The 52,500-nt window shown below is 38.1% G+C and overlaps 3 protein-coding genes across 6 annotated transcripts in view; 1 reads left to right on the top strand and 2 right to left on the bottom strand.

Moving 5' to 3' along the window:
• Positions 1–3,639, bottom strand: part of LOC106879363 (electron transfer flavoprotein subunit alpha, mitochondrial) — a 19,759-nt gene extending 16,120 nt beyond the window's left edge. The window contains exon 1 of the mRNA XM_014928884.3: positions 3,570–3,639. Within this exon, the coding sequence (XP_014784370.1) occupies positions 3,570–3,611 (42 nt within the window). The 5' untranslated portion in view covers positions 3,612–3,639. The remainder of the gene's footprint in view (positions 1–3,569) is intronic.
• Positions 3,640–12,819: 9,180 nt separating this feature from the next.
• On the top strand, positions 12,820–24,429 carry LOC106879362 (snRNA-activating protein complex subunit 3). 3 transcript variants are annotated; one of them, XM_089363484.1, is made up of 10 exons: positions 12,820–12,931; positions 14,967–15,184; positions 16,427–16,516; positions 16,638–16,734; positions 17,345–17,476; positions 19,059–19,199; positions 20,880–20,962; positions 22,422–22,577; positions 23,151–23,258; positions 24,238–24,429. In XM_089363484.1, exons 2-10 carry the CDS (start codon positions 14,973–14,975, stop codon positions 24,383–24,385), a joined length of 1,167 nt encoding a protein of 388 aa, XP_089219610.1. In that variant the 5' UTR covers positions 12,820–12,931; positions 14,967–14,972; the 3' UTR covers positions 24,386–24,429. The 3 variants fall into 3 exon arrangements, with proteins under 3 accessions (XP_089219610.1, XP_089219608.1, XP_089219609.1); XM_089363482.1 differs by lacking the exon at positions 12,820–12,931 and adding an exon at positions 13,436–14,282; XM_089363483.1 differs by lacking the exon at positions 12,820–12,931 and adding an exon at positions 14,152–14,273.
• A 1,318-nt stretch (positions 24,430–25,747) lies between these two features.
• On the bottom strand, positions 25,748–47,307 carry LOC106879361 (uncharacterized). Of its 2 annotated transcripts, none has more exons than XM_089363480.1 (15): positions 46,890–47,307; positions 41,172–41,228; positions 38,912–39,900; positions 37,662–37,784; positions 36,549–36,691; positions 36,130–36,211; positions 34,562–34,639; positions 33,700–33,825; positions 32,999–33,075; positions 31,781–31,949; positions 31,176–31,253; positions 29,926–30,033; positions 29,392–29,547; positions 28,474–28,594; positions 25,748–27,618 (listed from the first exon to the last, which is right to left on the bottom strand). In XM_089363480.1, exons 1-15 carry the CDS (start codon positions 46,993–46,995, stop codon positions 26,282–26,284), a joined length of 3,750 nt encoding a protein of 1,249 aa, XP_089219606.1. In that variant the 5' UTR covers positions 46,996–47,307; the 3' UTR covers positions 25,748–26,281. The 2 variants fall into 2 exon arrangements, with proteins under 2 accessions (XP_089219606.1, XP_089219607.1); XM_089363481.1 differs by lacking the exon at positions 46,890–47,307 and adding an exon at positions 46,496–46,703.
• Between the last annotated feature and the right edge of the window lie 5,193 nt (positions 47,308–52,500).

The following is a 52,500-nucleotide window of genomic DNA, read 5'->3' as shown; positions in this document are numbered from 1 at the left end:
GTGTAGTGGTGGGGACGAGTGTTGCAGTGTTACTGGCAGCAGGGTGGTAATGATAGTGTTGTAGTGGTGGTAGTGTTGGTAATGATAGTGAGGTGGTGGTGGTGGTATGAGGATAGTGTTAATTATGCCATTTCATATTCAATATAGATTACAGACATAGCTGTGTAGTCAAGAACATGCTAAGTTATCACCCAGTCCTCTCATTTTGATCCAACAGCAGGACACCTTAGGCAAGTATCTCCTACCATAACTCCAACTAGACCAAAGCATCATGAGAGACTTTGGAAGTCCATCGCATGGACTGTATCTATTCTTCAATGTCTGAAGTAACCCATCGCCCAGTGGAGACCCATGGTTTAGTGGTAAGGATGTTCGGCTCGTGATCACAAGATTGTGGTTTCAATTCCTAGACCAGGCAATGTGTTATGTTCTTGAGCAAAACGCTTCATTTCACGTTGCTCCAGTCCACCCAGCAGGCAAAAATGAGTAACCCTGCGAAAGACTGGCATCCTATCCAGGGGTTAGGGTTATACAGCAGACCCAAAAGTGATGCCCCTCACCCCCTGCTCACTAACCACGCTACTGACCCCATACTCTAACCACAACTCTAAACCCTAACCACTAAACTCAACCCTAACCAGAAACCCTAATAATATGTGTCATAAATTGGTTTAAATTTCATTAATAGCATTCTTTTCTACTCTAGGCACAAGGGGGAGGGGGCCTGTCGATTAGATCGACCCCAGTACACATCTGGTATTTAATATATCGACCCCGAAAGGATGAAAGGCAAAGTCGACCTCGGTGGAATTTGAACTCAGATCGTAAAGACAGACGAAACACTGCTAAGCATTTTGCCCAGCGTGCTAAAGTTTCTTATTTCTTTATTGCCCACAAGGGGCTACACACAGAGGGGACAAACAAGGACAGACAAAGGGATTAAGTCGATTACATCGACCCCAGTGCGTAACTGGTACATATTTAATCGATTCCCGAAAGGATAAAAGGCAAAGTCGAATTTGAACTCAGAACGTAACGGCAGACGAAACACCGCTAAGCATTTCGCCCGGCGTGCTAACGTTTCTGCCACCTCGCCCCCTTCATTAAATAGTATCGTAAGCATGTCTGCAGAAGTGCCAAAAATAAATCAGACGGTCAAGTATTTGTTTGGAAAATATTCTATTTAGGACAGTAAAATCTGAAATACACGTTGTAGCATTCAAGTACAACATGTGTCAAACTCTAACTCAGTGGTTTTCAACCGGAATCCACATAAGATTTTCTTGTTAAAATTTACGTGCAAATAAATTGGTTAGACTTCCGCAGTACACAAAATACCTTAATAACTTCTTTTAATTTTAAAAGTATAATAGTATTTTTTCAAACATCGAACGGCTATGGGGGGGGGGGGGGGAGTCCAGTAGAATAAAACAGGTACCAAAGTGGTCCGTATGCAAAAAAAAAAGAAGAATGGTTGAGGAACACATCTGTAAACGAGGTTTGTGTTAAGTAACCTTGGACTTTTGTTGTTGTATTCAGACAAGTCATTTGCGTAATATCCATGTAAACAACATTGACGATGACGGAGGTAAAGAATACGCACACCACCCGCTTTCGGCGTAACGCTAAACACCAGGGGTGCGTATTCTTTACCTTCGCCTTGACGATAATAATAATAATAATAATAATAATAATAATAATAATAATAATAATAATTCTTAAACATTCACTTGAACAAAACTGTACAAATTCAAATATATGGTACTCTAGGCATAACACCTACATGAACTTCTCTAACTTGTTGTCTCTTGAGGTCTCTGGGTGAGACTTGGATCCAACTTGTACAAATGCAAAACAAAAGTCAAACATAAAATAATAATAATAATAATGGTTTTTTTTTATATAAACGTAAGGTCAGTAATTTAGAGGGAAGGGGGGTCAGTCGATATTATAGATTCCAGTACTGTACTGGTACTTAATTTTATCGACCACGAAAATACGGATGGACAAGTTGACCTCGACCGGATTCGAACTCAGAACGAAAACAACTGGAAAAAAAAATACCACAAAGTATTTTGTCCGGTGCTTTGACGGTTCGACAGGAAATATATGAGGAGGGGAGGGGGTGGGGGTTGTTGATTAAATCAACTCCGGTACTTTACTAATGCCTTCGTTTATTTGATCACATGGGCGATGAAAGGGGTGGGTGAATATAAAAAGGATAAATTTCAAAAACGAAGGGGTGGGTGGGGTACTACACAAAATCGATATGAAAAGAAATAAGCATTGAAAACAAGACCCAAAAAGAATATGATAAATAGCCCCTACTACAGAGACCAGCTATCAAAGAACCCGGCAGATCGTGCATTATTTATGACTAGCGAGGGCAAATGTACTCTTCTGTAAAGTGTGTTCTCTGCACACAGGAGGCCACACATGCCTTCTCGAAGTGGAACCTGAAAGGCTTGGCTACAGGGGAAGGTGTCTATCTTCAGCCAATTCTAACTATAAACCTTGAAGCCCTAGATATAGGCTAGAGTAAGCAGTAACAATGTTGTAACGTCCATTCTTTTCCCAAGGGCACCGAGACATAATGCGACTTGTTTAACCCTGTCACCTCTGACCGAATGTGTCGTAACCACCGCATATTTTTCTCCCCAGGCCATAGTATATGCAGGTCTACAATATGCAATCAATGCTTCCCTCTACATATTAGACTACAGGATATGATTTGGCGAGCATTTGGCTGCTATTTCTAACACGTCCAGCAATCGTCCTACATCGAAGTGTTTTGAATTAACAAGAATCAAAGTCCGGTTTTGTTTAGGTTTAAAAGGAAGAATTATCGACCTACATCACAGAGATAATGTTCAGGCGTTATTCTAAAGTTCTTGAGATCTAATAAGGGGAGATTAGACTGTGTGAGGTTCATGCCTTTCCCAAAGACATTTACCGAATCTAATTGGAATGCTTTAATGACTTACAATCGGAGATCGAAATATCGATATCGCCAAACAGACCACAACTTCACCGAACTACACTTATGTAAATAATACACCTGTGTGTGTGTGTGTGTGTGTGAGTAAATACACACACACATATAGGTGTGCAATCTTATATACATGCTGCAACACATACACGTGTGTGTATAAATACATACTATATATATATATATATATATATATATATATATAATTATATATATAGTTTTAGGGATTTTAATTGAGTTTTTACCTGTAATTTTGGATTTTATCCCCAATATTATTAAATATATACACACACACACACGCTCTAACACATACATGTGTGTGTATATATATATATATATATATATATATATATATATATATATATACACGCTCTAGTATGTATATATATATATATATATATATATACACCTCTTATATAAATTCGTGGTATATAAAATTAGGAAGAGAAGCAATGATAAATATTAAGCAAACATGAATATATGGTAACAGATAAATACGCTGTCGAGGTGGACGTAGCCGTAGGGAGAGGTGTGGAAGTAATGGGCTTTCAATAAGTTTTAATAATTTCGAAAAACTCACCAGAAGAGTACGAAACCCTGGGTGTCGGCACGAAGACAACATTTCGATGGGAAGATGTTTAATTGAAACTATGGAAATAGAGAGAGGGGGATAAGAGTAAGGGAGATAGAGAGAGGGGGATAAGAGTAAGGGAGATAGAGAGAGAGAGAGAAGGGTAAAGAAGGACGCGAGATATATATAGAGAGAGAGAGGGGGAGAGTAACAGGAAAGGGGAGTGAAGAAGGGCGAAAGACAAATGAGATAGAGAGAGGGGTGAAGAGGGACGCGAGATATATATATATATATATAGAGAGAGAGAGAGAGAGAGAGCAACAGAAAAGGGGAGAAAGACAGATGAGATAGAAAGAGAGAGAGAGAGAGAGCTAAAATAGTGTGAGAGAGAGAGAGAGATACACAAGCTGACTGTGAGAGATATGGTGAGTGTGTGAGCGAGGAATATTATACTGAGCTAGCAGTGTTACTTTACATAGCCGCATATACGATTTTTAAGTTCAGATTTTGCTGTTGTTCTATCAATTATGACATTGTTTCGGTTTTTTTGTCACAAAATAGAAATATTGATATTTTTCGGTAATTTCTTGATGGACGTATCGAATAGACGCTCTACCCGTACGTTTTTGTTTTTTTTTAATTCGTTTTGATTCCTACGTCGTCAACAACTAAGATTACAATTTTTGCAAAAAAAAAAAAAGCAGCTGTTCAAATTTTCCTTCCACCCCCACCAAATTTTTTGACTTTATTACTTTGGGGGGGGGATTTTCCTTTTCTTTTTTTAAGTTCACCTTAAAAATAAAAAAAATTACAATTCTGAGTTTTTCTATTTTTTTTTTTTGCCTCAAATTTCAGATTTTCAATGCCGGTTATTTTGTATTAATTCTTTCTAAACGCTTAAATTGCAGAGGTGGGGGGAGGGGTGAAGTCGATTACATCGACCTCCTAGCACGTGACTGGTACTTATTTTATCGACCTCCGAAAGGAAGAAAGGCAAAGTTACCTTCAGCGGAATTTGAACTCAGCATGTAAAGACGGACAAAATGCCGTTTAGCATTTCGTCCGGCCGGCCAGTTCGCTGCTTTGAATACCTACTCGTGCAATAATGATTTCAAATTTTGGCACAAGGCCTGCAATTTCGGGGCGGTGGGAGTAAGTCGATTTCATGGATCTCCAATGAACAACTAGCATTTATTTTATCGACCCCGAAAGATAGAAAAGCAAAGTCGACCTAGGTGGAATTTAAACACAAAATATAAAAACGGACGAAATACCGCTAAGCATGTTAGATCAGGTGTCGGCGAACCGGTGTAAAGATTTCATATACCTGGATTAAATTACCCTAAGTGCAGTAAAAATGAAATTCTTGGGGGTAATGAGGACCCATTAGACAAAGTAAAATTACATTAAAATAAAACGTGTTCCTTGTTGCAACAGAAAATTTTCTTTTGGCAACACTGCATCTGTGCAATGTAATGGACAGATTCAAAAAATGGATTCAATGAACCTTTTGAATTCAAAGACTATGATTTTCTTCCTTTCAAATCAAACGGGGTAACGTCAGCGTAAATAAATATATTTTGGGGTTATTGGTTAAAAATGTTCCCCCGACCCCTGTGTTAGACACACAGAGATAGATAGATAGATAGATAGATAGATAGATAGATAGATAGATAGATAGATAGATAGATAGATGGATGGATGGATGGATGGATGGATGGATGGATGGATGGATGGATGGATGGATGGATGGATGGATGGATGGATGGATGGATGGATGGATGGATGGATGGATGGATGGATGGATGGATGGATGGATGGATGGATAAAGGTATGTATATATGATGGTGAAAGTTAGTAGTAGCGATAGTGGTGGTGATGGTGGCTGTTGTACTAATTTCCTGTACGTTCTGATGTGAATATTAAAGGAGAGACAGTGACAGCCTCTGGTAAACAAAACAAGGTCAAAGACCGAGGTCTGAAACAAATACATAAAGAAGCTTCTTTTTTTTTTCTTTGCTTTTTGGATTGTATGTGGTGGGGGTGTGCGTTTGAACTTATGCTGCTCGTGACTTATTAGGACAAGGAACATTTAAAAAAATCCACGTGAAACAAAAATTTTATAGGCAAGTGATCATTGGCTGATATTATTTCGTCTATCTTTACAAATACGGAATACAACCCGCTATATATTTCTGCCTTATCAGACCTCACCAGAGTAATTTCTCTCGGTGATTTTTTACCCCTTAAATATATCGATATTTGACGTCTACTCCAGAATAATGTGGTACATTTATCTTCTTACAGATTCCGTGGTGATTATTTTGTTTAATTAATTGTATCACTTCCATTCAACCCTCTTCTGTCCATGTAATTTTATATATCACCTTTCCAAGTGACTACTTGCTTCTCACGTTTCTTCTGTATCCAGACTCTGCGGTTCTGTGTTCAAATTCCATCGTGGTCAAATTTGCCTTTTATCCTTTTAGGGGTCGAGAAAATAAAATATGTGTCTAAGGCGTTGTACTGACGAGATTGTCCGAAAAGCTCAATTCTGATCTATATATGGTGTAGCTTGTTCTCAAAAAATAGATGCTATACAGCTCAGCGCATTGATTTGCCTCGAGAATTCTAAATGTGCTAAAAAGGCCCTGTTCCCATCTAAGATGTCTGACAAGGCTGAACCTTTCGACTTGTTATAATCTATCAGAGGGGCTTCCGTACAGTTTCCGTCTACACAATTTCACTAACAAGACATGGATTAGCCCGAGACAATACAGATAATAAAAGACACTTGCCTTAGAGACAGCACAGTAGGAACGAAACCAGGACTTCGGTATTACAAAACAAACTTCTTAATCATTCGGTTATTTGCCGTACAGTGACATGGTACGAACCCCTAGCCATCTTCTTGATCACTTTTGTTCAATTCGGCGTTAACTCATTCAATCCATTTAGCAATATCTCTATGTCCACTTCTAAAAGCTTTCAAGCAGACGACCGCCGCCATGTCAGTTGACAAGCAATGGTGACGTCATTAAGCCTAGAGATGCTAATAATGTTCGTCTTAATTTAATTGCTTCTCCATTATAGTTCACAGCATAAACTGACATGTTGCGTTATTCGTTTTATGTAGTAGTTCCATAATTCAATTGTTACTCACCTTGTCGAATCTCGTTAGCCATCGCGAACATCTCACGAAACCTGCTTGAAGACGACGACCGAGGACGGGGACGTCGGCGACGATGACAACGACGACGATGACGATGATGGTGGTGATGATGATGATGATGATGATGATGATGATGATGATGATGATGGGATGATGATGATGATGGGGATGATGATGACAACGACGACGATGATGATGATGATGGGGATGATGACGAAGATGATGATGATGATGATGATGATGATGATGATGGGGATGATGATGACGATGATGACGATGATGATGATGATGGTCACCGCCGCTACCATCGCCACCACCACCACCACAATAACAATAACAACCAAGCGAGTGACAGCGGTAACAGCGACGATGACGATCATTATGAGAAGAAGAAGAAGAAGAAGAAGAAGAAGAAGAAGAAGAAGAAGAAAGATAGGGAGAAAGAAGGCGGTAGGAGGAGAAAGAGAATTCCAACATTCAATGCAAAGCCAGGAATCTGCATCTAATTATAATTCCATTCACATCCAAGACGTTTTTATAGAACCATGAAATCGACTACTGCCAATATTTGATTGATGTTTTATTATAACGAAACCCTGATAAATAGAAAATGCGAAGTTCGACATCGGTGAGATTCGAACACGAGAGAACATCGATAACCTTAAGCCATAAACATTGTATATATATATATATATATATATATATACCATTATCGGTGGAGAGCTTATTTAAAAGTTCTTATACATTTATAAACATAATTAAGGGATCAAAGAACTTTTAAATAAGTTCTCCACCGATAATGGTGTTTACATACCGAAGGGCTTGGTAAAAATTATTAATTGTTGATTTATTGGTGAAGTAATGAATTGATAAACCTTTACCCTTTTAATTGTATATATATATATATATATACATAAACTCAGGAGGTATATGAAATGTATATATATATATATATATATATATATATATATATATATATATATATATATATATATTTGTGTGTGTGTGTATCTGTGTATATCTGTGTGTGTATAATCACGTGATTTCTATAAGGTCACAGCCGTTTCGCAACCTTCTTCGTGTAGTGCTAATTTCAGTTTACAAGGAAATATGCATTCATGTTTTTCATTAATATGTACGCTCACCGTTATACAATTATATTGCATTAATTAATGCAAATAACGAAAGAAACCCAGTTCATCAGATTAACTCACACACACACACACACACACACACACACACACACTCAAACACACACACACACAAACACACTCGCACGCACACACTCACACACACACACATACAAATACACACACACACGCATAATAGTTTGAGAAATAGCTCCAACGAAATATCTTGAGAGCTATTTTGGTTCTTTGTTCATTCACGCGTATATATAGACATATGTGTGCGCGTGTATGTGTGTGTGCGCGTGTGCGCGCATGCATGTGAGTATGTATGTATATATATATGTGTGTGTGTATTTATATGTATGTATATATATATATATATGTACAGAAATACACACACACACACACACACACACACACATATATATATATATATATATATCAACTCTGATTGTAATTAGATTAAGAAGAAATTAACACAACTAATAATTACCTTACATTTTTTTTAATCAATAATATTCTGCTTCAGTATCATTCTCCTTCAATGAATCTCTCAAATAATTTATAACTAATTACCTATTGATCCAATTTTCATTAAAACTTCAAATGGTAATTTACAATTAGACCGGCACCATGGTTTTTTCTTGAATTATACTTTTGTCCATTTTAATTTTTGTATTTGGAATTTCTCTTACAATTTCTTTTTTATGCCTAAACGACTACGATCGTCTGATTTATTAAACTTCACACTGCTAAATAAGCTTTCTACATCAGCATTTGCTTGTTGTTATATGAGAATTTCAGAGATATATTTGTCTAGCGAGCGAGTTGATCTGAGACCGCGTGTTGAAGCTAAAACAATTACAGCATGAAAGGCACACATTAAAACCATTCAGAAACACACAAAAACCGTTAACTTCACGATAGATATTCCACGGCCTGGTTACTTGCCACTGAGACGAAGTTGATCGATGTCAGTGACCAGGCTGCAGATAGCGCGACGAAAATTTTGACACTAGAAAGTAAATGCTTATGAGAAGTAAACAATTTTGGTTTTTGAATGGTTAATATTCTTTTACTCTTTTACTTGTTTAGGTCATTTGACTGTGGCCATGCTGGAGCACCACCTTTAGTCGAGCAAATCGACCCCAGAACTTATTCTTTGTAAACCTAGTACTTATTCAATCGGTCTCTTTTGCCGAACCGCTAAGTTACGGGGACGTAAACACACCAGCATCGGTTGTCAAGCGATGTTGGGGGGGGGGACAAACACAGACACACATACACATATATATATACATATACGACGGGCTTCTTTCAGTTTCCATCTACCAAATCCACTCACAAGGCTTTGGTCGGCCCGAGGCTATAGTAAAAGACACTTGCCCAAGGTGCCATGCAGTTGGACTGAACTCGGAACCATGTGGCTGGTAAGCTACTTATCACATAGCCCCTCCTACGCCTATGTGCATGAAAGAGACATTTAGTCATTCAGGAACACTCAAAGACCGTTTAACTTTACGCTAGATACTAGCTGTTGTACCCGGCGTTGCTCGGCTTTTCTGTATTAGGGATAAGCCTATGCCGTTGTAACTGTTGCTTGTTGAAATTTCTGTCTGAATCTTACGGATGACGTCATATTCGAGGTACTTTAGCAAAGGTACTCGATAATTCCCGGATTGATTGAAGTGTAGTTCAATTGCATGAAAGTGTCTATTAATTTTGGAATATTCCCCTGCTCATACACAATTATCGACTCCACATGCCGCGTTCAATTTATGGACATGCACTGTAATCACGTGTAACATATCTTAAAAATCGATAGAATAGTCTCTAAGCTAATACATGTTTGTGTCCTTCCAATTCCTCTGGAATTAAATTAAAACACTTACCGTCTCCCCTACCACAAAATTTCCCTAAATCTCAAATCTCAAATTTCATTAAAATCGGATGAAAAATATAAAAGTTACGACCAAAAATAAAGTTCCTATGGGTATTTGCACGCAAAAAGGATATTGATTTTATAAAACCACTGCCCAGGCGCAACTATCGATTTTTTCTCAACGCCATATACTGACATCAACTCACTGCCATGAGCCTCGCTCACTCATCAATGTTTATCAAAATCTGACAAAAAATGCAAAAGCTGCAGGAAAAATAACATCGTTATGGGAATTCCCATTCAAACGCCCGATTGAACTCACAAAAATCGATACCAACTGAGCATTATCGAGTTTCCGAAAAAATTCCGACCTTATTTGAACTTCAGCGCATGTGATCTACCTACGTGTTAAAAATCATTAAAATCGGTTGGGCGGTGTGGGGAGTGTTAGAGTAACCCCAGATACACACACACAGACAGATACCATCACACATTTATGTATATAGATTTATTAACATAATTAAGGGATCAGCAACAGTTGCTTCACCACATACCGAAGTTCAGAAATAGCAGCTAAAGTGCTGAAACTCCAACAGATAGCAGTACATACCGAAGGACTTGGTAAATATTATTAATTATTAATTTATTAATAAATTAATAAATTGATAATCCTTTACCCTTTTATTTATAGATTTATTAATTCGTGTCAGAATTTTCGTCGACCCAGCTGTCAGTGACCAGGTTACTGAGAGTGAGACGAAAATTTTGGCACTAAAAAGTAAATGTATATAGGAAGTTGATAATTATTGTGTGTATTTAAATGGCTAATGTGTGCCTTTCGCGTTTCGATATGAGCACCGGTTACCAAGCGATTGGTGGTAGTGGTTGGGGGAACAAACACTGACACAAAACACCCCCCCCCCACACACACACACACGTAGATGTATACATATGCATAAATATACGACAAGCTTCTTTCAGTTTCCATCTACCGAATGCACTCACAAGACTTTGGTCAGCCCGAGGCTATAGTAGAAGACACTTACCCAAAGTGCCACGCAGTGGGATTGAACTCGGAACCATGTGAACCTGAAACCAGCTTCTTACCACACAACCACGCCTGCGCCTGCACGATAGTTATTCAGTTTTACTTCAAGTGTTCTTGCGAATACAGAAAGAGCCGGTTTCTACGCTAGTTCCAAGAGTCCTTCATTGGAATTTCAACATCAGCAACAGAGTATTATTTGTGCATGATGGTGTGTTTTTGTGCAATATTTGGAGCCAATGCATGTGCAGATGTGTGTTTTGTCTAACGTCTCCGATGCGCCTTTGTACATAAATGTTTGTGTGTGTGTGTGTGTGCACGCGCGCGCGTAATTCTCCAAAAATAAATTTAAACCTACAACGAAATTAATTTTATTGTTTTTTGCTTTTTGCGCTTGCTACGGAAAAGGGACGCTACTGACAAATAACAAAAATAATAAAATGCTAGAGTTGTTTCCCCTGAAATATGGCTGCTTCAATTTTTACAAGTGATTATTTTGTTTTGTTTTCCCTTTTATTCTTTTTAATGTGGATAAAAGAAAATTGAACATCGTTAATGAGGACTCTCAGCTTCGGTAACCAAGACAACATGATGATGATTTTAACCAAATGTTCAAATAATTTCACTTCAACGAAAGCACAGAACCAAAGAAGGGCATGAACGCCACAATTACTATACTCCTTTCCCAGAAAATTAAACAGCGCCATTTTTATTATCTTTTGCTGGTTATTTTTGTTTTGTTTTACTTGTTTCAGTCATTAGACTGCGGCCATGCTAGAGCTCTCTCTTGGAGAATTTAGTCCATTTTCTAAAAAAAAAAAAGTCTGGTGCTCTTCTATCAGTATCTTTTATCAAAATGCTACGTTACGAGGATGTAAACAAACCAGCACTGGTTGTCAAACAGTGCGAGACAAATACATAGATGATCTGGTTTCAGCTGCTATGCCAATCACCTTGATGGGTTTCTTCGGTTGTCTTGGTTCCAGACATATCTTCTGCCGAAAGTAGGGCACCAATCTCGCATACAAAGATCTCCAAGATCTAGACTGATTGAAAGGAAAAAAAAAAACAAAAAAAAAGTATAGACTGAATTTCACGCCTGTACAAAGCTATCGGATCTTTCTGATTTGGCGGACACCATTTTTTATTTAGTGTTTATTTAGTGTGTTTTCTACCGAAACACTTTAAAACTTCATATACTTGTATATTTTGTCTTATAAAACAGAGAAAAAATTTAAAAGTTGTCGTATTTCGGTAATTTCAACCAATCACTGACGTCTATTGAGGTGAAAACAATTACTGCTGTGGGTTGTAAACAACAGGTTGTGACGGTGTAATGGGATCTTTTCCCTTGAATAAAATTATTGCCGTTTTTTAAAAATTTTTTTTTTCGATACAAACTCCCCTTTTTGGCTACGGGAATACGAATCTGCAAAAAAAAAACTGGCAAAAGTCGGCATTTTTAAATTACCCCATTCCCTTCATTTTTTTTTTTTTACTTTTTTTCAGAAATTTGTTTTTTCTTTCTAAATATGCAGAAATATACGGAGATTATGATTCGGACAAAAATTTCCCAAAATCTTGGTAAAATTTTTTTTACGAATTTTTATTTTTTTTTTTTTTGTAAATATGCGGAAAAATTCGGACAAAAATTTCAAAACATTTCTGTAGTTGCGGTTAGGGATACAGTTTTAGGGTTAGGGTTAGGATTAGTGTTGGGGAAAAAAGTCAAAATTGAAGAATTTGAGGGGGGGAAAGGTGGGGGGGGTGGCAATTATCCGGAACCTCCGTATCCGAAAACGGGGAGGTTTTGACAAAAAAAAAAAAAAAAATTTTTAATAAACAAATTTCCGAGAAAATGGTGGGGAACGGGCAGAAGTCTTTCCTTATCTTTTGCAGGAAGATCTTTTTAATTTTTCAACATTCTCAACAACTTTTGTTCTCACTAGGAAAACTATCAAATTTTTCACATGAATAATTTCTGTTCGTCCCTACACCGTTTTGTAACCGGTGCTGTTTTGTTTATGTCCCCGTAATTTAGTAATTTGGCATCAGAGACCAAGTATTCTTAGAATCGACTTATTCCACTAAAATCTTTAAAGACGGTACCACAGCATGGTCGCAATCCAATGAGTGAAACAAGTAAAAGAATAATATATATATATAAATAATTTCATCGTCAAAATTCAGCGATAAACACAATTATCAAGACATTTTCTTTCGTAGTTAGAATTATTTGATTAACTTTCAAAGCTATGTGTTCCACAAATAAGTTGTTGGCGGGAAGATTGGTTAGGCGATGACAATGCATTTTATGATAAGCAGGAATATTGAAGTGTATGAGCATCAAAAAAGTGTCCGTACTCGATTTCTTCCTTCTTAAACTGTTTTGGGAAACACATTTTTAAAAATAAATATTATAATCGTTACGTAATACATGTATTGGTTAATGTTTACTTTAACACCCGGCCACTAAAACAAAAACAAAAAAAAGTGTAGTAAGTGTAAAACGATGTGTATTAAAAGAATATGAAAAGAAAAATTTGCGCCAACGAACCGGGAGGTGGGGAGAGGACTTTCGGAAAATTCACAAGATCTGATTTTTCTTTCTCCTCATGACTTTTAAGAAAATGGCTATCTTTTAATGGAATTCTATATAAATATCTTTCAAGCGGCATAGATTACGATTATAAAGAAAATTGTGGGGAAGAATTTTTTTCCGAGGGAATGGAGAGAGGGTTTTCGAAGAGAAAGAAATATATAAATTATGTACCAGTTGCGTATTGATGTCGATCTAATCGACTAACCCCTCACTCCAAATTTCGGGCCTTGTGGATAAAGGATGTGTGTGTGTGTGTGTGTCACAGTCGTATAAAACAATCGCTTATAAAAACAACATGGCACCATGCGTAAATGGTAAATAATATTTTCTCAGCATAATGCGATGTATATACATTGTCAGTAAAAGAAAGAGAAGAAATAGATTTTCTTGGATCTTGGACAATGAAATATCCAATATTTGAAATAAAGAAATTCGAAAACCGTTTTCAAAATAAAAAAAAAAAGAAAGAAAGAAAGGAAAAAGTCAAATCTTTAGAAATGAGTGAATGGTTTAAATATTTCGTTTCCATAATTCGGATTAACCACGCCAGATTTTTACATTTACCACTGTTGCTGTTCTCAATTTTAATTACACCGTTTCACCTCTTCTCTGCATTATCAAAATAAAATATAGATAATTAATTAATCACTTAGTTATTTAAGTATTTAATAGATACGTATGTATATAACCGATGATCTTTGGTTTTCAGTGACTTTTAAACATTTTACATATTCGTTTCGCTTATTTAAAATACCCAAGTGTATTTTTATATCTACCCCTATTGTTTTAGTTTCATTATTACTTCTTCAGCTGTATGTATCTATAACCAGAGATCGAAATGTAAACCAATAGTTCTTCAATAATTTAGCCCGTTCAGCGCATGTATATACGGTTTGTTGGTTTTTCTGCAATTAACACTTCAAAAGTTTTTTTGTTTTCTTTTAAAAAACTTCCTGAATTTCTACTCATGCAAAGAATTTCTCTTGCACCGTCAATGGGACAAAATATTGTTTACTGTAGAAGCAGCATGTTCTTGAACATTCCAAAATCACTTAAGATAATCTCTCTCTCTCTCTCTCTCTGTTTATATATATATGAGTTCACATCTAACTATTCGGCTTTGTGAATTTCCAGTTAGAATTGTAATAAACATTAATTAACAAATTACTAATATACAGGGTGTCCACAAAGTCTGAGTACATGGAGTAAATAAAATCATAACCTAAACAATTAAATATAAGAAATAATAATTTCTTAAAGTATGTGTGAATCCCCATGTGGGTACATGAAGTAAATAAAATCATAACATAAACAATTAAATATAAGAAATCATTTCTTAAAGTATGTGTTAATCCCCATGTACCCAGACTTTTGTGGACACCCTGTAGAACTAAATATTAATAAAACAAATAAAATTACGCAAATAAGTAATACTGGTCCCAAAATTATATCTTAGGGGTTGACAGTGGTTTTATTTCTTTATTTTTTAACGAACTAAATTTAATCCACAAAGTTGTGAACACTAGTCTTTTGTGTGAATATTTCTAAATCTCGTTTAATTTCTTGTTTCATCAGAAAACTATGGCATCGCTTCAGTCTTCAAAAGCTTCTGCATCCAGTGAAGTCCCTTTTCAAGGAACCAGCGGAGAATTAATTAAAATCAGCGAATTTATCGAATCCTGGAAGCAAATGTCGGAATATGATCTTGGTACTGTTAGGTCTGAGAAGCACTATATCCAAGATGCTATGGACCTAAATGATTCTGACTATTACAGACAAGCTGTGAATTGTAGGTGAGTTAGAGCTTGTTGGTATCTGTGGTTCTTAACCTAGGTCCTTATGACCTTTGGGGGTCCACATGAGATTTTGGTAGGCATGGGTAAGAAGTTTGCTTCCTAACCACATGGTTCTGGGTTCGGTCCCACTGCGTGACAGCCTCGAGCAAGTGTCTTCTACTATAGCCTTCGACTGACCAAAGCCTTATGAATGAATGTGGTGGACGGAAATTGAAAGAAGCCTGTCGTATATATACATATATCAATGTGTATGTATCTTTGTGTTTGTGCCCCACCACTGCTGCTTGTCAACTAGTGTTGGTGTGTTTACGTTCCCGTAACTTAGCGGTTCTTCGTAAGAAACCGATAAAATAAGTACCACGTTTTTAACAAAAATATAAGTACTGGGGTCGATTCGCTTGACCACAGTCTAATTCCTGAGACAAGAAAACAGAAAGCTAAATTGATTAATATGTATTTTTGTGTAATTCTGTACATGCATATATATTTTTTATGGTTTTGTGAGATTTGCCTTAAGTACTCTGATGTTATAAAGGAAAATTGCTTATTAATTACCTGAATTTTGTGTCTTCTATCAATGCCTATATATGTGTGTGTGTGTGTATATGTATATATATATATATATATATATATATATATATATATATATATATATAATATATCCTCTTTTTTCTTTCCCTATTTCTTTCTGTGGAAGAGCGTAGGCTCGAAACGTTAAAGACTTTTTCAATTCCCGAGCGTTATACTAATACATCTGTTTGTTTTCTTCACCACCTGTCTTTGTCTTTTTTTTTTGTGAATTCTCCCTATATATATATATATATACTTACATACATACGATGGGCTTCTTACAGTTTCCATCTACCAAATCCACTCAGAAGGCCCAAGGTTTTAGTAGAAGACGCTTGCCCAAGGCTGCCCTGAATATGAAACCATGTGGTTGGGAAGCAAGCTCCTTACCACACAGCCACACCTAACATCATCATAAGTAAATAAAGCCTTTCATTCTTTTAGGATTGATAAAAAAAAGTACCAGTTGAACACTGGGGGTTGATGTAATTGTCTCATCCCCCACCTTCCCCAAGCTGCCTTTGTGGCTAAGATTTGAAATAATTATATTATTTGTAGCTTTATCTGCTTCCAGATCCACTGTTCCAAAAATTATGTGTATATTTGTATATATGTGTTTGTATGTATGTATGTGTATATCTTCTCTGTCTGTCTGTTTGTCTCTTATAGTGACCAGTTGTTGTATTCTGGAGATGAAATAAAAGCCAGATTTCCTTGTCTCAATATCTTCACAGATGATGTAAAGCTCATGTCAGTCAAGTAAGTTACTCCTCTCCATTTTTTTTTTCTTGTTGTGTCAAATGTAAATAATGTAAATGACGATATATGTGTATATATATATATATATAATATATAATCTATAATCTTTAACTAATCTCAGACTCCAAGAACTGGATGTGAAACAGCGCAATGCAGATCCACTCTACAAAAGAAATGTTTTACTTCCACAGAAATCTAAAATACTGGATGTGGAATTGGTAAATTGGTTTTCTTTTTTTCTCTTATTTTTTGTTCTTTTTTTTTTTAACTTCTGGATGCTACACCATTCTCTACTACTCTATGGTGTGTGGTTGCGTCTGTGTCTATGTATGTGTGGTTGTGTCTGTGTATGTGTGATTTTATTTGTTTTAGTCATTTGACTGCAGCCATGCTGGAGCACCGTCTTTAGTCGAAGAAGTCACAACTATGCACTCACACACTCAAATACACACAAGCACACACACTCAGCCACAAACACATGCACACTCAACCACACAAGCACGTGCACACACACACACACACTCAACCACACAAGCACACACATACATACAACCACACAAGCACACAGACACACATACACATACATACTCGCACAGACACACACACATACAATCAGCCCCCCCAACCCACACACATACAATCAGCCCCCCAACCCACACACATACACACACTCAACCATTCAGACATACACACACTCAACCACTCGGACATACACACATACACGTGTACACACACACACACTACTTGTCCAAGCAGGTATTTTGTACCATACACAACCAAAGTCAATGGTTTTTTTTTTTATTGTTGTCATTCGTTTTTTTACTTTAGTTGGCTGACGAGGTCAGACCTTTGCCCCCAGACGAACATAGAGTGGTCACTCCTGATGCTCTGCTCCTCATCTCTTTATACAAGTCACGAGAAACTGGCCGGAAGCTCAGCAGAACCATATCTCTGGCCGGGGTCAGTATCTTCGACTCTTCTTCTTTATTATTATTCTGCATTTTCAAAACCAAACAAAGGGACAAAAATCATGATCTTGAGACCTTGAATTTCTTGGTGGGGACGAGAAGGAACCAGGGTGACTGGTGGTATTTACTTCTCAAGAAGACCCCCTGACTGATTTTAGGAAACTATGTTCTGTGAGTACTGCGTATGTGTGTGTGTGTGTGTATGCACGTGTGTGAGTGTGTCTTTTACTGTTTCCTCCCCCCCACCCAGATATCCCCACCATCCTTCCGTGACCCGACTCTTCATCAAATGTCACTTCATCCACGCCTTTTTGTCCATTTCTTTTATTTTTACTCTCTTTTACTTGTTTCAGTCATTTGAGTGCAGCCATGCTGGAGCACCGCCTTTAGTCGAGCAAATCGACCCCAGGACTTATTCTTTGGAAGCCTAGTACTTATTCTATTGGTCTATTTTGCCAAACCGCTAAGTTACGGAGACCTAAACACACCAGCATCGGTTGTCAAGCGATGTTGGGGGGACAAACACAGATACACAACATATACACACATACATATATATATACTTATATACGACGGGCTTCTTTCAGTTTCCGTCTACCAAATCCACTCACAAGGCTTTGGTTGGCCCGAGGCTATAGTAGAAGACACTTGCCCAAGGTGCCATGCAGTGGGACTGAACTCGGAACCATGTGGCTGTTAAGCAAGCTACTTACCACACAGCCACTCCTGCGCCTATGTTTTTCTTTTGTCAAATTTTAAATAAACTCTTTAGAAAACAAGGTGAACATCAAAATCAGATAATCATTGAAAATTTTATTGATAGGATTTGTTGTTTGGACAAAAAAAAAATCGTCGGGCAACAAGACATCAGACCAAAAGACTTGGACAAAAAGATGTTTGTCAAAGTGGCGTCAGATGCAAAGATATAGCTCTCATCCTTCATCCCTCAAGCTGCTGCTTTTCCATGATCTTAACTAATCTTTCTCAGGTGTAGGAGTGGCTGTGTGGTAAATGGCTTGCTTACCAACCACATGGTTCCAGGTTCAGTCCCACTGCGTGGCACCTTGGGCAAGTGTCTTCTACTATAGCCTTGGGCCGACCAAAGCCTTGTGAGTGGATTTGGTAGACAGAAACTGAAAGAAGCCCGTCGTATATATGTATGTGTGTCTCTGTGTTTGTCCCCCAAACTTCGCTTGACAACCGATGCTGGTGTGTTTACGTCCCTGTAACTTAGCGTTTCGGCAAAAAGAGACCGTTAGAATAAGTACTAGGCTTTCAAAGAATAAGTCTTGGGGTCAATTTGCTAGACTAAAGGCGGTGCCCCAGCATGGCCGCAGTCAAGTGACTGAGACAAGTAAAAGAGTATTCCTTTCCTGAGTCTCCAAATTGCCTCACCCCTTCACTATGCCCACATCTCTCTCTCTCACTGCCCCTCTCCCTCTCTTTCTGCTTCTTTACTATGTTGTCCTTCTCTTCCGTATACATATACACACACACACACACACAAACTCTTGTTTATTATGTCTCCTTTCTACTCCTCATCCTCCTCCCTCTCTCTCTCTCCATTTCCTCAGATGGGATTAGAACATGCCTTTGCTGTGTTGGGACAACAGAAGCTGACAGAACTACGTGATCGCATTTGCTGTGTTAATGACCTTCTCGTTACTGGCGATTACAGTGAAGATCCAGATCTCGATATTAACCTATGTGCCCGGGTATGTATCTCTCTCTCTCTCTCGGCCATTTGTTGCTGACCCTTTCTTTTTACAGATAAGAACCTGTTCTTTTATTTGCTTCAGTCCTTTGACTGTGGCCATGCTGGAGCACCGCCTTTAGTCGAACAAGCCAACCCCAGGACCTATTCTTTGTAAGCCTAGTACTTATTCTATCGGTCTCTTTTGCCAAACCGATAAGTTACAGGGACGTAAACACACCAACATCGGTTGTCAAGCGATTGTGGGGGGACAAACATATACATGTATATATATATATATACATACATCATCATCAGCATCATTGTTTAACGTCCGCTTTCCATGCTAGCATAGGTTGGACGATTTGACTGAGGACTGGTGAACTGGATGGCTGCACCAAGCTCCAATCTGATCATACATATATATATATATATATATATATATATATACAGATATATAGGGCAGGGAATCGTCAATTAGTAATAAAATTAATAATGAACAATTTTGCCGAGTAGCTCAGTATGAAAAAACCTTTATCGGTAAAACCATTTATAATCATAAATATACAGGGATTAGCAATTGAGCTGCTTCTCCAACATACTGAGAATTCAGAAATAGCAGTCAAAGAACTACTGATTCCAAACTACAAATTTTTTCTCTAACGGATGGCGATATTTATGGCACACACAGAACAAAAACAGAGAAAAAATTTGTAGTTTGGAATCAGTAGTTCTTTGACTGCTATTTCTGAATTCTCAGTATGTTGGAGAAGCAGCTCCTGCTAATCCCTGTATATTTATGATTATATATATATATATATATACAAAAATAAGGGCAGGGAATCGTCAATTAATAATAGAATTAATAATTAACAATTTTGCCAAGTAGTTCAGTAAGAGACACTTTCAAATTTATCAGAATATCGGACTGAAGATTTGGAATAGAGAAATTTTCATTCTCTTAACCATGAAACGATCGTATCCGATTAACTAAAGACTTGTTTTGTTTATGCTTTTCCCTCCGGTTTTTTGTTCTATGTGTGCCATAAATATCGCCATCCGTTTAGAGAAAAATTTGTAGTTTAGAATCAGTAGTTCTTTGACTGCTATTTCTAAATTTTCAGTATGTTGGAGAAGCAACTCAAAGCTAATCCCTGTATATTTATGATGATATATATATAGATAGATAGATAGATAGATATATGCATATATATATATAAAATGCACATTAAGTACAGGACATTTCCAGTGAGCGAAACGTATGTAAACACATGATGAGAGACATGTACGGATCAACTGTTAATTTCTCCCTATTTCCAGACTGGAACCTGGTGCAGCTCTCCGGCTTGCCTGTTCTAGTCAAACCATCTAACCCATGCCAGCATAGGAAGCAGCCACTAAATGATGTGCAGACCAGGGAGACAAGCACATCATCGACCACAACTACTTCCCTTTATTATTATTATTTTTATTAATTATTATTATTATTGATGATGAAGAAGCAGAAAACAGGACGGTCAGGGTTAGAATATTTGTGATTATAATTCTGCTTGATCAGGGCTGAGCTAGAGTTAAACAAAAACCCTACCATAAAGGTCCTCCACCCTTGGGTCTTATTTACTTCCGGCTTCCCTAGAATTACAATCTTCATCTCTAGAGACAGGGAGTCACCATTGCTCATCTTCATCTTCTTCTGTTCCAGGATATTTTCAAGTCTGGATATTTCTTCATTGAAGACATCTTTTATGATGACACAAGACATGCTGACAGTCCAAAATATAGCGAGTAAGTATATGTATGTGTGTGTGTGTGTGTAAGATGGTTGGTGTTTGGAAGAACATCCTGCCATCAAAACCATTCCAAAACAGACAGTGAAGCCTGGTGGTCTTCCGCCGAGCTAGCACCTGCCAAACTGTTCACCCCATGGAAGGCTGATGATGATGAGGATGATTTGGTCTTTTATCTTTTAATTGTTTCAGTCATTAGACTGTGGCCATGTTGGGGCACCGCCTTGAAGAATTCCAGTTGAGCAAATTAACCCCAGTACTTTTTTTTTTTTTAATCCTGGTACTTCTATCAGTTCCTTTTGCTGAACCACTAAGTTATGGGGGACATAAACATATCAACACTGGTTATCAGATACAAAGACACGCACACCCACACATATGTGTGTGTGTGCAATGAGCTTCTTTCAGTTTTCATCTACCAAATCCACTCACAGGACTGGCCAGCCCTAGGTTATAATAGAAGACACTTGCCCAAGGTGCCATGCTGCAGGACTGAATCTGGAACCATGGATTCAGAAGCAAAATCTTTATTACAATACTCTGTTTCTCTGCATCACCACCATCATTGTTGTGTGTGTATGACAAAGGTAAGACATCATTCTTCGTCATCATCGTTTAGCATGTTTTCCATACTGGCATGGCTTAGGTTCTTTGACTGGAACTGGTAAGCTGAAGAGTTGCACCAGGCCCGAGCCTGCTTTTGGCATGGTTTCTATGGCTGGATGCCCTTCCTAATGCCAGCCACTCCTTAGAGTGTACCGTCTACCTTTAATGTATTTCCAGCACAGGTGCCTTTTAGCACCATCTGAACGTGGTTGATGCCAGCCCCACCACCCCGCCTGGCTCCTGTGCCGGTAGCACATAAAAAGCACCATCCAAACGTGGCCAATGCCAGTACCGCCTGACTGGCTCTCGTGCCAGTGGCTTGCAAAAAGCACCCGCTACACTCTCGGAGTGGTTGGCTTTAGGAAGGGCATCCAGCTGTAGAAACATTACCAGATCAGATTGGAGCCTGGTGCGGCCTCCTGGCTTGCTAGTCCCCGGTCAAACTGCCTAACCCATGCCAGCATGGAAAACGGACGTTAAACGATGATGATCAATGAGTCTCAACCCTTTTTTGCCTATGAACCCTTTTGATTCCTATTTTACTATTCTGGACCCTAATAAACATTCAATGTTTAATAAAGTCCCATTATATTCTTGAAATTAAATATTATTAGGAATTTTATAAAAATTGTTAAAATTCTTTGTGTATTGGCGAAGTATAACCAATTTATTGAACAGCAAAATCTTATTTGGACCCACAAGAGCCATATGGACCTTGGTTGGGAATCACTGGTTTATATGGTGAAGGCATGTGATGGTTAGGCGGGCAGAGGATGTTTCTTTGTATGCATTTTTATTAATTTAGTTTGTGTGCATATATACACACATACATATATATACTTTTTTTACAGTGAAGTAATTGCATGGGCAGCCAAATCAGGGACCCATTACAAAAGTCTGCCAATGGAAGACACCAAGTTCAGTGACCTCAGCTTAAGGATTGGTTACCCTTTTGTCTACATGCACCAGGGTAACTGTGAACACCTGCTTGTGGTGTCTGATATACGGTGAGTAAAACTATCCTTTGATATAACCATATAATCCCTCTTAATCATTTCAAAACCAACCCCTAATCTAGTCTTGGGTAAGAAACTCAGCTACATCTACTGGTGAAGCTGTGACTCAGGTATTCTCTATGATATCAACCCCTTTTGTTTTAAAACATTTAAATTTATTTACATCATAAGAATTTGTAAAATTTGTTTTCCAACCACATGGTTCCAGATTCAGTCCCACTACATGGCACCTTGTGCGAGTGTCTTCTATTATAGCCTTGAGCCAACCAAAGCCTTGTGAGTGGATTTGGTAGACGGAAACTGAAAGAAGTCTGTCTTATATATATATATATATATATGTAGGACAGACTTCAGAGCAATTCTTGGCCGCAATCAAATAACTGAAACAAATAAAAGAAGATAATATATATATGGAGACTAAACAATTGCTCTAAACGCTTACAAGTGGTGATGATGATGATGATGGTGTAAAACAAGGTGGCATATTAGTACCGTGTCTTTTTTAAAAAGAAATAATAAGGGAAAATGACCAAACTTGTACTCTTGTTTTCTTCTTCTTTGCAGCATGCTGCATCCTCACGACAGCTTCAATATACTCGATTATCCTTACTTAGTGAAACGGCCAAGCAAGAAACGAACCATTTGCAGGATTTGTGCTTTTGATTCCGCAAGGTAATTTTTCTTTGTTTTTCTTATTTTTGTTTTCACATGTGCTGGGGACACATGAAAAACAACATTCGAGCGTGGTCATTGTCAGTGCCGCCGAACTGGCTCCCTTGCAGGTAGCACGTAAAAACACCTTTTGAGCATGGTCGTTGTCAGAACCACCCGACTGGCCCTCGTGCCGGTGGCACGTAAAAGCACCCACTACACTCTCAGAGTGATTGGCATTACGAATTTCAGCAGTTTATACTTGAGTATCATTTCTTTGTCTGGATGTTTTGCATTCTTGTATCCTTTATATATAAATATATATATATGCGTGCATAATGACAGTGTGACTTCTATCCATCATATCAAATGCTTGGTGCATCTGATCAGATGGGCGTGTCCTACATGCCCATGAAACTTTAAATCATGTGGAACCAAGTCACGCTGTTATTAAAAATGTACCTCTTATCAAATGTGTTGAGTGTACTTTCTTTCATTTGTTCACTCAATGTGTGTGTGTTTACACAGACACACATACATATTCTTGGGCTTCTGCACAGTTACCAACTTCCAAATTCTACTTGAAAGCTAGTGGTCAAACTGAGACTGTCTTCATAAGGTTATGCAATTGACATGGTTATCAAGGAGATTCAGCGTGACGAGGCTGGCCCTTTGATTTACACATACAACTCATTTTCACCAGGTGACTGGACTGGAGCAATGTGGAATAAAGTGTCTTGCTCAAGGATACAATGTGCCACCAAGAATTGAACTGCTGGCCTTATGATTGTGAGCTGAATATCCCTACCAACTAAGCCATGCACTTTCACACAAACTGCATGATTAATTCAGAACAATGTGAATAAACATAATATTTGACGGAGAAATCTGAAAGGTAAAGGGTTAAACAATGACGGTATTCACAGTCATTGGACACGCATACAAAATATTAACATCGCATATGGATTTACATTTTGTATCCTTTATAATCTCTTTCCAGATGGATGACGGAGGGAAGTGTTAATTCTTTAGAAGATCCATCATTTTACTGTCAAGTGTGTTTTCGATCGATACATTATGATCAAAATGGCAAGAAAATTGGAAACTTTAAAGCCTACAAATATTTTGATTCTCACACGGTTTTATAAATAAAAATAATTTTTTTTTTATTGATCTTTTGTTTTCTAGAAAAGTTTGTTTGTTTTTTTTTATTATGTATATATACTCTTTTACTTGTTTCTGTCATTTGACTGCGGCCATGCTGGAGCACCGCATTTAGTCGAGCAAATCGACTCCAGGACTTATTCTTTGTAAGCCTAGTACTTATTCTATCGGTCTCTTTTTGCCGAACCGCTAAGTTACAGGGATGTAAACACACCAGTATTGGTTGTCAAGCAATGTTGGGAGGGACAAACATATATATACATATATAAGACGGGCACTCTCCATTTTCTACAATGCTCTTCCATCTGTCTGGTAGACTTGCAAGGCCCCTCTTCCAAAATTCACTTGTCCGTCATGAAAAATACTCCTCCAGTACAGTTTTGACCTCGTCTACAGAATTCATATTTTTTCCGTCCAAATTAATTTGAAGACTGCGGAATAAATGATAATCAGAAGGGGTGATGTCCAGCGAATATGGTGGGTGGGGGCATTGTTTCCCATTCAAACTGCTCCAGCCTTTGGAATGTCATCCTCGCTGTATGTGGCCGAGCATTATCCTGATGGAAGAACACCTTTTGTCTTGAAACCAAAGATGGTCATTTTCCTTCTAGCACTGACTTGAATGAGTGTTTGCGTAACCAAATCCAAGCTTCTCTGATGGGATTTTGTCCTACCAGGGTTTGCAGGGTGTCCTTGTTGAGCTCTACAGATCTTTCAGGACAAAGCCCATCTTCTAGGCTGTAGTTTTCGGCCCGGAATTTCTGGAACGACTGTTAACACTGGCTTATGCTTATTGTCTGATCCCCATATACTGCATTAATATTCCTTGCACTTTCCGTTGTGTTGTTGCCTTTACTGAAGTCATAAAGCAAAATATGCCAAATATGCTCCTCTGTCACTTTCATTATAACTTTGAAAAAATAACTGTTAAAACTGAACTGCACTCTTCAAAACTTACACTAAGAATAAAGACAAAGTAAAATTACTCCCTGCTTTTATAGCAAGTTGATGCAGGTAGTTTATCCCATCCCGCACCAACTTTTAGTTCATGCAATTGAAAAAGCCACATTGCTTATGGGATGACCCAATATATATATATATATATATATATACACACACACACACACACACACACAAGTCACTGCACACTCAGGTGTGTGCACAAGTGAGTGTTTGTTTCCAACATTTTCTATCTTTTTTTATAAATCACCAAAATCAGCTCAGCATATAATTTGAAGAGAGTGGGGGGGGGGGGAGGAAAATGACAAATCATCTCACACACACACACACACCCAGAAGAATGTCTTACAGTCAACAATCTGTGTTAAAAAAACACAAACACAGAATTTTATGATCCTTGTGCACAAACTAATTAACTTTATTCACAAGCATTCAAAATTTAAAGAATTTTGCACACAGAAAATAACATATCATTACTATCATCATCATCATCATTATAGTGTTGTTGAAAAGATGCAACAATATTCATAAATGTAAAATGTAGACCTTTTCTTGTACACATACATACACATACACACACACACACACAGCTATCTTTGACCAAAAATTTCCAAAAGCCCATCTCCACAAAAAAAAAAAAAAAAAAAAATCTTTCTTGGAGTTCCATAACCAAAAATCTTTATAATTATTTACAAGTTGGTCTGAAGTAACAAATCAAGATGGAATGGCCATTTGGGATTTCTGTTCTGTGTAGAGGACTTTCTTTTTGTGTGTGCGTGCGTGCATATGTGTTCTTCATGTCACAAGTGTTTCCTTCTAATTTAAATATTTATTTTAAATATATATAGTTGTTTCAGGTTTTTTTTGTGTTTCTCCTTTTCATTGTTTTCCATTTTTTAAAAAAATTTTTTAAAGCCCCTTCACCCAGTGGTTGATTTTGGTTCCTCAACCATCTCCACGTCGGTAGAACTACAATTCTGCGGGGAAACGGAATGATCTGTAGCAGGCAAGATATTTGTCGATGTCTGTGGGTTTACCGACATTTTGAAATCGGGAGTTATTTCGTCCTCCATGGGTCCCTTCACTGGCTCTAAATTTACACATCCCGGTTTGCCCTCAATACTTTCAGAAGTGCTGCTTGGCCTTACATCATTGCAATCCCCATTGACACTTAGTTTCGTTATACTGCTGTCACATTTGGTGCTTGGTTTCATATCATTAACGTTGCCACCTTCGCCTCTTGCCTCTTTCATTTCAATATTCTTACTTTCGCCGTTAGTCTTCAGTTCCACACTCTTACTATCAGTATTTGTTTTGGATTCACTGTTGTTATAATCCTCAGAGTCGTCTATAACGATGACACTGTCACACATCGAGCTGCTGTCTGCGTTCTTCAAAGACACAGATTTCTCCCTTCTCTGCTGCTCTGCTTTTACCGTACTCGGCAGAGCAGTTTTTTCTGAACTCTGTGGAGCTGCCTTTGTGAAATTCAAGATGGACATCTGGTCACGAGGTAAAGGCTTCTTAGCGGGTGATTTAGCATTATCTTTGATATCGTTTATAACAACATTATCACCATTGTTGCTGTTGTTGTTGCTGCTACTACTACTATTGCTGCAGCTGACACTGTCGGCTACAGCAGCAACAGTTCGGACAGAGCTCAATTTATCAGATGTCTGGGCAAAGCTTAGTATGGACATCTGGTCACTAGGTGCAGGACGAGCAAGAGGCTTGTCATTACTTCCGCCTTTACCATTTGGTGTTTTTGCTTCAAGGGTCGTTGGTAATGACTGTAAGGAAATCTTCGTTGACTGCAAAATGGCAGCTGCTGCCATCTGTTCTTCTTGAGCTTTTATCTCAGATGTTTTGTCCTTCAGTGGCAAATCTTCAAGGCCATATTGTTTCCTAATATCATTGTGAACATACCAGCATATCTTGGAGTAATCAACCCTTTTTTCTCTCACCGCTATCACTAATATCTTCTTTTCTAGCTGGCGTTTCGAGATGATAGAGTTTTCTTCCGGAGCATCTGTTTCGGTCACAGACGTGTTGGGAGTGCTGTTCTGTTTACAGACATCGCTTTTTTCGCCTGGGGTGCCAGGTGTGATGTCGCTGCTTGATTCCGTCTTTGACTCCTCTTGGGCCACTTTGGCAACCATATTAGCATGTTTCGTGTTCCAGTAAGATTGGAATTCAACGACGAGCTTCTTGATGCCGGTACGACTTCCGTGGACAAACTTGATCAAATCTGGAAGAGCTGCAACATAAACAAGAACATCAATTAGCAATGTCATCATCACCACTTCTCTCATCATCATCATCATTCATACCATCACAATCATCACTGCAACTACCATCGGTTCCCACCGTCTTTACAACACTATCAACTACACAAATGTTATTATTTCTAAGACCTTCTTTCACCACAACCACCACTACAACCGTTGTCGCTGACACTGCCACCACCATACACCAGACCCATCAATCAGATTTTCTGATGGTATCTGGGAATAAGAACGGTCAAGTGAATCAATGTTAGTCGGGGGGTTAAGGAATGAGGAAAGAGGCTGCGGTAGAGCAGGTTCTTGTTGCGGAGGAGCTACCTGGCTACTCACATTTATGAGGAGTGAGATTGAATTGGTGGTTTGTGTGTGCGTGTCTATATATGCATACGTACAATCTTGGCTAAAAGTTTGGAACGTTGGTCTGAAAATTAGAATTTTTATATTAAGTGTCAAAGTTATATTTAATATATAACAGACCATTGGGTCTGTGTTGCATATATTTGAATCAAATCGTAATTTGGCATAATAATTTTAATTTTAAAAAAAGTGTTCCAAACTTTAAGCCATGACTGATATATATATATATAAGAAGCTAAAGCTTCTTTTAGACTTACAATCTACACAGCAACCTCAACAGTACTCATGACACAAAAATGCACCTGGTACACACTGTGAAGTGGTTGGTGTTAAAAAGGGTTTAGGGTCACGGAAACCATGAACACTGGAGCACAATGCTGTCCTTGGACCCATCAGTTCCAGATCAAACTGTCCAATCCATCCATGCCAACACATGTTAAATGATGATAAAGACATTTCTAGATACATACCTTCTTCTGGAACAACACGTTTCTTCAGGTTATTCCCAGACTTGTTCTCCGTCGGATCCACTTCTTTCAGGGCTCTATTATGGGATGTAGCAATTGGCATTTCTCCATTTATGATGGTCACCTAGCAAAAAAGGAACAATAAATTATATTCTCTAATAATTGGTCCCAGGCGTTGGTCTGCGACGGTGTTGGGTTATTAATGCCCCCAAGGGATCTGGTTGATTATATTGACCCTAGCCACCATTTTAGTATTAAATTCATCAATCTTTATTCAATGCCAAAAATCAGATTTCTAGCATAAAACAATCTAACTTAAAAAGTTACATTTGATTTGCATACACACACACACATAAACATACATGCATGCATATATATATATATATATATATATATATATAAAATCAAAATACCTCTGGATATCCTTGTTGCTTATTTTGATTTTAATCAATTTATTTTGAAATTGTATGGATAATACTGCACTAAATTCTGGTGCCTCAACTTAAGTACCATATTCACCTGAATCTAAATTTTTATATATATATAGTTTCTTTTACTCTTAAATTTGTTTCAGTCATTTGATTGTTGCAATGCCGGAGCACTGCGTTTAGTCGAACAAATCGACCCCAGGACTCGTTTTTAATCCTAGTACTTATTCTATCAGTCACTTTTGCCAAACCACGAGGTCACAGGGAACAAACACAAAGACACACACAGGTACATACAAGTGTGTGTATGTATATATATATATATATATATATATATATATATATATATATATATATATACACACACACATATACTTGTATAGATAAGTGTTTTAGGTTTGTTCTCTGGCTAAGTAGATGGTCAAGTCTTTTACATTTCAAGCATACACTCTTCTACAGAAAGAAAATAAAACCAGACTTCTACGATACAGACCCTGTATTCATTGAATATATTAGCATCATTCTTTGCAGATCCATCCCATATACAGCCAATGTATTCTGGTTTGTGAGGCAGACCTTGCTGGTTTCTCTGGCTCTCCCATTTTTCAGCATTGGCAGCTCGGCGGGCCTTCAATATTTCAGGGGTCACCTGCAGTTAATTGAGGAAATGAAATAAAAGGGAGTTAAAAGCACAAAAGTTTATTACTAAATAACTGGAAGATACAGAACAAGTGAAGTTTACAAATGAAAATGTTGAACATGCGGAGAGCTATTCTTCCATTAATTATATCATCAGCATCACAATTTTAATTCTTTTACTTGTTTCAGTCATTTGACTGCGGCCATGCTGGAGCACCGCCTTTAGTCACACAAATCAACCCCAGAACTTATTCTTTGTAAGCCTAGAATGTTAAACATCAATAATATGAACAAAGACGGAATGGTAAGCAGAGGGAAATGGGTTTGTGAACTTTTGTTTTTCTCTTAGGGACTTCAAGGTAGACATAGACACCAACATAAAATGTACCTCATCATCTTCAACACAGCCTTCCCCTTCAGACAAATAGCCATGAGGTACCATCCAGCCATCTTCTTCATCTTCATCATCTTCTTTGTCGTCTTTCTCTTCCTCTTCCTAAAGCGGAAAATATCGGAAATTGAAGCAATGAAATATACCAACATACTTTTACGAGTATTACAAAGAAATTTTTTTTAACGTAACAATAAAATAAAGCTGTTCTGAAGTCTAAATTCTGAACCATTTAGTCGTACCTGTAATCCCAAGGGCCAGACTTGTCACACTCTGCATCACACTAAGAGCCCCTGAAAACTACATTAAATGTAGATTATTGCTACTACTACTAATAATAACCCTTTTTCCCTATAGGCACAAGGCCTGAAAGTTTGAGGAGAGGAAGCTAGTTGATTACATCAAACCCCACCCTCCAAAAAAAAAAAGACGGAAAAGGCAAAGTTGACTTTGACAGGATTTGAAACGAGGGCATAAAGAGCAGGAAAAGATGCTGCCTGACATTTTTACCAACACACTAACAATTCTGCCAGCTCACATCATCATCATTGGCGAGGCAGAAGACTGCACTAGGCCTCAATGGATGCTCTCCCTAACCCCAACACCAACCACCCAGCAGAGTGGACTAAGTGCTTTTTACATGGCACGAGCAAAGGAGAGGTCACTTTTGGACAAACCAGAGGCCAACACCAAGATCCAACGACTGCTCAGGAATAATTTCCCTGGCTGGATGCTCTTCCGAGTATAAACCATGTCTGACATAAATGCAGCTACCGATTCTACTCGACCCAGCATGGCCACTTCCTTCAACAACTTCAAACTTCCATTGAGCTCAAAATTAAAACCTTGGCGGTTTGTTGTACTTGATAAGAAACATCTAAGTAAAACCACTGCCTTCTATATGTACAGGTTTGTCCTTCAAAGGTGCTGCGGCCACTTAAAAAGCACCCATGCTGGTGGCACATGAAAATGCACCCAGCACACACTGTTAAGGAGTTGGCATTAGGGAGGGCATCCAGCCATAGAAACCATGCCAAAACAGACAGTTGGAGTTTGGACAGCTCCCAGCCGGCCAGCTTCATGTCAGACCATCCAATTCATGCCAGCATGGGAAACAGACATTAAACAATAATGATGGTGATGATGCTGATAATGCAGCATCTAAATAATTTTATAAAGGGATTAAAATCTAACAAGTCTATTAAAATGAAACAGATAAAAAAAAAAAATTTAAAAAATCAACTTACCTCCGATGAGGATAAACTTTCTCCTGGTTCTTCTTCTTCCCATTCATCATCGCTATCAACTTCATAATCAAAAAGTGCCTGAAATGGAAATATAAACACTGAAGCCTTCTTTTTGCACATGACATCAAACAGGGCACATGCACATGTGGGTGTGTGCATGTGTGTCTTTTATTTCCAAGGGTTTCCGTTGAACAAATCAACCCCAGTATTTTTCGGGTCTGGTATTCATTTCATTGGTCACTTGCTGAATTGCTGAGTCACACAAACGTGAAAACAGAAACATGGATTGTCAAGCAGCAATGGGAGATTAACACACACACACACACAAATGACAGGCTTCTTGCAGTTTCCGTCTAGCAAATCTACTCAAAAGAACTTCTGTGGCCTGGGACTATAGTAGATAACACTTATCCAGGGTACCACACTCTGTGACTGAACCCGAAACTATGAGGTTGAGAGGCAAACTCCTTACCACACGACAAACCTGTCTTACACACCCACAAAATTTCAGGCCACATGGAGTATATATATATATATATATATATATATATATATATGGGAGACAAAACCAATCACACACAGAAGAAAAAAAAACAGCAGCATACCGTATCTTTCTTCCATGGATTTTTGGCAGACAAGACATTGCTGGATTTCCTCCAGGTGCCATAATAAGGAGGACGGTAGTTGGTGTGAAACTGTAACAGTTTGACATGATAAGTCACCTTCTTCACAACATCATCTTCGTGTGAAATATCATCATCCTGGTCACCTTCCCTGAAGCAGCAACAGAATGGAAAAAACACAATTGCATTAGAAGATACATCATCATCATCATATAACATCTGTTTTTCATGCTGGCATGGGTCGGACAGATCGACAGGGACTGGCAAGCTGCAGAGCTGCAGAACGCTCCATTTGTCTGTTATAGCAGAGTTTCTACGGCTGGATGGCCTTCCTAATGCCAACCAGAGTCTACTGGGTGCTTTTTATGTGGTACCAATACCAGTGCTTTATACATGGTGCCAGCATGGGTAATTTTTATGTGGCACTGGCACAACAACAAGAATAATAACCATTTCTACTGCAGGCACAAAACAGGAAAGTTTGCAGATAATTGGATAGTTGATTACATCAACCCTAAGACAATAAAAACCTAGGCAGAATTTGAATTCAGAAAGTATAAACAGACGAAATTCCACTTAGCATTTTTGTTTGCCATGCTTACAATTCTGCCTTCATAATAGTAATAATAATAATAATATCGCCTTAATACCTCTCTCTCGAAATTGCTCGATGATGTACAGTATAACTACAAAATGTTTGATAAAAATATAAACCATCTCTTTTACATGGATGATTTAAAGCTCTTTGCGAAAAATGACCAACAACTACAGGGCTTATTAGCAATTGTTAATTCTGTGATGACATCAGGATGCAATTTGGGGTAGGTAAATTACACTGGCCCCACTGTTTCACTGGTACTTAATTTATTGACCCTGAAAGGATGAAAGGCAAAGTCAACCTTGGCGGAATTTGAACTCAGAATGTAGCGACAGGCAAAGCAGTTCGCAACCAGCTATCCACATAATTCCTACTAGGAATAAGACTGAACCTGAGCCAAACCAAAAATAATAATAATAATAATAATTATAATAATAATGGTGATGATAATGATTTCTTATATATTATTAGAGTGATATACCAATAACCACATAAATTTACACCAAAATGAAAAAAGAAAAAAAAACCAACAGACATAAACCAGAATTCTAGATGATGGGTGATGATGATGATGATGATGAGCAACAACAACAATGTCTTACCTTGGCCAGGTCTTCCCAGATCTTCTGGGTGTGAAGCCATTAGATTTCAACTCAGTTTGATACAAAGGCTGGTGATCCTACAATAATAGAAATACATCATTAATATCCTATACAGACATATACACACTCACTCTTTCTGACTCACTCACACACACAACATATAGCTGTTCTTTACATTCTGTCCATGCTAAAACAGTGGGGTATTTATCAAATCAACCCTTCTGTTGTTACTACATTTCTAATGAAAAGCACCTCTTTGTTTTAAATGATTTCAAACCATGAGAAATACAGTAAAACAACTATAAACTCTTAAGCATTTAAACCAGCCATATTTCACTCAAATATTCTACCTGTTTCATGCTGAAATTGGTCAGATCCAACGTCTTACACCTGCCCTACAATGTCATTCTAAAAATAAACAATCACTCAATGAAATCTCAAAGCTATGAGATAATGCATGATTAATTCAAAATAATATGAATGAATATTGTTTGACAGAGGCCGTCAAAAGTTCAGAGCAACCAGTCATAATGTCAACAAAGAATGTCAACATCAAAAATGCTTCTCTCAAATGGTGACAAACCGGATAAGGGTGGGAGGGCGGATAGGTAGGTGGGTTTAAATAGAAAGACAGACACATACATATACCCATCCACACACACACATCAATGAATCAAGCAAGACTTGTCCAGAAAACAAACCTGAGTTTTCATAATTTCATCCAATTCGTCCATGGATTCTTTGGAAAGAGATCGTCTGTCTGCCGGTGCCATGCGCATGTCTTTCTTCACCTCAAATGGCATAAACATGCCAGAATGCTCCTTTGGCTGTTCATAAATAAAACAAAATTAAATAATTGAATACTTATAACATAAATAAAAAATAAATTAAAATAGCCGTCTGTGTATCATACTAAATGTATACACATCATTAGAAGGCATGAAGTTCTGAAACTGTGTGAGACGATAAAATCTCATCCAAAACTCATATTAAAAACAATACATACTTCTAATTTTGGCAAAGGCCAGCAATTCTGAGACAAAGGAGAACCTGGTGCTCTGGTGCTTATCGATTAAACTTTGATCAGCATCAGAGCTCAGCACATTTGCAGAAATAAGTTTGGGCATTCTAAATACCTTCACGTACAGTTAAATCGAGTTAAAGAGTTATAGCAAGTGTGGTAGTGTGGATATTTATATTTTGTAATTTATGAACCATATGTCTAGTAATAAACAAAAAATTCTTTTAACCCTTTTGATACCAACCCGGCTGATACCAGTTCTGGCTCTGGCTCTGTAGTACGAATGTCTTGTTTCCGAAAGTTCTGAATTGAAATCTTCCAAGCTTTAGTCACAATTTATGTTCCTAACACTAGCTTAATGATAACTAAGTTAGTTTACTAAATTCTTTGTTATATTCAAAATTGAAAGAAACACAGAGCATCTCAAAAGAAATATGGTAATGAAAGGGATTAGGTAAAAATGCTTGTTTTGTTTAAAAATAATTCTGAAAACACACACACACACATACACAAAGGAAGAAGCAGAAAAATGTTCAACCAACCTTAGCAACTGGTTTATTCTTGGGTTTCTGTACAAAATAATTCTGGAAAGCAGCTTTTCTCCTCTGTTGTTTCCTCATCTGAAACAAATGAGATGACAATATAACCAAGATCTAGTGTAAAGGGTAAAGACCCCCTTTGGTCATGAATGACCATGGGATTGCACCTAGAAAGTTACCCCGCGAGACACAAGTCTGGGCAAGGTTGTTTCTGGAAGACCAGCAGTCACTCATGCATGCCAGCCTCTCTTCTCCATGTAACCAATGTTGTCCAAGGGAAAGGCAAAGGGGCCAATACAGCTTGGCACCAGTAAAATCACAAGTCATTTCTACAGATGACCAACGTGAACTGGAGCAATACGAAGTGTTTTGCCCAAGAACACAACACAGCCCGGTCCAGGAATTGAACTCACTACCTCATGATTGTGAGCTCGATACTCTAACCACTGAGCCATGTATCTAAAGACATCAGAATTGAAATGAAGGACATTCAACATTGGATGTTGTCATCATCTTGTGTTTCACTCATCAGACTGCAACCAAATAAAGTGACTCCAGTACTCACCTCTTTTAAGCCTGGTACTAATTCTATCAATTGCTTTTAGCAAACTGCTAAGTTACAGGGATGAAAACAAACCAACATGAGTTCCCAAGCAGTGGTGGGGAATACACACAAAGACATGCTCATAAATACACACACACACATGATGGGCTTCCTTACTGTTTCCTCCTCATCATCATTTAGCATCCATTTTCTATGGTAGCATGAGTTAAACAGTTTGACTGTAACTGGTAAGCCAGAGAACTGCACGAGGTTCTAGTCTGATTTTGGATCGGTTTCTACGGCTGGATACCCTTCCTAATGCCAACCACTTCAAGGGTGTAATGGGTTCTTTTTATGTGTCACCGGCACTGGCCACAACCACAATTTCACTTGGCTCAAGCACAACGAATCACCAACCACCCACCCACAAGGTTATATAGAGTTATATAGTTGGAGACATCTGCCCAAGATACTGCAACAGTGAGACAGCCTGAAATCGTGTTGCAAAACTGGTTTCTTAATCACACAACATGTTTGCACCTATAAAATTAGGTACCTAAGTTTCTAATGGTAAATCGTTCGTTCGTCGGTTAACGTCCGCTTTCCATGCTAGCATGGGTTGGACGATTTGACTGAGGACTGGCAAGCCAGATGGCTACACCAGGCTCCAATCTGATTTGGCAGAGTTTCTACAGCTGGATACCCTTCATAACGCCAACCACTCCGAGAGTATAGCGGGTGCTTTTACGTGCCACTGGCACAAGGGCCAGTCAGGCGGTACTGGCAACAGCCTCGCTCAAAAAAGTGTTTTTTACGTGCCACCTGCACAGGAATCAGTCCAGCGGTACTGGCAACGATCTCGAAAAAATTGCAATGATAGGTTTGAATTAAAAAAAGCTAAAATGAATGCAATTTATATCATAGAACAAGAAGTAATTTCAAGACAATGCCTGTATCAAAAGACACTGGCAGACGTAGTCACACAGACAGACAAACAGACTGGTAGCGACAGACGGATATAACTTACTTCCTCCTCCTTCTCCTTCACTTTTTCTTCCTCTTTTATTTTCCTCTCCTCGTCTTTCTTACGTTTTTCCTCCAGTTTTGCTCTGTAAGGCAAATGGTAAAACAAAAAAAAAGACAAAAAACTTAAAAAGAAATAAAAATCAAGAGAAGAAACTGAAGACTTAACTCTGATATCATTATTTTAACCCTCTCGGTCTTGGGGCCCCGCCAAGTCAAGTTTCACTTCCCCATCTGAACTCCTGAGCCAAAAAACATTAAATAGTTGCTTATACAGTTCAAAGTAATGATTGAAGGTAAACTAATGGACAGAATCACTAAAGTAAAAAAGAAAAAAAACCCACTAAGCCATGCCCTTTCATGAAATGTAAAGAGAGAAAACAAAGAACCAAACATAGAACTTAATTTAGAAACAAGACTCACTCAATCATATCTTGCTTCTTACGACGCAGTTCATCTTTCAGTTTTTCTTTCCCCAGTCGTTCCATCTCTCGCTGTTTCTCCTTCTCCGAACGCTCTTTATCTTTCTGCATCTTTAGATGTTGCCGTTCTAGAGATTTCCTCTCCTGAGTTATACAAACAGAAAGTAGCTTTCAAAAACAAAATAATAATAATAATAATCCTTTCTACTGGAAGCACAAGGCCTCAGATTTGGGGGAAGGGATGAAGTCGATTACATCGACCCCAGTGCTTATGTAATTAAGTGATTGTGCTCTACGTATCTTATAAAGCATATGCATGCACTTGTACTTTGAATAGGCCTATATCTTATAACTTGTTTATATTTGTAAGGGTGCCACACAATTCCTTACATAAATATTGGAAGGAAAAATATCGGAACAAGAACATCCGAACAAATAACAATCTTTTATTTTTCGTCTGTACAAGAGTTACATCTTGGGACAATCAGTAGCCAGGTCGCCTTGATGTGGAAGCAGCAACGTCGGTTTAGTCACAAATTTATGAAAGCATTCTTCACAGAACTCCAGCTACACGGAGCTGGTCAAATACCGAGCGTCTCAGGTGAGCAGCAGAGCTGTTGAGGACACATCTGCATAGTTCAGCTGCTGCTATTTTTCTGCACATGAGGGAACTTCTGGCAGGCCTTCCAGAAGGTTTCAACCCAGCGCATGCGTGCTGGAGACCCTCAAGATGACGTCACTACATATTAAAGAATAAAGATATTGTGAGTTGGAGTCGGAGTCAGTAAAATTATACCAACTCTGACTCCAGCTACTCCTAAATTATTTCCAACTACGACTAAACGGCCCTGATTTAAACTGCCCCTATCAGGCCAAAATATACTTTTTGCTTTTATGTCCAAACCGGCCAGAGCTGGCCTCTCACACCTACCCTACAATATCATTGTTAAAATAAACAACCACATCATCATCATGTAACGTCTGCTTTCCATGCTGGCATGGGTTGGATGGTTTGACTGAAAACCGGTATGCTGGGGGGATGGGCTGCGCCAGGTTCTGATCTGATTAGGCAAGGTCTCCCTAAACGCCAACCACACTGAGAATGTATGCTCACCTTATCTTCTTTACGTTGTTGTAGTTTCTGCAGTCGTTCGTTTTCTTTTTCCTCTTTCCGCTTCAATCGTTCCTTTTCCCTCTCCTCTTTGATTTTCTGCCTCATCGGATCAATTCGTCGTCGCTAGAGAAAGAGAAAGAGAGAAAAAGAAAATATAGAAACCCAGATGAGAAACTGTAAAGTTTATCTTAACTTTTTTTTGGGGGGACATTTTACTATATTTGGTGCAGACGTGGTTGTGGTGTTAAGATGTTTGCTTTCCAACCATGTGGTTTTGGGTTCAGTACCATAGCATGGTACCTTGGGTAAATGTCTTTTACTATATTATAGCTGAACAGTTTAGTGAGTGGATTTGGTAGATGGAAACTGAAAGAAGCCCATTGTATGTTTGTTTGTGTGCGTGTCTTGAGACTAAGTGGTGGTCGTAAATAAGCATCACCATCGTACAAACGGTGTTGTTCGTCTTGAATCGACTATGAGAAAAACATGCCTAGCCAAAGCAAAATATCATCTTTCTTGGAAACAATTGAGGGTTGGTGACATGTGAGTGTGTCTTTGTGTCTGTGTTTGTACCCACCTCACTATTGATGTGTTTATGTCCCCATGACTTAACAGTTCAGCAAAACAGACAAACAAAATAAATACTAGGCTTAAAATAAACAAAAACACCAAGTACAAAGACTCATTCATTCGACTACAAATCTTTCGAGGTGGTGCCCCAGCATGGCCACAGTCACAGTTTAATGACTGAAACAAGTAAAAGATGAGATATATATATATATATATATATATATATATATATATAGGCGAGGAGTGGCTGTGTGGTAAGTAGCTTGCTTACCAACCACATGGTCCCGGGTTCAGTCCCACTGCGTGGCATCTTGGGCAAGTGTCTTCTACTATAGCCTCGGGCTGACCAAAGCCTTGTGAGTGGATTTGGTAGACGGAAACTGAAAGAAGCCTGTCGTATATATATATATATATATATATATGTCTGTGTTTGTCCCCACCAACATCGCTTGACAACCGATGCTGGTGTGTTTATGTCCCCATAACTTAGCGGTTCAGCAAAAAGAGACCGATAGAATAAGTTCTAGGCTTCTAAAGAATAAGTCCTGGGATCGATTTGCTCGACTAAAGGCGGTGCTCCAGCATGACCACAGTCAAAAGACTGAAACAAGTAAAAAAGAGTAAAAAGAGTATATATATATATATATATATACACACACAAATATCATTCTATTACTCACCTTTTGTTTCACCTGTGCAGTTTTTGGAGTACTTGCCAACGGGTTTGGTTTCTCTTTGTTTTCCATTGGTGTGACGTCCTCATCCGAGTGACTGGCCACGGAGCAAGTAGTGGAAGACTCCTCATTGCAGGGAGTGGCACATGTGGAGAGGTCAAGCTCTGAACTGGAGTCATCGTCGTCGTCCTTCTGTTCTGCGGATGTCGGCAGCACCAGCGACTTTGCGCATTGCTTCGGGGACTTGGAAGAACTGGACAGAGGCGACTTGCAACTAGAGCCCGAGAGCGCAGAGTTGATCAGCTTGCTGTCGGCAGGAGACGAACAGACAGACATGTCGCAAAGTGCAAGGTCGGGCAGAAAGACTTTCACTTCACAGCCTGATCGTCCCACAACCTGATCGAATTTCTCTTTGAGAACGCTGCTCTTTGCATTGCCGAGGCTTGACTTTGGCTTAGCTTGGGGGTCCGTAAGCAATGCAAAGTTAGCGTCTTCGTTGAAGTTACTGCTCAGTTTGTTTTCTTTTTCTATATTCTCTTCACATTTCTCGCTGATGTTGTCATCCCCGTCAGATCTGGTCAAATCGATGACGTCATTGGTGGAACTGGAAATAATCTCATCTTGGACGTTTCTCGACGAGAAGAACTTGTCCAACGTGTGAGATTTCACAGTCTGTTGCATTGGTGTCGCGACACTACTTGAGCCAGAACTGGAAATAACCTCATCGCACACCTCCATCTCGGCAATACTACTACTATTATTTTTATTAACATTACTAATACTACTACTGTCACTATTATTGTTAGTGTTGTTGTTGTTATTAATACCATTATTATTTGTAATATTATTGTGAGGTTTTATTTTATTTTCGATATTTGCCTTTTGAATCTTGGCAGTTTTACTCAGACTAGTATCTTGGTCAGACAGCTTGCGTTTCTTGGAGGCAGTTACAGGCTTGTTGGGCTTGGCATCCAATGGTTTGAATGACAAACGAGCTGAAATGAAAGGAAAAAAACAATTAGTTAACACTTTAGCATTTAAACCGGCCATATCCAACCAAAATATCCTGTTTGTTTTACGATCAAACTGGTCAAATACAGACTGGGACACCTATGCTGCAATGTCATTCTAAAAGTAAACAATCTGATGATTGAAATCTCAAAGGTGTGAGATGATGCAGGGTTAATTTAAAACAATGTGAAGAAATATGCATTACGTTTGACAGAGAAATCATCATCGTTTAATGTCCGTCTTCCATGGCGGAATGCGTTGGACCATTTGAAAGGAGCCAGCACCAGACTTCTTTGTTTGTTTTGACATGGTTTTTTTATGGTCGGATGCCTTTCCTAACACTGACCACCCAGCAGAGTGGACCGAGTGCTTTTTATGTGGCACCAGCACAGGCGAGGTCACCAAGTAACTCATAAGACAAACATCCTTTGAGAGGAGAGGGAGCATTGGAGGAGGTGGTCATATCAGGTGTGTGTGTGTGTGTGTGTGTGTGTGAGCTAACTTTCGGTTAGTTAAAATGTTTGTGACAGATTTCAACTTCTAAAAGGGGAATTCACTGCAATTACCTGACAGGTATGGGGGTTTTACACCTTTTGCCATAAGAGAGAATTTTTTCTCTATGCTAACTGCAGTAGAATTTGCCTTTAGGAGTGGAAATACATCACAAATCGCTTATGCTTAAACACTGCTTGGCACTGACACTACTGGCTCTATATATATATATATATATATATATATATATATATCAGTTAATCTATATCCAAGAAAGACACATTAGATAATGCAGACTTAATTACACTATGGCCGTCTCTGAATACCAAAAATGAAAATGATGAGATGGGCATGACTGGAACATCTTTAATCACAGGTAAAGTGGAACAAGGTAGACTCGGGATTAAACAACAACATCATCATCATCGTTTAACGTCCGCTTTCCATGCTAGCATGGGTTGGACGATTTGACTGAGGACTGGTGAAACCGGATGGCAACACCAGGCTCCAGTCTAATTTGGCAGAGTTTCTACAGCTGGATGCCCTTCCTAACGCCAACCACTCAGAGAGTGTAGTGGGTGCTTTTACGTGTCACCCGCACGAAAACGGCCACGCTCGAAATGGTGTCTTTTATGTGCCACCCGCACAAGCCAGTCCAGGGGCACTGGCAACGATCTCGCTCGAAAATCCTACGGGAGCCAGTCAGGCGGTACTGGCAACGGCCACACTCAAAATGGTGCATCTTCATAAATGGTATGGTTACCTTGTGTCAGTTTCTTTTTTGTGGCCATGCTTGGATTCAGCTTGGGTGAAAGTTTATCTGGAAAAAGAAAAAATATAATCATAAATATTATTGGTATAAAATATTTGGTATCAAAAAGCCAGGCAGAGTATAAGAGTATGCAAAGGCATCATAAATATCATAATTTACGGAATGCAGAAAATTTTTCTTCTTGTTTAGGAAGATGAAGTCACAGAAATAAAAACCTGTTGAAGTCATATTTTAGAGTAATTTCATCACAATCGTCTAAAAGTTACCCTCAGACAGGGGCAGCCTGAGGCGTCAGTCAATCGGGCACTGCCCGACGATCTGAGGGGCCCACACTCTACTAAATCAATGCTAAGGGGCCTGGTAAACAGTTATGCCTGAGAGCCCTTAATACTCTCAGTCTGCCCCAGCCCCTTAAGTAGAGGAGTTTATTTTTCCACTTTTTCCATTTTTCAATGCATTTGTAGAGACAGAAGATAATTTTGCCATGTTCTAAGAGTATACACGAGTTATTCGGATGCCCATTCACAACTTTTCCATACTACCCCCATCACAAACTTGAAAATCGGGGAAAAAAATACTCCACCCTACAATATAAAGAATACAAATGGAGTTTAAAATTTAACACCATTTGCGTTTCTTTTTATAACCACACCGAGAACCAGCCCTCAGTCTATGGATTATATTAGATTTTTAGTACTTACTTATATTCAATATCCTACGCTATTGTACCTAGCCATTTCTTGCATCCTACATGGTGACGTACCTAGATTCCATTGAATACTGTAATTAATCTGTACAAACACATATTCGTTACTCTTTCACTTGTTTCAGTCATTTGACTGTTGCCATGCTGGAGCATTGCCTTGAGGGATGTTTTTAGTTGAACAAATCAACCCAGGACTTATCTTTTAAGACTAGTACTTATTCTATCAGTCTCTTTTGCTGAACCACTAAGTTACAGGGACATAAACACACCGACACCAGTAGTCAAATGATGACAGGGGGAGGGGACAAACAGAGACACAAAGACACACATATATATGACAAGCTTCTTTCAGTTTCTGTCTACCAAATCCACTCACAGGGCTTTGGTCGGCCCGGGGCTATAGAAAGACACAAATGCAGGTGCCACACAGTGGGACTGAACTATGTGGTTGGGAAGCAAGCTTCTTACCTCAGTCATGCCTTATATGTGTGTGTGTGTGTGTGTGTGTGTGTGTGTGTGTGTGTTATACACACATACATACAATCAGCTTCATACAATTTATCTATCAAATTCATGCACAATGCCTTAGTCAGTCCATGGCTACAGTGACAGAGACTTATCCAAAGTGCCACACACAAGAACTGAACCAAAAACTATGTGATTGGGAAGCAAACCCAAACCACACAACTATACCTACATCTATAATTACATATATGGCCCTCCATCGATTTCAACAATGAGTTCTCAATGGATAGACCAATTATAACATTGCCTTCTCATATTAAATGGTTGTGTATTTCACAGTCATGTTTATACTTAATGTAGTCCTGAAGCAGTGTTGCAGTGCGTGACAAGGCATAATCAAACTGATAGGCTTCGATACAGCTTCCATCTTCCTAATTTTACTAAGGAGGCTAGGGTCAAAATAAGTCTTTGATAAAAAACAAGAAAAAAATGCAAGAAACCAACTGAATCAAGATGCCACATAGTAGGATTGAAACCAGAACCTCATGTCAGTGAGGTGAACTGCTTAACTATTTGACACAATGCTGCATGCACACACAGACACACGTACATATATATATATATATATATGTACATATATACACAAATATAAACATAACTATGGTGTCCCAGCATGAGAGCAGCTTACCAGCTGAAACTAGTTAGAGCTTATATACATACAAATATATACACACACGCACACACATACACATAAATAAGTATACAAATATATATATATACATATATACACACACTTATAAAAATATACGTGGTAAGTAGCTTGCTTACGAACCACATGGTTCCGGGTTCAGTCTCACTACGTGGCACCTTGGGCAAGTGTCTTGTCCTATAACCTCGGGCCGACCAAAGCCTAGTGAGTGGATTTGGTAGACAGAAACTGAAAGAAGCCCGTCGTGTATATATATATATATATATATATATATATATATATATATATATATGTATGTATGTGTTTGTGTGTCTGTTTGTCCCCCCAACATCGCTTGACAACCGATGCTGGTGTGTTTACGTCCCCGTAACTTAGCGGTTCGGCAATAGAGAGACCGATAGAATAAGTACTAGGCTTACAAAGAATAAGTCCTGGGGTCGATTTGCTCGACTAAAAGGCGCTGCTCCAGCATGGCCACAGTCAAATGACAGAAAGAAGTAAAAGAAAAGAAATAATATACACACACACACACACACACATTTATACATCGACGTATACATATACACATATATATCTATGCATACCATGTCTATATATACACGTATTCATACACAGGTTATCTACCAAACGAATCTGTGCATACGTATATAATTTCATTGATATACGCGAAAATACTTGACATGTATATATATTCACACACACACACACATATATATATATATATGTACACACGCATATGACACACATGGAGGGGGGGGGGAGAGAGAGAAGAAGCTTTACTAAAAAGGAGGGAAAATATAGAGATAATATATACACCCTCACTGACATTAACACAATCAGATGCAGGGCGACGGGGGACGCCTCTACACGATCGTTCGAAGTTCTAGAAATAACAGCCAAATCCCCTTAAAAAACAGGAAGCGGGGACACATCGTGTAATGCAATGTTGCTGAATATACTAAAAAAACGTGATGGTCACGGTTAAAAAAACTTGCGATCATATATCTGCTTAAATCAAGTTTGACCTAAGGCCTAGGGTTAAAATAACAAGAGGTAAAATGGATAACGAAGGGGTTATAAAATTATCTTTAAGTAGGACAAGAGGAGGAGGTCCCTTAAGCGCTTGAGACCCAGATCGTTCAATGCTTATTGCTTTTATGGACGAAAACTGAGTTGATGTCGTTTAACACCAGGCCTAACTAGATGGAATGGATCTATAATCATAATGGCTTGGAGTGTATAACTACACAAGTGCACCCCAAATCATCACACGCCGACTTTGTTCCCTCATAACTCTCAGAAAAATGGATATATTTCAATGAAATTTTGTACGAGAACCTTTTAGATGGCATAGATTACGATTACGTCGGAATTTAATCTGAAAACATAAAAATAAAAAATTGGTGGGCGCACACACAGCGCATAATTTATTTTTTAAAAATCTGAAGTTACTTCAATCTAACATAATTGGGAGGTTTTTTTTTTAATTAAGCAGTGGACTACATTATCGAAAATGTGCTAGTTTTTTTTTTAAATCTTTTATTTTATTTATTTTCAAGTAACTGGGATGTCACCTTCATAACTGAGAATCACTAGCAGATTTGACAGCTATTTCTAGCAAACCGAAAGCTCATATAGAAAACGGATCCTTCGCTCGTCCGTCTTGGCGATGGCGCAATTTTGGACACGAAAACTTTTTTAAAACTTTTAGTAAATTATTCTGACATCCAACTTTTTGGGACGTTTTCTTTTCGTTTTATAAGTTCTTGACGAACTTGGTTTCACGGTCAGTCTGGAGTGAAAAAAATACGGAAATACGACTTATAACCAAAAACGTTCCATTCGCGACCATTCCGTCTTTTTAATTTGTGGTGGGGAGGGTATAAATAGGGGACATCATCCAATCTGTCCTTTATTTTTTAACTGATTTCTGAGCATTCCTACAGAACTGTGCCCCCCCCCATTTTCCTCACACACACACACACATAGCATTATGTATACATATATATAGATAGATAGATACACACACACACATATATAAACATATGTAATCACAGATGTTATGAAACTAATTATTATTGGGAAACAAACTAGTCTCCGAGTGATCACAATAAGCGGCTTCTACTTAACACACCAATAATGTCCATTAATCGTTCTATTATCATAATTAAAAGCCAACATGGACGCTAGACTTAGATAATTTCTTTTAAAACTTCTGTCATTAATCCTTGTAAGATTAACCTTATCCGATACCCTTATGGCAAATAATGGAACCTCTATTATTAAGGATTCTTTGTCCAAAAATATTAAAGTTCGTCGTGATAATTCCGATTCCATCCAGGATCTTTAAAATAAATAAATAAAATACCAGTCATATGTTGAGGTCGATATATATTTTCGACTGCCCCCGATTCGAAAATTTCTGCCTCTGAGCCTATGTAAGAAGAAATGGTTACCATTATTATTATTATTATTATTAATAATAATAATAATGCTAATTAATGTCGTTTCGATGTGGCACGGTGAACTTTTCAACTTTCCCAAAAGTCATTATTGTTAATATTATTGTTACCGAAACAGTTATGATTAGGAACTGACCATGAAACACTCTAAAACGACTTTTTTCCCTCCTTCGTTAATTACTTAACTTGAGGCAGATAATGAGAACATTATTATTATTATTATTTTACGTTCCGAGTTCAAATCCTTCTGAGATCGACTTTACATCTCATCTTTTCGCAGTTCGATAAGGTAGAACTAAGATCGACGTAATCGACCAGCCCCCCCCCCCTCCTACAATATTTCAGGCCTTGGACGTATATTAATTATCATTATTATTATTATTTGAAATACATTCACCCCCGTTACTTTATTCGAACAAGGAAACTATAGCAAAAATAAACAATAGCAAGAAATAAGTTTATCGAAGTTATTAAAAAATAGAATGATGGGAGAGATGAATGAATGAATGCAATCAAGAAGTAGTGATGTTCATGCCGAGATTTGTTCGCGGCAAAAAATAAACCGCGAAAGAAAACGAAAAAAAGTTAAACATAAGCATTTTCCAATATAAATAATAATTATTATTATCTCTAACATTTTCTAATATAAATGTCTGTAATAAAAAAAAAAAACATTCCTGATGAAATTACAAGATTTAAAGATTGACATGGTAGAAATGAGGTTGTGATGTTCATGCTTTTCTCTAAGAAAACATCTGCAGCTAAATTTAAACAGGAGTAGCACTGTTGCTTCAGTGAAAACGGGAGACCTTGGACACGTTCAAGTCCACGTTTTCTAATATAAAAAGAAATAAAACTTGTGAAGTCTCCCTTAAGACAAGGATTATATGGCTGTTTAACTTTATAAAATTAAAGAGGAATAATAATTTTCTAGCAGGAGTTTCGTTTTGGCAAAACTTCCGAGAAATCTTACCTCTGTCTATTTCTAATAAAATCTAAAAAAAAAAAAAAGCTGAGATTTCATGGAAAGAAACAAAATTTGGGGATTTTTTTGACTTCAGATGCTGCCATGTTGAGGTTGAAGTTTAAATTTTGTCAATTAACTTTCTCTCACATCTATGTATCTATCTAATTTCACTCGTTTTAATCACTCTTTCACTTTTACATTAAAAAAAAAAGTCACCCTCTCATACATTCTCTCTGGCTATCTATATCACATTAACTCCCACCCTCACGATTCGGCAATACAACTCTGCCCCTCACTCTCTTTCAATCACAATATTGCTCACTGCCTCCCCTTCGATAAACCCTTCACTCACTGACTTTTACTCTTTCTCTCTCTCTCTCTCTAAAAGACGGTCGCTCACCTGTCATGTTGTTGGCGATGATTGTGATGTCAGCATCAGTGCTACTGTTATTGTTGCTGGTAATATCAGTCGGCGCCACAAAAACTTCCAAACAATTACCATCCATTTTGTGTATCCTTTCTCTCCAAACACCTTAAATATATTTATATATAAATATATTTAAGCAAGTCGAAAGTTTACAAGACAAACTGGCGATACAGCAATCTGTATTTAAATAAAAACAAAATTTCGGAAAATTCCTAAAGATCTTGATTTCCCCCTTCGTTATTTCTTCGCTTCGGTTATCCACACTTTAAAAATAATTCATGTGTTTGTATTTTGAGGACGACATCAAGAAAATACGTAGACTTCCGAAACCTCTATGAAGGAATTACAAAGCTACTTTTCATATGTTGGCGGGAAAGTAGGGGAATTTCCCTGAGATTTTCGAGCATTCTCATTGGTGAATAATAATCATAACTCTAACGGCACGTAGAGGTTAAAAACAAAATTAGAAATGTAATTTTAATTAATATTTTTTTAATTTATGAAGTAATAAAATAAATCATATTCTGTTCTTTTTTTCCTTGCATATATTTAATATTCGTATATGCTTATGTATATATCCATGTAAGTGTCAGTGTGTGTATACAGGGTTATGTAAATCCCCTACCCTTCTTACTACCCTTACAAAACTGTTAGCTAATCAAAAACAAATATTACATTAAATGCGGATTTTATAGTAAGAGTACAACCGGATGTAGAAATTAAAGAAGTCGGCAAAAAAATATAATATTGTCAGAAGTAAATAATAATTTTTTTTTTTATAACAGTGATAATATTAATAATAGAAATAATAATAGTTATTATATTAATAATAATATCAATATCAATAATGAACGTAAAAAAATCAGACGATACAAAGTTTCGTCTCGCTCACAAGTAACACTTGAAATAAATCAACCATGTTACTTATTGCAGCCGACAGTTCTTTTTCATTCATATCGCTTGTATTTCCTTAGTTTTCTTTTAATTTTTCGTCTATCTTTCTCTCATCACCTCTTAACCATCTTTCTTCCATTTGTTACCGTCTCTCTGTCGAATTCTTTATCTTTATTTCGTTTTTGTCATTTACTCTCTTTCACTTCCTCTATATCACACCCTCTCCCTCTCATTTTCATTACGTTTTTTTTCTTTGTTACTCTTTTACTCTTTTACTTGTTTCAGTCATTTGACTGCGGCCATGCTGGAGCACCGCCTTTAGTCGAGCAAATCGACCCCAGGACTTATTCTTTGTAAGCCTAGTACTTATTCTATCGGTCTCTTTTTGCCGAATCGCTAAGTTACGGGGACGTAAACACACCAGCATCGGTTATCAAGCGATGTTGGGGGAGATAAACACAAACACACACACACACACACACATATATATATATATATATATATATATATATATATATATATATATATATATATATATATATATATACGACGGGCTTCTTTCAGTTTCCATCCACTAAATCCACTCACAAGGCTTTGGTCGGCCTGAGGCTATAGTAGAAGACACTTGCCCAAGGTGCCACGTAGTGATGTATGTATATGTGTATGTATGTATGTATGTGTGTATGCATGTATGGCTTCGCTGGTCGAAACTTAGAAGTTACTATCAATATTATTCTTGTTAAAGAATGATAAATCTGTCTGCTACCAAATGTATTGAGTAATCCTGTGCGTGTGTATGTGCGCGTGCACGTGCACGTATGTTCCTTACGGATCTGAAAACTGAATTGTCAATTTTGACGTATGAAGTAACAAAACATTCAGTAGTCCATTCGGCCACCAAATAAAGTATGTTTTTTGCTCAACAACTCTTTTTTCCTACAAAAATAACCTTGAAAAGAATTTTGAGGTCTTTAGCTAAGGGAGGCAACTCTGCCTATGCTTAAAATACATGGGAATGAAACTTCAAAGATATACTGTCAACTTTATTAGTATTATTTAGTAGATAATCTTTTAATGTGAAGTATGTTTGTCTGTGTTTTGTTTAGCCCAGAGTTGACTCTGATGTAGCTGACCCATTGCATAGTTTTTTTTTTTCTTCCTGAAATACTGTAAGTCTGTGTTTCTTTTCATGAAAGGGTGTAATTTAAGAGATTTAGTTCCTATTTGTAGTTGCTCAAGTTACCACAGAGACACCTTTGTGTGTGTGTGTGTGTGTGTGTGTTTTGTTGTGGTGTAAAAATACTTTTTCTCAGAATATTTTGCACAACAATTTTTAAAGAAATCTGGACATCTTTCTTACTGCTAACCATTCAACTTCAAATTATAATTGTTAATTGTTGGAAGTCAAGTAGACTGAGATGTACACATATAGTGTTATCATATAGAGTGAAAGTTCAATATGAAGTTTTGAACTCATTATCCTGTGATTGGTAATCCATTACCTTAAATGTGAAGCCATTAAGTCTTTAAACATTATTTTACTGGGTTAAGTCTTTTGACTCACCACGATGGGGTATATAACCTTCAAAAATTGATAATACTGACCTCAGTATGACATAAAAACAAACATTGATATGTATGTATATGTTAAGGGGTCAAGCTAGCAGAAATATACACTGGGAAAATTGCTTAGTGGCGTCCTGTCTGCCTTAGTGTTCTGAGTTCAAACTCCACCAAGGGCAACTTTGCCTTTCATCTTTTTAGGGTCAATATCATTGAATTACCCCTCCCCCAAAATTTCAGGCCTTGTGCCTTTAGTAGAAAGGGTTTTAACATGAAACAAACATTAATATTTATGTATAGGTGAAGGAGTGGCGTGTGGTAAGTAGCTTGCTTACCAGCCACATAGTCCCGGGTTCAGTCCCATTGCATGGCACCTTGGATAAGCGCCTTCTACTATAGCCTTGGGCTGACCAAGGCCTTGTGAGTGGATTTGGCTGACAGAAACTGAAATAAGCCCGCTGTATATATATAATATATATATATATATATATATATATATATATATATATAGGTATATATATATGTGTATATGCTTGCGTATGTGTGTCCCCGTGTTTGTCCCTCCACCATCACTTGATAACCGATGTTGGTGTGTTTACGTCCCCGTAACTTAGTGGTTCAGCAAAAATGACTGACAGAATAAGCACTAGGCTTACAAAGAATAAGTCCCGGGGTCGATTTGTTTGACTAAAGGCGGTGCTCCAGCATGGCCACAGTCAAATGACTGACACAAATAAAAGAATATTATAGGGTGACGCTGGCAGAAGCGTAGCATACTGGGAAAAATGCTTTGCAGCATCTTGGCTGTCTTTACAATCCGTGTTCAAATCCCACAGAGGTTGACATGACCTTCTATCCTTCAGGGTCAATAAAATAACTACCAGTTGACCACTGAGGTCAATGTCACCAACTTATGCCACCTACCCTTAAACTGCTGGCTTTGTGCTAAAATTTGAAATCAGTACGTATGAATGTGTGTGTGCATGGGTGATTTTGCATACCCTTGTCTTGACTTCACATGAGGGTAGGAAACAGGCATCACCATTAAACAACCGATGCTGCTTGTTTCCAGTCTTCCATGAAAAGCATTGTCTGGCCATGAGAAATATATTTCCTTGTTTTCGAAACAGGTGAGGGCTAGCAACAAGAAGGGTGTCCAGCTGTAGAATATCTCCCTCAACAAATTCTTCCAGACCCATACAAGCATGGAAAAGTAGATGATAAGCGACCAAGACAAGCACTATCTATTAGGAAGCGCCAAAAAGGGTTTCGTCATGCATAATTCTGTGACATAGTTCTACTGCATTTTTTGTTTCTTACCAAATAAATATAAATATGGAGACAGTTCTTTATGAATTTGTAGCTTTGTGTTAAAATCTTTTCTACTCTATGCACAAGGCCCAAAATTTGGGGGGAGAGGCCATTCAATTAGATCGACCCAGTACATAACTGGTACTTAATTTATCGACCCTAAAAGGATGAAAGGCAAAGTCGACCTCAGCGGAATTTGAACTCAGAACGTAGACAGACAAAATGCATTTCACCCGTGTGCTAACGCTTCTGCCAGCTCACCAACCTTAGATCTATAAATATTCGTTTCTACTCTAGGCACAAGGCCTGCAATTTTGGGGGAGGGACCAGTTGATTAGATCGACCTCCCAGTACGTAACAGATACTTAATTTATCGACCCCAAAAGAATGAAAGGCAAAGTCGACCTCGGCAGAATTTGAACTCAGAGCGTAAAGACAGACAAAATACTGCTAAGCATTTCTCCTGGCATGCTAACGTTTCTGCCAGATCTGTGCCTTAGATTTGTGTTAAAATACAGTATCTGTGACTACTGTTTCGATAAACTAATCCACCAATTTTTGTCTTTCTTTTTCTCTTTGCTTGTTATTGTCACCTTACTCCATCTTTATTCCGTCTCTTCAGTTTTTCCATTTCCATCACCACCACCACCACCACCACCAGCATTTTCTCTAATTCTTCTTCTTCTTCTTTTGTTGCTGCTGCTCTTCCTCCTCCTCATCCACCACTTCCTCCTCCTCCTCCTGTTCCTTCTTCTAGTTATCTTCCTCCCACTTCTATAACAAAGACTACGTCACAACTAAACGACCACGTCACAACTCTACGTCACATTTCTACGTCATCATAAAGCAAGAGATATTACTCTCCCGTTCTCCAATAGCTCTCATACCTCTCTCTCTCTCCATCTCTGTGTGCGTCTTTCTCACTCTCTCCCTCTCTATCTCTCTCTTCACACTCTCTCCCTCTCTCGCTCCTACTGTACTTCTCTAACTCTTTATTTTTCTGTCTTTCCAGACAAATCCACTAACCATTCCTACTTAATAAAACTATCTGTAGCTGCACGTCAGCATCATCATCGTAATCACTTTAACTTCCTCTCCTTTACCTCCCCCTCCTCCTCCTTCACTTTTACCTCCCTTTCCGTCCACCACTTCCTCCTCTTTTACCTTCCCTTTACCTTCGTTTCAGTTCTCCTACGAAACGTCACTATGAAACGTCACACAAAAAGAAGAGAGAGAGAGAGTATAAGAGAGACAGAGAGTGTGAGAGAGAACGGTTAGGACTGACTCACTCCCTTTTTATGATTACTCTTCCTTCGCCTCCTTAGCTCTGGTCTCCCAGCCGTGACCATTAACCAGCAACTCCAATAGTAACAACCCCTCTTGCCACTCCTCAGTCACTGATCTTCCCACCACGTTTGGTTGTTGCTTCAGTTTTTGACCGACTGTCTTTGTACGTAAGAATTCGACCAGCTAGAAATAGCAGCAAAAACCCCCAACAAATTAGATGAAAAATCCGTTTTCAATAAAGAAGGACATATTTTTTTCTCTTCTACCTGAAAGGGCAAAAACAAAAAGAAGCAAAATTGTGTTGGTCATGGCTGGAATGGTTTATGATCCTAGGTCTGATTGATTAGGATTTATACTACCACCACCACCAGCAACAGCACCAGTACTATGCCATTATCACCATCATCATTATCATTAACAGTCTATGGAAGGAACCTCCTCCTTGTCTTCCTCCAAGCTGCTAGAAATAGCAACCAGTTCTTCAAATCAACAATTGCATATCTAGAAAAATGTACTCCTTGATACACCT

The sequence above is a fragment of the Octopus bimaculoides genome, chromosome 15, assembly GCF_046866305.1.
Source record: "Octopus bimaculoides isolate indiv1 chromosome 15, ASM4686630v1, whole genome shotgun sequence".
NCBI lineage: Eukaryota > Metazoa > Mollusca > Cephalopoda > Octopoda > Octopodidae > Octopus > Octopus bimaculoides.
Note: the sequence above shows the minus strand (reverse complement) of the source record. Positions and strands in the feature narration are given on the sequence as shown.

What these genes read in the sequence shown, in the direction of transcription:
- LOC106879361 (XM_089363480.1), bottom strand. Translation starts at nt 46,995, where the DNA reads ATGGATGGTAATTGTTTGGAAGTTTTTGTGGCGCCGACTGATATTACC. An exon ending in AAGAAGCAAGATATGATTGA is followed by an intron (nt 36,212 to 36,548) that starts GTGAGTCTTGTT and finishes TTTGCCTTACAG; the next exon opens with AGCAAAACTGGAGGAAAAAC. An exon ending in ATCCATGGAAGAAAGATACG is followed by an intron (nt 31,254 to 31,780) that starts GTATGCTGCTGT and finishes TTTCCATTTCAG; the next exon opens with GCACTTTTTGATTATGAAGT.
- LOC106879362 (XM_089363484.1), top strand. Translation starts at nt 14,973, where the DNA reads ATGGCATCGCTTCAGTCTTCAAAAGCTTCTGCATCCAGTGAAGTCCCT. An exon ending in AAATACTGGATGTGGAATTG is followed by an intron (nt 16,735 to 17,344) that starts GTAAATTGGTTT and finishes TTTTTACTTTAG; the next exon opens with TTGGCTGACGAGGTCAGACC. An exon ending in TGTGCTTTTGATTCCGCAAG is followed by an intron (nt 23,259 to 24,237) that starts GTAATTTTTCTT and finishes ATCTCTTTCCAG; the next exon opens with ATGGATGACGGAGGGAAGTG.